We start from the raw sequence: 72,089 nt of genomic DNA, 5'->3' as shown, positions 1-72,089 counted from the left end.
CCATCTTATCCATTGTTGCCATGTGTTACGGGTGAATATTTCTGGGCTCGCTGAAGCCAGCCAGGCTCATTTTGGTTTTACCCAGTGATTTAAGATCGTACGCCCTTGTGATTTGTAGATGAATATTCCAATCATAGGTCGACTGGGGAGGAAAGCCAGCAGCTAATCCACTGCACTAATCACACTCTCTTCCAAGTGAATGATAATATTTTTTTAAAAGTGATGTTTATGAATACAGAATGTTTATAAGGAAATACTTGTGTAAAGCAATCGCTTTAATAATTACGCATTCTCTCACCCAACAAGCAACGACTATGAAATCGGGCCTTAAGTCACTGTGCAACAAATCCTCTGGCAGCAGACTATAATATTTAAACATACCAATCGAAGAACGTGGGTACAAATTTTTAAGAACTCAATTAATTTAGAAACGAGATTTCCATTGTTGAAGATGCATTATTACTCTGGGGTTTACTAAGCCTCCAACAGGTATGAGTATCCGGTAAATTCCTAGGCGCAAACGTAATCGGATGTAGGACTGCAAGCCGTGGCGATGATTATTGTTTTAAGGGGAAGTACTACTGGGTAACAATCACCTCTTAACCAAACCAAACCCCATGGTGCGACAGCCCCAAATAGCTATGGACTACCAAGCGGCCGTTGCTCAGCCCGAAGGCCTGCAGATCACCTCTTAACACTAACCGGAAAAATAAACATTTGGATACTTTGAAAAATAAGGGTACACGGTTAGAGAAAGGCAAGGACTAAGAAGGGCATTAGAATGAAAGAAATTCTAGGTGTCGTAAACCTAATACTATCGCAGTCGGAAGCAAACGAGAGTTAACCAAAGAAGGTCGGATAGATAGACAGAGTGAGGACACTAGGGCACACTCTTTATCCCTCTGCAACATCGAGAAGCACAATGTTGATGCACCACACCACGTCTAGTTCACATGCACAGTATACAGCAGCTTCTCGTAGAAACCATTCACCGCAGGAGAAAGAAGGAAGTTTTACCTTTGAGTGGCGCAGAACGAATCTGCTGCTCAACAGGAAGATGATCTGTACGAGACTGGCATCACAAAGTTGTCATCGTCAGGGTTCACAAAATGATCAAGGCAGATTTCTAACTTGTAACGAGCAGCAAATGAGGAACGAGTCACAACTAATCATGAAAGTTCACTCCATCCAGATCACAAGCGTTGTGACTCAATATGCATTCTTCAGGAGTGGTTACACCTCATCATAAATAGTTATCACACCGAAGGTGTGAGCTTGTAATTTGGATAGAGCTAACTATTGGTGATCAGTCAGTGATTCTTTCTTCATTCCCTGCGTAAGATGCAAGTTGAAAGTCCGCTTTAAACATTCGATGACCTCTCACGATGACCATTTTGTGAAAAAGATTACGATTTCCTTATAGATCGCCCGGCTCCACGGCTAAATGGTGATCGTGCTGGCCTTTGGTCACAGGGTCTCGGGTTCGATTCCCGGCAGGATCGGGAATTTTAACCATCATTGGTTAATTCCGCTGGCACGGGGGCTGGATGTATTCGTCTTCATCATCATTTCATCCTCATTACGACGCGTAGGCCGCCTACGGGCGTCAGATCAGAAGACCTGCACTTGGCGAGCGGAATATGTCGTCGGATACTCCCGGCATTAAAAGCCACACATTTTTCCTAATAGATCTTTTCCCTGTACATAAATAATTGCTATTTCCAAAAATACTCTACTGTAGTGCACGGAGCGAGTTGGCCATGTGGTGAGCATGCATTCTGGTCAAGCACATTGTCGACAGTCCTGAAGACAGTTTTCCGTAATTTCCCATTTTAACACCTCTACCTTAATTTTTTTTTGCTAGGGACTTTACGTCGCACCGACACAGATAGGTCTTTTGGCGACGATGGGATAGGAAAGGCCTAGGAGTTGGAAGGAAGCGGCCGTGGCCTTAATTAAGGCACAGCCCCAGCATTTGCCTGGTGTGAAAATGGGAAACCACGGAAAACCATCTTCAGGGCTGCCGATAGTGGGATTCGAACCTACTATCTCCCGGATGCAAGCTCACAGCCGCGCGCCTCTACGCGCACGGCCAACTCGCCCGGTCTCTACCTTAATTAAGGCCAAGGCTAGTTCCTTCCCACTCCTAGGCCTTTCTTATCCCATCGACACCATAAGACCTATTTGTGTCAGTGCGATGTAAAGCAAAATTGTAAAAATATTAAAAAATAAAAGTCTTCTGTAGTTGACAAACTTTTACACTAGCTGTTTATGTTCAAGGCGTTCTTGGCCTGTCTCTTTCTCTTGACGGGCGAGTAGCCAAAGTTCCTCACACGGCAGAGCGGTGGCCTTCTGAGACCAAGCTGGCGAGTTCGATCCTGGCTCAGTCCGATAGTATTTAAAGGTGCTCAAACACGCCAGCCTCGTGCCAGTAGATTTAGCAGCATTTTAAAGAACTCCTGTGAGACAAAATTCCAGCACCTCGGTGTCTCCGAAAACCCTAATATCACTTTATGGAACATAAACCTAATAACATTATTATTATTATTATTATTATTATTATTATTATTATTATTATTATTTTATTGAGGGTAACTCTATTCTTCGAAGGGTTGGAACTGTTCCTTTGTACTTTATAATTAGTGTTAAAACCGTGATGATTCCTTAGTTGTACGTCCCCTCTAAACCATAATCACCACCACTATATGTTCGGTCATATTTGTCCCCAGGAATAAAACTGAACGTGTATCCGTTGTAGGCTAAATGAGACTCAGGATTATTGTACATTACCTATTAGTAAATTAAAGCCTTGTTAGCTTCTTGGCAGAGAGTCGAACCCAAGTCCATCAGTTAGCATGTATAATTGATTCAGTTTGATGTCAAGAAGATTCACATTTCAGTGTTTGAATTCGATAAAATTTGGTGCAATATTACTCTTTAACCATTATTTTGCTATTGAAAACTGCTTTTCCTGATAAATGTTTCCATCTTAACCTGTGTGTGTTCGGATGGCGCGTGGCAATGATGTCTCTTACAAATCCTAACTCCGTCACGCAACAAGTTCTTTTTTTCAAAAGCTCCCACGAAGACGAGTGGGAGCTTCCCCTCCGGCTCCTCAAGGCTACAAACAGCTTCTCCAGTTCTCCACTCGCTTTACTCATACCTCATTGTTCACCTTTCTCCACTCTCTGGTGTCTTTCTTTTCCTCATGGCCAAAATTAATTGAACGCATCATCCATCACAGATATGTGTGTAATATACATACCATTACCATAGTAAGAGGGGCAACCAGCAATTATTGTTCTGATTTCAAATTCAAGTGCATCCACAAGATGAATCTCACATCGATCCTTTGCGTGATCAACACGAGGTGATAATGGTAAACATTACCGTATGGCCCTGGGTACTGCTAACCGTGATTTTACAGTAGTTAGCATCTAACCACGTGTGCTAACAGTAAATTCTATTATCATTATGATTCAGTTCGATAAAAGCAATCCATAAACAATAATAATAGTGTTATTTGCTTTACGTCCCACTAACTACTTTTACGGTTTTCGGAGACGCCGAGGTGCCGGAATTTGGTCCCGCACGAGTTCCTTCACGTGCCAGTAAATCTACCGACACTAGGCTGACGTATTTGAGCACCTTCAAATACCACCGGACTGAGCCAGGATCGAACATGCCAAGTTGGGGTCAGAAGGCCAGAGCCACTCAGCCCGGCCAATCCATAAATAAAGGAAGCTGCGTAACCTGTGCGTGCTCTGTGCACCGGGAAGGGAGTGGGTTTGATTCCCATTCAGGAATTTCAATAATGAATAGACTCCTCTAACTGGAGTGGCACAGCAGCCTGGAATAGGGTTTATTCATTCAACAACGGAAATGGAGAAAAAGGTGGCCAGGTAATATGCTATCCATTTTACCTCACAATGGGAGGTCACAGCTATAGAATTACCGATTTGGTTCACATTTCGAGAGGAAAATCTACGTCAAAAAAATGATACGTGTCCGAGGGTTTGTCCCATTGGTTTTTAGTTAACGAGAAAATGGCCCTTTAAATGGAAAAGTCTGCACACATGTTGGCAATATGTGTGTCAGTGCCTGCAACACTACTGCGCCTGTGTATTTTAAAAATAATAACTAAATTAACTCGAAATATCATTCAAATAAAGGTTCCCTATAAACAGCTCATTAATATTTATAAAATAATGATACATAAAATAAACCTTATTGCTTTAGATATTACTCCTGTAGCACATACAGTTCATTTAGGTAATTATCCTGCCAATGCAACTGTTGTTCAGTCAGAAAGTCACGGGATATCGGAGTATCAGATGGACAGCAAGAAGACTTCTGCGGTAATATAAAAACGAAAACGCGAGCACACATTATAACATCTACGCTTAGAAAATTATAGCTAATGGGACTAGTTATTTAACATGGTTACTTCACAACATACCAAAAATAATGCCAGATCCATCAAATAACCTGTTGTGTTGTTTCTAGACAACCAGTGACTCAGAAGAAAAAATTATAGAATTATTTCTAACAAGAGGCGTTATTCGTCAGCTACTTTGTCAGAGCCTGTTGTGATTTCTGACAGTGAATAAGACAAGATACTCTCGGTCTGGTTTTCAGAAAACCGATTTATTATTATTATTATTATTGTATTTGTTGTTGTTGTTGTTGCTGTTGTTATTAAAGGGAGGTATTCGGAAACTACTTACACAATATACACTGCTTACAAAGTAATTATAAATCATTAATAGTATTTTTAAGAGAAAGTAATATCATCAAATATTTCATTTTGTACGCGGTTCGCGTCGTGTAGCTTTAAGCCTGTATTAGAGGTCGGTGGGGGTAAAATCGCAACGTACGCAGCCATGAAGATAAAAGTTATGGCCGCTACCTTCCTAGCCCTAGACCTTCGCCATCCCAGTTCATCAGCTCTTGTTACTGACTCATTACACTTACTTCTACAAATAATATCCAACATTTATTAAGTAACCTATGCAGCAATTAACTTCTTCATTGACGCATCATTCGATAGCTTAATCACATGGCTAATGAAAGCTATTTTAGGTAGATATTTTAACACGTCAGTTTGGAGTATTAAACAATACGTCAGATGTCAGTTGACCTATCGTTGTAACGAGTGCAGGTATCAGTCTGCGATTGCTGCTTTACGTTTGAAGATACGAAATTTTGATATGAAGGACGAGGAAACGACAGTTCTCATGTTCTGTGATAAAATAGACCAGGCTGTGGTTCGAACTCCGATCAACACAAATTTTTAAAAGATCACATCCCTGTAATTTGGATAAGACAGAAGATCCCGTGGTGATGGTCACGAAATCAACAGTTACGTAAAAGTAAACTTGTTGCAGTTTGCTTTACGTTGCACCGACACAGATAGGTCTTATGGCGACGATGGGATAGGAAAGGGCTGGATGTGGGAAGGAAACAGCTGGTGTCTTATTAAGGTACAGCTCCAGCATTTACCTGGCGTGAAAATAGGAAACCACGTAGAACCTACTTCAGGGCTGTCCACAGTGGGTTTCGATCCCACTATCTCCCAAATGCAAGCTCATAACTGTGCGCCCCACGGCCAACTCGCTCGGTACTACACTTGTTTTCCGTATTCATCTTGAAATACAGCATTATATGTTAAACCTAGTAGAGGCGTTCGAGACTCAGAAGGACAATGGTTTCACAAGCTTATAAGGCTAGACCATCACTTCTGGAGGGCCGCACTTCACTCAGCGTACAACAAAAATGAGTACCATGTTGATTATTCTGAGCAAAGCCATCCTTATATGGTGCTAAACAACCCTTTCGCAACTGCGTTACTTCTCAAAGGATCCACTGTACAGAGAACGGTTGGTTCTCACAGTGTAAAACATAGCAACAAGAATAGTGCTGAGGCAGGCTTCAGGGTTGTGAAGGACTCAAAATGTGCTGTTGTCACCGAGAATATAATAATATGAATACTCTGTATCTGTTCAGAGAAAGAAGAGAGTACATAAAAAGAAGCAAGTAAATGGAATTAATGCGAGAATATGCGTGAGAAGAAGTCTACAAGTATCCAGTTGCTGAAAGTTTTCGGCGAGCTTGAAAGAGAAAGGACTCCGTTAATAGCAGGGCAATAACGATTTGAACCCAGCTGTTTCCATTCTCTTATGGGTCACTCAGTATGTTTTACATATTCGCAGTGGACGAGGCGACTGTAGCCAATTTGACTCGGCTCCGCTCTTAACGTGTGTATTAAGTCTTTCATGTTCCCCGTGCAGTACGAAATGATTTGCCTGTCACCGATGTCTAAAGATTAGCATAGTACCTGAGGTTCTATTCCAGGCTCTGCCTAAAATTTAATACGCATTTAAGGCAGTGGAAGGCAGTGTACAGTATTTTGTTTCAGGTACAATTATTGAGTTGAGAAGCTACTTCAAGTCACACTCCCAGCCAATTTAGGAGTAGATTTCCGTGATAATTAGCTTCAAATCCAGGTGAATGCTGAGGTGATAGATTATAATATACTAATAATAATAACAATAAAAATGTTTTCGGACGATATGAAGTTGTAAATCAGTACATATGTCTACGTTCCAAAGATGAAATAAAACGAAAGATCGAAATAGCAAAGATAGCAATGATCCGCCTGCGGAAGATTAGAAAAGACAATAATATCACCATTAATTCAAACATGTTGGACGAATCTCTTGTGTTCTCAGTCTTCTTGTATGGCGCTCAGATGTGGACCATCCTACAACACGATCGTACACGAATAGATAATTTCGAAATGTGGTGTTGGAAGAAAATGCTGTGGTTGGACAGCTCATTGCACGAACATGTTGATTCCGAACTAACTTCAGATTAAAGTTCGTCTGCCGTGCAAACTCTCACAGCGGATCATATGCTACTTTGCTCATATAATGCGCCAAGAAGGTTGATTGTTGATGGCAAATTCCAAGGATGAGTACCACCTTGGTGGATCGACATGGTGAATGGTCCCTTAGAGATTTCTTTCCGAGTAACCACGCTCAAGGTTTTGGATAGCGAAGAATGGCGGAGTATGGTTCATCAGCTAGATGGCTGAATTGTGATAATCACGACACCTTAGCCATGAGGCAAAACGAATAAGGAAAAGCAACTTTTACGGTTTTCGGAGAATTTTTTGTCAAACAAGAGTTCTTTTACAAACCGGTAAAAGTATTAAAAGAAGTATCTAAGTACCTTCAAATTTCACAGGACTGCAGTAGGATGGAACCGTCCTTTTTGGACTCAGAGAGTAAGCGTTATACCAGTAGATGATAGCTAACATATAGGCCACAGGACTTTCTTCTGAATCCTAGTTCCAACTGCATACGTCCATACATAGCCAATCAGTACACGTAGCGCCTCTTCATCCCATGCTTCCAGGTTCATCTCCGACAGAGGCAGTTAGACTTTTGAAGGGCGCGAGGGATTTCATTTGGCACTCGATGTTGTATGATATCAGCAAGTAAAAGATCTCTGGAGACACATTTGGAGTTGATCCGGGAAATTAAAATTAAAGCAATCATACATCATCCGATAAGGTTCAAGATCCACTGTCATCTGGTAGAATAATGCTATTGTTTTTGTGTCCCACTAACTATTTTAACGGTTTTCGGAGAGGCCGAGATGCCGGAATTTTGTCCCGCAGGAGTTAGTTTACTTACCAGTAAATCTACCGACACGAGGCTGACGTATTTGAGCAACTTCAAATACTACCGGACTGAGCCAGGATCGAACCTGCCACTTTGGGGTCAGAAGGACAGCGCCTCAAAACTCTGGGCCACTCAGCCCAGCCCCATCAGACAGAGTAAAGCCGAACGTCGAAACTGATTAGAAGGCCACTTAAATGGTGACTAATCTAAATGTCTGCACACGGTAATTGTAGTCATGCGTTATTATTATTATTATTATTATTATTATTATTATTATTATTATTATTATTATTATTATTATTATTATTATTATTATTATTATTATTATTATTTTAATCACTACCGATACAAAACCAGACACAGGTTATCAGGCGGAGCAGTGCTCACATCAAATACACGAAAGGGATGATCAAATTGTCCTAAGCCCTTTACATGGATAGAAGACATGTTTACGTGATCGATTTTGAACTCACTCGAATAAATGAACGACGTCTAATGATTTTTTCCACTTGTAATGATGTTAAACTTGGTGGATGGTTTAAGATGGATCTGTGAATCTAATGAATAACGCAAGAACGTTGCTCGAACGAATGTACAAATTAATGATTGCTATTCCTCGCGTTTCCACTTGATGACATTGATGGTGGTAGTGAAGGTTGTTTCAAGGGGAAAACAACGAGATCATCAACCTCTTGTAACGTTAATTATAGAAATAAGAAGAAGAATCCTAAACACTCAAACATCGAAGGACGCATCAGGTAAAGGAGAAGAAGACTCAGGAGATACTGAGAAATAAACGACTCCCGAGATATTACAAACCTCGAAGGTCCAAGAGAGAAAGAGTAGTCCAATGGAGGTCACACAAGAAAGAACAAAACGTAACATACTGGCTGAAGAAAATATAGAAAATTAACCTTGTGTAGAAACAGTTCAAAGATGAATTCCATACATTCCCAATGAGAGAAAACCGAGCTTGATAGCTGCAATCGCTTACGTGCGGCCAGTATCCAGTAGTCGGGAGATAGTAGGTTCGAACCCCACTGTCGGCAGCCCTGAAAATGCTTTTCCGTGGTTTTCCATTTTCACACCAGGCAAATGCTGGGACTGTACCTTAATTCCAAGGTCGCTTCCTTCCCACTCCTAGCCATTCCCTGTCCATCGTCGCCATAAGACCTATCTGTGTCGGTGTGACGTAAAGGAACTAGCAAAAACAAAACGAGAGGAAAAGGTGTGATGTTGGAATGGCATCGTCACCGCCGTCTCAAAAAATGCACATGTGGTTCGAATCCAGGCTAATGCATATGAGATTTTTGAAATGATATGTTACATCCCAGGGGTATGAAATGCACGTGCCCATCACCACGATATCAATAGTCGCTTATAAACGCAAACTTTCTTCGAAGTATCGCAACTATGGCATCAGTATGAAGACCTACCAAATTATTGAAAATTTCTTGAAAACGAATTGCAAACGGTAATAAAATAATTAGGAAGCAGGGTGATTCTCATTTAGAATTTTTCAATAAGGCTGTTGAAATAATAATTTTAAAATATGATCTGTATTTAACCTGAGATGCTGTAACCAGACTTGAAATATACGAACCATCCGAGTCGAGCAGTAGCTTATGTACCCATCTCCTGTAGTCTAAGTTTCAGATTGAATCACGGCTTAGAAAGGCATTGCAATCTAAGAGACGTGTGCTGGTAGTTTTGCTAACAAACTGAGGGAACCCTCTTCAAGGCAAAATGTCGGCATTTCAGCGTCCGTAATATAAGTTAAAGGGTCGTTGATTATATCACTTTAAATTAGTGGGGGGAAATGATAAGTACTGAAGAATTTAAAGGCTAAATATTCGCATCCTACAGACGTTACGAATTTCGTGTTTTCCATTATATTTTCAGAAGTCTATAATATTCTATAATATCCTGCGTGTTTGTTACTTATTTGAGTATCTAAGAATTCAGTTCCGTAAGTTGGGCTGAATTATCAGCGTTGAGGCCTTCCATTCAGAGGGCCTCGTGTTGGATTCCCGGTCGGGTCCGAGATTTTAGTAGTGTTAGTTAATTCCTCTGACTCGAGGCTTGGAAGTTCTGTTTGTCCCAGTACACACCTCTGCATGCACCCACAACACATAACATTATCAGCTACTACAGAGACACGAAGTGGTAGATACATCCTTCGACACAGTATTGGTGTCAGAAAGGTTGTTGCTATTTGGGTCATCAATCCATAGACTGGTTTGATGCACCTCTCAGTGCCACCCTATCCTGCACTAACCTTTTCATTTCTACGTATCGCCGAGCTCGATAGCTGCAGTCGCTTAAGTGCGGCCAGTATCCAGTATTCGGGAGATAGTAGGTTCGAATCCCACTGTCGGCAGCCCTGAAAATGGTTTTCCGTGGTTTCCCATTTTCACACCAGGCAAATGCTGGGGCTGTACCTTAATGAAGGCCATGGCCGCTTCCTTCCCACTCCTAGCCCTTTCCTGTCCCACCGTCGCCGTAAGACCTATCTGTGTCGGTGCGACGTAAAACAACTAGCAAAAAAAAAAAAAAAAAAATTCTACGTATCTACCATATCCTACATCTGCTCTAACCTGCTCGCCATATTCGTACATTGGTCTATCCCTACTGTTCTTACCGCCTGGACTTCCCTCAACAACCAACTGAACAAGTCCTAGGTTTCTTAAGATGTGTTCTATTACTCTGTCTCTTCTTCTGGTCAAATTTAGTCAAGTCTATCTCCTCTCACCAATTCGATTATCTCTCCATTCGTGATTCAATCTACCCCTCTCACCTTCAGCATTCTTCTGTAACACCACATTTCAAAGTCTTCTACTCTCTTTCTTTCTGAGCTAGTTATTATCCACGTTTCACTTCCATACACTGCCATGCTCCAGACAAAGGTCTTCAGAGAGGGTATAAAATAAAAAGTTCACATGAGTGACAAGGTTCGTACCCATGACCCCAGGAAGATGAAAAGAAAGCGGTGGAAGTTGAAGAAAAGGAAGTTGTCTGAATCGTATTTTGATACTCGCATTACAACTGCACTGGTGTTCATAATAATGAATCTGATGGATTTTAGGAGACAGTATTTTGTTAAGAAATTTGTAATCAAAATACCGAGCGAGTCCAGGCTGTTAGCTTGTACTCCGGAGATGGTGGGTTCGAACTCCACTCTCGCCATTCTGAGGATGTTTAGCGTGCCTTCCCACTTTCACACCAGGTAAATCATTCATGAGCCATAGCCGTTCCCTTCCCACTCCTAGCATTGTCCTATCCCATCGTTGCCATAAGACTTGTCTGAGACATAAAACCAATATTTTAATCAATGTACTATATGTGTGTACGTCCATATTCTTGGCTGAATAGTCAGTGTAGTAGCCTTCGATTCAAATGGCCCCGGGTTAGATTCCCGGCCGGGTCGGGGGTTTTAACTTCGCATAGTTCATTCCTTTGGTTCAGCGACTGGGTCTTTGTGCTTGTCTCAATACACAACTTCATATCACACTATTAAATCACCACATAAACCCTAGTGAATACATCCCTCTACACAGGGTTGGCGTTAGGAAAAGCTTCCGGCCGGGAAACTAGACTGAATCCATGCAAACTGCCGACCTCAGGTAACTGCGAAAATCCAGGAAGAAGAAGAAACACTATATCTATGCTGTACAGAGTGTAAATCATCATATTTCTGCATATAAGTTTTTTATAATCACTCATCGTTGGATATTCTAAGCAAACAGCAAAAATAGCAAATGATCGTGTTTACAGAATCGAATACAAATCTCTTGGTCAATGAATTTAAAATCGAAATTCTTCCATTTTATCACTCAAAAACTGTTTTATCGGTGTATAAATCCGTAAATCGTTTAATATATTTTCATTAGATATATCTGTATTAACTCGTCGGACTCGTTGGCTGAACGGTAAGCGTACTGGCCTTCAATTCAGAGGGTCCAGGGTTCTATTCCCGGCCGGGTCGGGGATTTTAATCGCTTCTGATTAATTCTTCTGGCTCGGGAACTGTGTGTATCTGTCCGTCCCAACACTCTCCTCATCACATTCAGACAACATACCACACTACCAACAACCACAGAAACACTCAATAGTGATTACATCCCTCCATATCGGGTTGGCGTCAGAAAGGGCATCTGGCCGTAAAACAGGGCTACATTCACATGTGCTACTCATTTATCACCCGCGACCCCACAGGTGTGGGAAAAAGCGGTAGCAAAAGAAGAACAATGCTGTATTAACTCATTTTTCAATATGTAACCTCGGTAGCTCTCAAGTAATTCTCAAATTTATTATCGCACATTTTTAAAATATCAAATCTATTATGTAATATCGTATTACAGAACCACTGTGTGGTTCAAGTCCAAGAATAGACGAATCTATTCATCTCCTTGCTTCAAATGTTAAAATCTAGTACTTCGTCACATAATGGTCAAATCATTTTTTGACACGAATCATGTGTACGATCGGGACAATATGTTTACAGCACACATTCTACACGCTTCTAAACCTCAAACAGGAAAGTGCAATGAGTCGTAACTGCTACCATTTAATTATTCAACGAGGAGTTTCAAGGTTAAAGAAAGCTGTTTTAAATACCGTTATCTTGCTTCATGTAAGTGAATTTATATCTCTTAACTGTTTAAAAATTATAAACTCTCAGAAATGATGTTAGAAGTTAAGTTGTAAGCTTTATATAGTATAGCCTATATTTAATTCTTCCAAGTTATTTAGAATATATGATCCTCCTTTTTCTTCCACTTTTCCCACACCCATATGAGTATGCGGGTGCAACCTAAGTAGCACAAGAGACTTGGTCCAGTTTTCCGGCCGAATGCCTTTCTAGACACCAACCAAACTAAGAGGGTTATATTAACTATTGTTTGCTTCTGTGGTTGTTTGCTGTGTTCTGTATAAATGAAGAGGTGTGTAATAAGACAAACAAAAACACCCAGTCGCCGAGCCAAAGATTGCTATGCTGACAATTCATCCAGGAAAGATGTAGCGACAGTTAATTACAATTAATACCAGTATTATTACTACTTACACAAGAACCTCGTTTATCCGGCCCTCATTAATCCGGATCTCCGGTTTATCCGGATCGAAAATAATACAAATTTATTTTTACTTGTACAGTATTTCTTTTACGGGGTCGAGTGTTCTTAAAAGGTTTTTTTTTTCCGTCAAGGATAGTTAAGGACACGAATTATAAATAATTCGGCCACGGTCAAAGGTACCGTCCGGAAAACAATCCCCAGGACGGCCGAGGTGGGATTCGAACCCACGCTCTTCTGAATGCAACGCACTACTAATTCACTGATGGTGAATTCGAAAATGAAAGCGGCGCTCCATTAGAAGAAACAATGACTCAAGGAGAGGCAAAAATGCAGCTGGACAAACTGATGGCCTATTTAGAATCCTAGACTGAAAACACACCGGCAGAACTGATGTTAGGAAAACGTCTTCGTGATCGTGCTGCGCGCAAACGCTATACAAATGTAAAACAGTAACAAAACTTATTTTAGTGTATAAAACAGAGTTTTAAACGTAAGAAGAGTGTTCTTATATTTTTTTACAATTGAAAAAAGGTATTACGGTGCAACTAATGTTAATAAATTATGTAACATATACTGTATTTGTTTTTCAGTTTTTCAGGATTATTCGGATTTTCCATACTCCGGATCAGTTCCGGTACCACTTAATCCGTATAAACAAGGTTCTTGTGTATTACTAATTTTACATAAACCAAAATTTTCCATTTTAAACATAAAGTTGAACAAGAAAGTAAGTTACAGAAAATTCCTAGAGAGAACGGTCAGACTGGAACTCTAATTGGGGAACTTATTTCTGAGATTTAGTAAACCTTTACGAGTAAACACCAAACCTACAACCGGAGACATTTTACTTACCAACGTCGTATGACATAGAGTGCCAAGTGGTAATTTTACCTCCCTTCAAAAATTCTACCGTTCAGTTGAAACCCGCGATCTTGGGGCTGGAGGCTGACACTCGAACTGAGATTCGTAGAGGGAGCTTTCAAATAAATACGAAGTAGAGTAATTCGCATACCTCTTCGAAATCATTTGCTCCATATCTCCGCAACAAATTGTCATTAAACGTGATTATACGGATGATAGAGAACGGAATCTCTTATGGAAAGCTGAATATTTTCTTCTTGTGGCACCCTCTATTTAGAAATCAGTAACAAATTTCGGGCAACATTGTGAATTCATTCGCTATTCTGATTTATAAATCTCCGCACTTTTGAAAAGTTTCTGATTTTTCTCAAGTCCAAGAGCTGTAGTAGAGAGTTTAGCTAGCACGTGGACTGGTCGGCTTCTCTCTAGCGCATCTTCTTTCCTCACGCTCTTGGCTACGTCATTGTCTTCTTACACAGTTTTACTATTCTCTTCAAGTAGAAGAGGGGGCGAGGGGGCACCGCTATTTTTTCGCGCTTTGAAGGAAGGGTAGATGTTGGTGGGGAGCAAGACGTACGTCTGTCCTTGTCGCACCTACTGCTAGCTACTTGCTATGTGTTGATTGGGGACAGTGTGTCGCAATCCCGAGTGCTTCCCTCTTGGGCGTATAAATAGCCCTGCTCGGCGGTGTACAAGACACACTCTTCTGAGGATCTACCAGGATAACTCCAGCCATGAACACGGTAAGTACTTGCTGTTCTGGACGGTTAGTCAGCGGGTTTATACTCGTTCGAATATACAGTAGTTTAAAAAAAAATCATTTAACTGTTATTTTCGGAGCAAATTTTCCTAAGTTTATTTTTGAAAATGTAATCCTAAATTTTAAAGTGTAGATAAGGATAGTGCGTCCTTCTGACGCAGAGTAACTTGCTTCACATTCCTCCAGTCAGTCAGAGGGAGTAATATTCAAAGTAGATAACAGACAAATGATAGTTTAATTTTGCTAGTTTCTTAATTTAATGGGACAGGTATGTTTTTAGCGACGCTGCTAGAGGAAAGGGCTAGGACTAGGAACTTAGCGACCGCGGTAAAAATTAAGGCGTAGTGTGGAGATTGGGAAACCAGAGATATTATCTTCAGGTCTGCTCGGAACCAAGTGCAAGTTTACAGCTACACGACCCGTCCCGTGTAATTTAGGTAAAGGAGAAAGAGTAATGTTTGGGTATAGCGTTAGGAGACTTTGTAATTTTTTTGGATAGGGTAAACTCTTGTTACTGATACTCATTACACCCGGTTAGTTTTAGATATTCAATAAGAAAAGAGCCTTCCTGAATTGATCAAGAATAAAACAAGGCATTGTCATCTCTAGGAGTAGTATAGTATACAACGACTTTCTTAGGTTTCATTCATTTTCTTCTGAAGGGAATAAATTACCTCAGTTATAAACCGAGGACGTAGGACGTAGGACCAAAAATAAGAAATGAGCTTTAGGACTGTGAAGACTTACCAATCAGCATTTCAAAGGCAGAGAACTGAGAAAATGATGTACTCGTAATGGTTGGCCAGGAATCGTAGCTGGGTGCGTGATAGTGGTGGCGGTTTGAATCCCCGCCTACGCATGTGGGATTCATGAAATTAGAGTCTCGACCCTGTGGATCGTATTACTCTTATAACTGGAAGTCCTGCGGTTATGGTTACAATAGCAATAGTCACATAAAACTGCAAGCTTACGAACTAACAACCATCAGTAAATTCAGGTGTCTTCAGTGTACGAGTGGATTACCAGAAACAAGCAAGCTATTACTTTTGATACTCGAGACTTCACGTAAATTATGTCCGAGAAGAACTAGGAAGAAACAAGTGTGAAAGCGACAGGGAGCGTCTTCGTTTCGCGCAGTATATCACTATAATGCTTTGGAGACGAGGCAGCTCTGAATATTCAGTGTTTACTGCGTGCAATTTAAAAATAACTCTTAGGTAATACTTCACATTTGTGAGGCAAATATATAATAGCTTGTTAACAGAATGCGACTTAGAGACGTGATAATACTCATTAGTTAGTTCGGTATAGCCGCATTGGTCAATTAAAAACGAGTTTCAAACGAACAGCGGTTTCTTACTTCTTTGTAAACATAATTCTCCTTGGTTGAACAACCACATAGTATTAAAAACCCACTTATTTTCCGATAGCTGCTGTTCGTCCACAATTATAATAATAATAATATTTTAATGTCCGTGAATTTAATGTTTTTTTTAATAGACTTCTTATATGTCCTTTTGAAATAAAAATATTATATATACTAATGAGAAAATACTCGAGTTTTCTACAGGTTCGCATTTGTATGAAGCTAAAAACGAATATGTGAAGAAATAATTCGTTTGCATAGCAGGTTTCCCACATTAACATAGTTAATGCAGTCTTCTCTGTAACCCGTAGAACAAAGTGGCCTAGAAACCTACTGGTATAACTCTCACACTGTACAAGTTGGCTAGAGCTTCGAATACGAGCGTTAACATCAGCCATCCCGACTGTAATTTTCGTTCTGGGAACTGTCCCTTGGTAAATAATATGATGGCAGTTCCGTAGAAACATAGTGGCGTCTCTGTATCTTATCCGAAGTCCGAATTCGATTCCAGAGTCATCAAAGGATTTCATCCAAGTTTTATTGTTAGAAGGACATTCACTCAGTCTCATGAGGTAAACTAAGCAGCTGGCTCGAACAAAACAGCCGAGCAGTTGACAGGCAGAATGCGCAACACCCCAATATCTGTAGACCATCTGCCTAGGTAGAAATTGTCTTGGCAGGCCCTAGATCTTTAATGGGCCACTAGAATTTCAATACCACCTCACATCACGGGACATTTATTAAATCTAGCCTCAAAATAATAGCATGTGCAGATAGAGAACATCGCACATCACTGTGGGTAACTTCCACATCGTTGATCCAAGTTCTATTCCAGGTTCTGTGATGAGTTTAATAGTGATTTTAGGAACTAGAAGGGCTGTGTTCAACCTTACTTTTCAGATAATTATCATCTGTCACAAGAATATAAAAATTAATGTTAGTTTCAAAATTAACAATGAGGCACAACGCTAAGTTAGGGACCAAAATATATCTTAAATCTTTACAAATCTTTGCTGATTTTTTTCAGTTCAGGTAAATCTATAGATAATAAAAATGTAATAGTTAAATGCCGTGTCTACGGGTCTGATAGAACTCACGATCTTTGACTTACAAGACCGGCTGTGATACGGCTGAGTCACAGTGGGAGGTAATGCTACTTACATTTCCGGGTCCCGGGTATCGCACGTGAGTATCCTCGGGGCAATGAGGAGGGAAAGGCGAAGGAGGGGGATTGAAGGGGGAGGGATACCCTTGATCTCTGTGACTGTCATGTTGTGTATTACGTCTTCAGCACGCAGTGCCTCGTTATCGCAATACACAACAGACATAATTACCTGCTCTTAACAGTGGTTGAACCACGAGCCTTTACCTACAAGATCTTGCTTATCCATCGTTAAAATGCTTAGTCTAACAAATAACTAACTACTCATCCCAAGTGGCTGTGACCAACCTGTTTAGTTGATCAAGTTTACTGTAAACTGAGATAGCCATTCTTAAAAACAATCTTGTTAAAGTTGGAATCGAACCGCGCCATTTAGATGGAACGCTAACATACTTACGCATAGGACACCTCTACGGTGCTGTTGAATGCGAGAATATAACAAGATTACTCCAAGACCTTCGCATTCTCCTGTCATATTCACCCGAGAACTCCGAATCCCGAGTAATGTATGTCAACAGCACCGCGTGGAATGAAGTGGTCTACTTTATACCCAAATAACTTTGTCTTAGAAAACAACAACAACAACAACAATAATAATCCTCTATTTATACGCGATTGCTGATGTCGTGATCGAATCCAAGTAATCTCTGATTTTACATGGAATCCGAACCAAGAATCAAGTTTAAGAATCCCACATGAATTGGTCTGAACACGAACTACGACCGGCTTGTCAGAAATCCAGTGACAATGCCTCTTCGCTATCATGGTCCCTATGTCGTATGAATTAATGTAGAACTCATTTCTGTTGTAGGCTTAGTGAATCTCAGAATCATGTGTATTCATTCGGATATACTCGACTTTCTGATGGGGATTCGAACCCACAGTGAAACAAGCGTGTCTTTACAACCTCTTTCAGATTAATCCCCACTTTGACTTCATTACCGATGCAAAATGTTAAACTATTTGTAGGAACGTTGGCGAGAAACAAATAACTGATAAAACATAGTTTTCTCTGAACTCAGGAAACGGTTTCGACTCTACACGAATGTATATATATATATATATATATATATATATATATATATATATATATATATCACTTGCGATTTTGAAGTATTGTTTCCAAGTTGGAGAAATCCATCCTTATAAGTAATTGCCACTGAATACATCCGGGGGTAGCTGTTCGAAAATAATTCCTACTCCAATTAACACTCCTTAAATTCCAATGACAATAAAATTTACTTTAATTTTGTAATCAGAATCATCAGTAGACTGAAACTTTGTGGTTTCTCTCGTTTAAGGGTAGCTGTCCATAGTAGATTTTCTGTCTCATACGTAAGTAATCTACGAGCAACATGAAGACTTGCACCGTCAATTTGAGGCAAACGTTTAGATGCATATTTTAGATAAAGAGGTAATATGACTCGAATACTGGAAATCTGCATAACGATAATATCACTACTACATAAAGTCTCGACAAACTGAAATATTTTAACAGTCTTATATGATATAATTAATTCCGTTTTGGAAAATATCGAAAAGCTAGTAATACCAATATACCATAAAATAGAATTTATAGGTGTATTAATTACATATTCAAATATGGCGGCAAAAATGAAAAATCTAACGTGAATTTTACGCGCAGTCGGCTCATAGTTTACCTAGTCTTTGCGTTTCAACGATTCTGGGTTCCATTTCAGATGAGGTAAATGGAATTTGAGGGTGTTTGAATGTCAAAATAATTGTGAGTATTTAGACAGTTTCCGGCGTATTAAGGATCTTTTGGGGCACAAAATTCTAACACCATAGAGTCTGTTAAAATCTGTTTAAATGAAAATACGCTAAACAGATGATATTATTACTGTTTATACACTGATCGAATAATTATATGTATCGTGTCTCATATCTTGTGTAATTAAACTATATCTTTCCTTCAAATTAGATTCTACCCCATTAAAAATATCTAGCTTGCACATAGAAACATCGGTGGATAAATCTAGGTTTAACATTCAGCATCACCCTAGTTAAATGTTGTGATTTTTTGTTTGCATTTTAACATCGCACTCATTCAGATAAGTTTTCGGCTACGTCGATGGGGTAGTAAAGGGTTAGGACTGGGAAGAATGCGTTAGTGACTTAAATTACGGTACAGCTCCAGAATTCGCCATGTGTGAAAATGGGAAACCACAGAAAATCATCTTCAGGGCTTCAGATAATACGATTCGAACCTACCAGCTTCTGAAGTCAAGCTTACGGCTACCTGGCCCGTATCTCAGAAGGGTATCTCATCTTTGACCTCCGAGTTCTTTCATTTTACATAACAGTATATAAACGATTTTGGATGCTGTATACTTTTATCTATTAAACAGTCGAAGAAAAATCTTGTACAGCTCAGTGTAGAACTAAGAGGGGTTTTTACTGTTCCTACCTGGTTAGCATCGTTGGGATAAACACAGGAAACATTATTTCTCCATAGTTCACCCAGGTATTACAGTAAAGTAATCTCTTTTCTTGGTCAAGGTGGGAGAAACCGCGGCCTTCATGGCTTGAGTTACGGGATACGGCTACATCTTGATTACTCTCAAGGATCCACCTTAGATACGAGTATCCGGCGCTCTTGAACCCTTGGCAGTTCACTTTTATGATGTGGACTTCCCTTTCCTTTACATCTCATAGAGAATTCATGTCGGCAAGGTATTCGTACTTCTCGCAACATTTTCTGAAACGATTTAGAAACGAAACTTGCAGACTATTTTGTATACCTAGGTTTAAGCTACGCTATATATACTTAGACCTAGTTCTAGATGAAGGGTGAAGTTGACTCCATTTCACTTACTGATAATTGTGTGAATATTAAAACATCAACTGACCCAGGCTAACTGTGCTCTATATTGCTTTCTGTTTCAGTGTATCCTTATTCTGTCAGCCGTCCTGGCCGTGGTCTCGGCGCGCCCCCAGGTCAAAGATGAACCAATTCCTATCATCAGCTACGTGAACAATCTTAACCCTGATGGATCCTACCAATGGAGGTACGTATTGTAATGTCACTACGAGCTATGTTGTACTGTGATTGGGCCGATGACCTAGATGTTAGGGCCCTTTAAACAACAAGCAAGTAAGTACTATGAGCCGTACTGTATACTCATATTTTCACTTCTATATCACAATTAAAATATAGGTGATACGCGACCCTTCACTGAATTATTAGCACCACAGCCTCCTGTTCAAAAGATGCCAGGTTCAATTTCCGGCCTGGTCGGGGACTAATCTACATGTGGTCAATTCCTCTGACTCGGAAACTGTGTTTTTATGTTTGTCTAAATACACACCTCATGATATACACACAATAGGTTAGACAAAGAGATAAGGCAAAAATTGTCAGAAAGTAGCCATTGGCTAGGTCCATTAACCCTTATCCGAGCTATCCTGGATTAATTTCACAGAGATTACTTTTAAGGGAAAATCAACCAAAGAATTACTCCCTTTTAACAGAAAATGAAGGAGAGAAGGACCATGAACGACGTGATAATGAAAGACGTCTAAGGTTTTTCCTATTTGTTTTACGTCGCACCGACACAGATGGGTCTCCTAGTAACGATCGGTTAGGAAAGCGCTAGGACTAGGAATCGACCGTGACCATCATTAAGGTACAACCCCAGCACTTGCCTTGTATGAAAGTGGGGAACTATAGAGAACCGTCTTCAGGACTGCCGACATCACAGCTAAGTGACCCAAACCGCCAACTAACTCCCTCGGCGTCCAAGGCTTTGAAGGGTTCGAAGGATGAAAGGTTTTATCAAGGAAGGGTGGGCAGGAAAGATGTAAGTGAGGAACTCGAATCAGATACTGTAAGTGGGAACAGTGCTATGCTGCAAGATCTCTTCTCTTGCTACTTTCCGCAGTATAAACGCAGGATTGATTTCAGTCCTGTAGGAGCAATTCAAGATTGATCCGATCAGAAACACAGTCTGAAGGAAGACAACCATCCGTCAGTATACAATAGCTCTGCAACTGCAAGAAAGCTGCGAACTATTTCTGTGGCCAGTATTTGGAACACAGGTCTTCTGTTCTCCCACCTCGCCTCAACACAGCACGCATTTACCGCCTAAAGTAAATCATCTCCGACATTAATGTAAAATCCAGAGCTAATGTAGCGCGCCGTTCTTGTCGTGTTGTGTAATATTTCGTATTAATATTTGAACGATTAATAACAGGGAGAGATTAGAGTGTATCAAGCGATCTGTTGGAGATCTCACCACTGAGCAGCAGGTGCCGTTGGCAAGTTCTTAACCAGGTTAAGGAACTCCGAGACGGAAAGTGAGAGTGGATTTAGGAAGCCGCGGAAGGTCATTCTTATGACAGGCAGTGGCAATGAATGAGCTTGTTCCCGCGCAGTTCACCTTCATGTCGCGGGGTCTTCGGTCGTAGGATGTTTACATTTCAGGAAGCTACTTTCCGTTAAAGGGGCATGTATTTGATCTACAAACCAGATACCCATCATTAAGGTTTCAGAAAGCGAATGGTATTCATAATAATAATTATTTTTAAAAAGGAGTAAAGTAAACTCATATCCTCATCGCGAAGTGGTGCAGCTATTTTCTGGCACATACCAGCCCTCCTACTCTTTTTAAATATCTCGCAGTACCGGGAATCGAACCCGGGCTTCCGAGGACTGCAGCTAATAGTGCAGTTACACTACGGAGGCAGACATAATGATGATTATAATATCAGAGAAATGTTCACACACAAATACTTCTCTCCTTCGGAAAAAAGATCCTCTTGACCGAGTTAATTCAGACATGGAAATAAAGATGAGGGATACATCTCATGAATCACCTCTAAATCCACTAGGAAGAGATTACCAAGGTTTGAAATCACTAACTGTTGAGTGATATCTGAATTCGTGACATTAAAGGTGTAATTTTCCGAGTTGGACAACACTTCGTTTGACATTTTGATCGTCCGTTAGGATAGAAAGTAGGTTACCGTTGGAGTTAGCCAACTACACCCACTGAGAGTGTTTGAATATAGAAAACAATTAAACATTTTCCTTCTAACTTTTTACCATGTAAATAATGCTGTCCTTCGGATTTTATCTCTTCTTCGGGTGTGCATGAAATCAGCGGAGAATGACATTGATTCCACTTAAGTGTGGCATATTTCTCTCTACCATCTTAGCAAACTCACCTCCATTGATGAGCTCTTGTTCTCTTCCAAACATGCCGTTATTAGGTTTGCGGTCTCTAACGAGACTATTGTCACTGTTTGAAGGATTGCATATCTTCGCATTTCACTCTCGGTCAGTGGCAAGAGAAACATAAAATATCGTAGTTTTGCACTTCAAGGCAATAGCCACTACCACGTCCAAATTGAACGATACAATTTTTAATTCTACTCAATGCTAGTGATAATTCTATATAATCGTATGGTCTGAGATTCCTTCTTCTTCTTCTTTATCTGTTTACCCTCCAGGGTCGGTTTTGCCCTCGGACTCAGCGAGGGTTCCCACCTCTACCGCCTCAAAGGCAGTGTCCTGGAGCTTCAGACTCTGGGTCGGGGATACAACTGGGGAGGATGACCAGTACCTCGCCCAGGCGGCCTCACCTGCTATGCTGAACAGGGGCCAGGCGGGGGAATGGGAAGATTGGAACGGATAAACAAGGAAGAGGGAAGGAAGCAGCAGTGGCCTTAAGTTAGGTAGCATCCCGGCATTTGGCTGGAGGAGAAGTGGGAAACCACGGAAAACCACTTCGAGGATGGCTGAGGTGGGAATCGTACTCACCTCTACTCAGTTGACCTCCCGAGGCTAATGGACCCCGTTCCAGCTCTCGTATCACTTTTCAAATTTTGTGGCAGAGTCGGGAATCGAACCTGGGCCTCCGGGGTTGGCAGCTAATCACACTGACCACTACACCATAAAGGCGGTCTTTTTTAGTGTTCTGCATTACACTGATAGATGTCAGACAATTCAGAACTCTATTGAGCGACCTATAGTTGAATTTGATATTTTGTCGGGTAAACAAGGATTCTGTCAACATAGATCATTTCAATGTCGACATCGTACAACGTTAGAAGTGCCGAATGGACTTTCTCAAATAACTCTATACCAAGTTTGAATCAACAATGTCAAGAACTGGGCAGAATTGGGGAGGGAGGTCATGGTAGCCGAATGGCTAGTCACCGGCTTCTTACCAGGGCAGTTCGAATCCCTAACAATGCACATAGGAACTTTCAAATTAAAAACCTAGCCCCTGTGGTTAGAATTCCACATAAAAACTGAACGCCCCTCAGCTATGATCACGATATCAACAGCCTACCTCTAATCCATAGAGAGGGCGTAAGACAAAATGGGACCTTTATTTTACGTCAACATGAGGCCACGGCCGCTACCTTCCCATCCATGCCTCGCCGGAAACCTTCGATGTGATAGTGCGACGTTAAACCATTAGAAATATTAATTTTCAAAACAGGTTCATAAAAGTTAATTTCATATCACGGGATTTAGGAAGAATTCAACTTCGAATAACTCATTGCGAATAAGGGTCAGGAAAAAAATTTCTCGAACAGAAAAAGCTCTCAATGCGCTGCATGAGAAAGGAAGTGTCTTATCGTATGAATGGGAAGTCTTGAAGACATTAATCTCTAGAGGTATGCGAACTTCACAAACAGGTTTTGCGGGCTTCGGAAAATGGCATTTGATTTCAACAAAGCAGGAAGCACAGGGATCTGTGATATATGGTGAAAGTAGTTGTATCTTCCATATAACACGCGCGGCTTCAGTGAAACCTGTCACAAGAAAAATTATGAAATCTAGAGGGTGATTCCAAAATTTCGCATTGCAGCATTTCGATTCAAGAAACTTCCATCGGCTCTTGGAAGTGGCACCTGGTTAAGTAATTGAAAGGAGGAGAGTTCCATGAACTGCCTCGGTGAAACAGAAGTAGGATGTCTGAATAGCGATTATAAATTCATGGGTTTAATCCCAGCCAAAGTAGAGCGGGAAACAATCTTAGCATTCCATAACTTTTGTCATGGTATAGACTTTTATTATCGTGCTTAGCCGATAAAATGAATTCAGACTTAAGCAATGCCCGGTAGAAATCCGTTTTACTGCTGGATGTCGGCACAAACCAAACGTGTAAATTGCCCAACCGAATTGTTTTAGCTGTCGTGCTGAGCCATGTACAACTCCAAATGGTATTTAGTTACATGGTTTTCACAGGGAAATTTCTATCCAGGTACTTCGCTATGTATCATAATCAGTTATATCATTGGCTAAACAGGCATTTCTATTAAAAGTGACCGTATAATTCAATTAATGCTCAACTTTCAAACTGACTATGAAAATAGAACTTTTAAGTGAGGATCTATAACAAATATTTATTTCATAATTCCTATATAATTCTTAATACATTTACTATGAATTAAGATTTCCTAAATCTTCTTAAATTTATATTTCAAATCTCTTGATGATGAATAGGAGCTGCCTAATATGAGGAGTTGTGGACCCTTTCACGGAAGTCAAGTAATACGAGTGAAGATGTCGTCAGGTTGACTAGATAGATCTCCGTGCAAATGATCTGTTTGCGTTCTAAGTGTACGAGAAGAAACGAAATCATTTGTCTTTACCGGTACGCAGTACGCACTGTGGACTCTCTACGTGCTAGGTCTATATGCCTACACAATATTTATTGAATAAGACAAAGATTGATTCTGTTAATGAAATCTATTTCAGTATTTACTGAGTATAACTGTAATACAAATTACTGCACGGCTCATTACATGGCATTCTTCGCCATTGGCACCATGGATGTGACTATCGTTCTATTACCACGATAATTCCTTGTATTTTCAGGTAAATTGGGTTTTATCGATTAATAGATTTAAAAAATTATGAAGTGAGCTCGGGTCCTCGTCCCGAGGTGGTGCAGCTCTTTTCAGGCACACCCCCATTGGAGGTGAGCTGCATGCACCATTCCAGCCACATACCAGCCCTTCTGCCAATCTTAAATTCCTGGCAGTACCGGGAATCGAAGCCAGGCCCCCGACGACGGCAGATAATAACACTAACCGTTACGCTACGGAAGCGGACGCTTTCTTTGCATAGCACTGCGTAGCGTTGTCGCTAGACAACTTTACTCCTTTCAATTCTGCCTAGGATAGATATTCATATAACACAGTTTCAGCTGTCCATATTAATAGCAAGATCATCAGATCACTTTATTTGTAAATACAACACTGATTTAGTGTTTTAAATCTCAAATGCAATCGTGATTTTTTTTAAAGCTACTGATTTTTCTATCAGAGACAGAGAAATGTAGTTATGTTTTCTTGCCCTTCATTTAAATATTTAATTTCGTTGTCCGATAAGTAACAATGTATTTCTTGTTTGTGTTCAAGCTACGAGACGGGCAATGGGATCAAGGCTGACGAGACCGGCAGCCTGAAGAAGGCCATCAACCCCGAGGACGGTAACGTTGTTGTTGCTCAGGGACAGTTCTCATACACAGCCCCTGATGGCACCCCCATCCAGGTGCAATACGTCGCCGATGACGAACAAGGCTTCGTCCCACAGGGAGCTCATCTCCCCACCCCACCCCCAATCCCCGCCGCAATCCAGAGGGCTCTTGACTACTTGGCTACCCTCCCATCCACACCTGAGACACCCAGCCGACAAGGTCGTCGTTGAAGACGGACTAACTAGGAGGGAGAACCACGACTACTGGCCAAGTACAACGGACTGATGAACGCGTATCTACACTGTGCTATAATATAAACAATAGTTATCTAGGATTTGAACGCTCCGGTATTGTTTCATTTGCTGCTTGCCTTTAGCATTACCGTCACTAGTTTGTTCATCAGCAAACGAAACAATGGAACGTCCTGCTCCTCTGGTACAACAGATAATACACCGCATATACGAGCAATATGTGGAGAATTCGTTCCGACATATCACATTTACCCACATTTCCTTTATCGTATTTTAATGATATTCACATTAACATATATATGCTTGCTTCTAAATGTCTGGGGGTGAAAATGACTTGAATAACCTAGTGAATGTTCAATAACCAGTTTCAGTGTGAGAGTGATTGTTCGGAGATTTGTCTTCCTGGTTCATGGAGATTTTTTGCTTAGCTCACAGAGGGCAGTAATGACCGTTGTAATAGATGTGAAGTTTTGTATCAAAATTTTTTGGCCTCACCTGTTATCACGAAACACACTTAAGATCTCTCGTTCTGTGTATATTGTGTAGATATCATGTTTCTTACTTTATGTATTGAAACTGCAATCGATAAGTGAAAAATCAATGCAATAAAAAGCATATAAGGTACAATATAACAAAATGTTTTTATAAAAACCCTTTCCTTTCCCATATAACCAGCCTTCATATCCTTCTCAAATCTGCTTCTAGTACATACTGAATCAACTTAGTAGCTCAGCAGTTGCCGATTGCGAAACCCTACACCATATTGACCATCTGACTTACCTTGACAGCGATGTACGCCGAAAGGCAGTAAAACCTCAGATACCTAAATGCAGCGTTTCGCCGTCTGCTGAAAATGGTCATCGGCAACTACGATCTCAGTGTCCAGACAACGCCACAGGTCCCAAAAAATACCACCAGCGCTATTTTAGAAGAACACATAGAAAGATACCCTCAGATTTCAGGGTCACCGACTTACTAGGTATAAGGAAATACTAAAGCAATACAGCGTACCTCTCTACCATTCAAGAGAAAATAAAACCGTTAAGCTACAATTTGAAAAGTCAATGGTATGAGACAATTGTATTCTTATTATACTCCCACAGCTAGTCCGTCAGTGATAATCTAGTGGTGGCGTTCTTGCATATGGACCAGGAGTTTTGTTGCATTGGAATCGCGTTCTGATCGTCGAATAAATGTTTGCTTAAAATCCCTTCATTTATTTGTTCACACTAATCAACAAAAAATCACTTTCTGCGGATATCTTGGTATCCAAAATGTCATGTTGATTCTAAATATGCAAACGATTTGCCACTATCACCCACCGTTATTGAGATATACGACATCAATCATTTACATATTTTTAATATTGTACCAAGGAAAACAAGTCATAGACAGAACTTTCACTGGAACAAGGGTTCTTACATGGAGTATTAATGAACATGCTTTAGCTATGATTGATGCAAATGGAGCACATGGCACATATTGGGTTTGTTTGTTATATAGTCTCACACGTAGCAAAACAGATTTGGTGAATTTATGCAACCTCAGGGTGCCATAATATCCACATTCACTGACAGTATAAAAGAGGCAAATGAGATTGTTCGGCTTTCTATGAAAAATTACGAAAAAAAGTTAAATAAAGACAGTTCTCCAAGGACTCTGTTCATGTAAATTAAAACTTTGTCAATATCTTCAAAATCTGATGTGATAGAACAAAACGGTTATCAGGTGTGATATCAGCATGAAAAACTGCACCGGAAACAGTAGCCATCATGTCAGATATCTACTCCTCGTAAATCAGTGTAATTAATGTTGTTACATTCCACTAACTTTGCGGAGACGCCGCGGTGCCAGAATTGTGTCCTTCAGGAGTTCATTGATGTGCAAGTAAATCTACCGACACGAGGCTGAAGTATCTGAGCACCTTCAGATACCACCGGACTGAGCCAGGACTCAACCCGCCAACTTGGAGTCAAAAGTTTAGCGCTCTACCGTCTGAGCAACTCACCTCGGCTCCATGGCTAAATGGTTAGCGTGCTGGCCTTTGGTCACAGGGGTCCCGGGTTCGATCCCCGGCAGGGTCGGGAATTTTAACCTTAATTGGTTAATTTCGCTGGCGCAGGGGCTGGGAGAAAGTCTTCATCATCATTTCATCCTCATCACGACACGCAGGTCGCCTACGGGAGTCAAATAAAAAGACCTGCATCTGGCGATCCAAACTTGTCCTCGGACACTCCCGGCACTAAAAGCCATACGCCATTTCACTTTACCTTGGCTTCATTCAACGAACTTGTACTTACTGTACAAGTATATAGAGGCAGATAGAGGAGACTTTTGGAAGTAGTGAGAAGATCTGATTAGAAATAATCGCCAGGCTTTTCTGTAGTAAGGAACGAGGATATATTTCATTAGTAGGCATTGCAGCAGAGCATGCGGTTGGGAAATTCGTTTCTTCCGCCGCCCCAACACCTCCCCCATAAGTTGCCTGGTTAGTCTTGTCATCACTGAACAGGCATACTAGGGAAATGAGGGGTGAAGTAGTTCTCTGTTGCTTTCGTCACCAAGCCAGAAGGTGCTATTATGCATAACAGTCTGCCAAGCCCACCAAAATGCATACAAAATGTGGATCAGTGGTAGAGTGTCGGCCTCCGGTTCCCAAGATAGCGGGTTCAACCCAGGCAGAGGTAGTCGGATTTTTGAAGGACGGAAAAAAGTCCATTCGACACTCCATATCGTACGATGTCGGCATGTAAAAGATCTCTGGTGACACATTTGGTGTTTACCCGACAAAATTCATTAAATATCAGCCATAGACGCCCAAGAGAGTTTCGGTTTACTCGGTCTGCCATCTAGTGGGCCCAGATTAAACGGAACGTCGAAATTGAAGAGCAGACAGCCAGATGGCGTCAAATTGAAATGTCTGCACACGGCAGCTGAGGCCATACGATTATTATTATTATTATTATTATTATTATTATTATTATTATTATTATTATTATTAATGGGCAACAAAGATCCATTCAGGTATAGGCTAGGTTATAAAGAATGCGAGCACAAGTAAAAATTAGATTTAAAGGTCCTTCAACGATATGGATACAATATAGTGCATTCATAGAGATTTACAATTGAGACGTAATGGAGTACAATCAGGTTGCGACGCAATTTTCTGTTAAATTGAATTAGCTGGATGATCTTTTAAAGATGGGAACCGGGCGAGTTGGTCGTGCGGTTGGGGGCGCGCGGCTGTGAGCTTGCATCCGGGAGATAGTGGGTTCGAATCCCACTGTCGGCCGCCCTGAAGATGGTTTTCCTGGTTTCCCATTTTCACAACAGGCAAATGCTGGGTCTGTACCTTAATTAAGGCCACGACCGCTTCATTCCAACTCCTAGGCCTTTCCTATCCCACTGTCGCCATAAGACCTATCTGTGTCGGTGCAACGTAAAGCCCCTAGCAACAAAACAAAAACAATTAAGTTCCACACAAGAGGAAAAAGTTGCCGAATACACTGATGAAGCCAGTCGTGAGTTATTCTTCTCAACGTCGCTGGTGCATTTCATAGTTATTATGACTGCGATGTTTGCAATGTAATACCACGGAAGCAGCAAGATAATATTTTCTCATCAGTTTCACGAAACGTTTCCCACATCCATCTGTAGCGAGTTATTGTAATATACCACTAGACGTAATACGACAGCACTGGTATTAAGCAGGTTTCCACACACAGAACAGGCACACATTTTGAGTATACGTGACTGTCATCCGCAAAATACACTTAAGGAGTGTCTGCTCAAAAGGTGCTATTTCCACTTCCAAAACAATAAAATCAGTATTTCATCTACATACATTATACAGTAGTAGTTGAATGCTATCGATTGCGAAGTTCGGCTCCATGGCTAAATGGTTAGCGTACTGTCCTTTGGTCACAGGGGTCCCGGGTTCGATTCCCGGCAGGGTCGGGAATTTTAACCATAATTGGTTAATTTCGCTGGCACGGGGGCTGGGTGTATGTGTCGTCTTCATCATGATTTCATCCTCATCACGACGCGCAGGTTGCCCACGGGAGTCAACTCGAAAAACCTACATCTGGAGAGCCGAACTTGCCCTCCGACACTCCCGGCACTAAAAGCCATACGCTATTTTATCGATTGCCAAGAGCAATTCAGACCAGGAAGATGCAATTTCTTAAAATTTGTGCCAAACCCGATGATGGGTACGTTCCATGTGCCTTTTATTGTACGTTTCTTGCGCTTTTTTCACAACTTTCTTATGATGAAGAGACAACCTTCACTTAATCAACAACATCATCAATTACATAACTTCATACTCAGATTTGTTTTTACAGTGTGGTACTCTATACAGCAACTTCAAATGTAAAAGCACACAATGACTGAAATTTTTTACGTCACCGAAGGGTCTGCACCAAAGTTCGTTTTATTATTAATTTTCGTATCATATTTGACACATCCTCAAACCAGCGCTCCAAATCTCCTTGATTTGAGAGTGGGCGTAACCCTCTACGAAGCCCGTCGTACCCCTTTTAGAGTAAGGAATAAAAATAATTTTACTGTAGTAGTCGTCGTTGATTCGACCATCCAGCGTCGCACATGCCAATAATGCACCACCTTTCAAATTCTGATAACTCGGCGAAATCCACTCGATTGCGCCGTAGAGCCACGAACTTTCCACGACCGGAAGCAGCGTTCCACCACGTACGAGTATCCTTTGTGAACAGCCCTTTCGTGGCCTCTGGTGGTGAGAACCTCCAATTAATCACGTCACTCACTAACCGTTCTGACTAATGCTTGACATGTAACTGCATGCATCGAAAAGGAGATCCCTTATCTCCCATGTATAATCAGCTGCGATATACCTCTGACTGAAGTGAGAAATACATGGGAGGTAAGAGGCCCGCTTCTCATCAACTTCAATAGCCCGCTGAACATTATTTTCAAACCGAATGGTTGGGCCGAGAAACACAGCTTTCTTTCATCTCCGTACAGGCCATGAAGGCCCTTGGAGTGGTGGAAGGTAAAGACTTCCACTATCCGTAACCTCGGCACTTGATGGGGTCGAGTGGTTAGCTCTACGCCAGGCCGCCTTTTCCCCCAGAAATGAACCTGGTACTAATTTTTGGTGTAGGCTGAGTGAACCTCAGGGCCATATGCAACTCCGGAAGTGAAAATCTCGTTTCTTAGATTTTACGACTTCTTGTCGGGGATTCGAACCCATGTCCTTCGGGGAGAACTGAGCACGCCTACAGCTTTCTATGGATGCCTATTAAATGTTATATCCAATCGTTTATTGCAGCCATCTTCCACCATCAATGACCTCTTCATAAACTTCTAGCTTCGCCTTCTCTAAGCTGAAGCGATACGAGTCCAAACCGTATGATGCCGAATGTTTCTCATTTGTTCGCCTTTAGGGCAGTAACCCAGACGCAGCGTTTCAACCCCTTCACACGCTGGAAAAAGGCAGCGATTAGCAGTCGATGTTCTTCTTGAAACGATTCTCACCGCAGCAGTGTTTCAGCTATCTTCACCGTAGTTGTCCATTCCGAAGAAAATAACCTTATCTATTGCTAATCGAAGAATAGCTCCAAGTATCATTCCCGTATACATCCATACTTTTACCTTAGTGGGGAGACGACTCCATGAGTCAAGGTCTTTTCGCTTGAGTTGTTTTCTTAGCTGGCGTCCGGATTGTGACATTATACCCTCATCATTACGAATTCTTTAAAAAGTTTCAGTTTCACCACACAAATTACGACTTCAATGCAAATGATCACACTGTATTTGCAACAATCTCTTTGGAATGTTGTAAATTAATTTCCCAGAATCTCTAATGATGACTGATCCCCTACAACTTCTGGGCGCATACAGCATATAATTTGGACAGTTGTGCGATAACATTTCTTTAACTGACTAACTAATTAATTTGTCCACATCATCTGAAATGTATTTGGTATTTTCTCAACAGGTGTCGTTTCTATTATATTTGGTCAAAAAACTAATTTCAATGATTAATTACTAAACAGGTTGTAGTAGAATAGATCATGTCAAAGGTTTTAAATTACAATATGGTTTAAAATTTGAATGATTTGTCATTTATTATCTGAAAATTTAGCTCAGATTCTTGATAGCCTTACCGTCTTCCATAAGGTAAGTTGAGAGTACCGTTCGTAGCAGTCCCATTTCTAGTGTTACATTTCGAAGGATTGACTTTTAAACCCACTGAAGCCAAGGTTTTAACGGCATAATTAATAATCATCTGAGTCGATAATTCATCTCTTCTAATAACCACAATATCATCAGCGAAGGCTAAAGGCTGACAGGCCTCCCAATTTAGGGTGAATTATGAAACCTAGTTCTTGCGGTATTTGCGGCTCAGTTAACTCCTTAATTGTATCATCAATGGCGAGACTTAAGAGAGCAGGAGATAAAGGTGAGCCTTGTGCTAGCCCTTTCGAGATGAGATATGAACACTACTGCCTTGTATGAAATCTAGGATTAGATTTCGCATATTAGGAGACATACATGTACGGAACAAGCATCTTCTATCTAATATGCTTATGACCCACATTATCATACTCTTTAGATACAGAGTGACCCAAAAGTCCGTTAAAATTTGACAAGGCAATACATCACGGAATATTAGAGATACAGACGTAATAATTGACACACACGATTGGCATGACATGGGGTTTTATTGACACCAAAATAAAGTACACTAAAACTTCACTAACAGTGCCTTTTCTGATAACGTCAACATGACGCCATTGCAGGTGCATCTGACGCCCTCTCTCACGACAGCACCTTTTATACAGTACACGGGCCTCATGCGGCATCACTGACCTGTTGCTGTCCAGAACCATCTGTTGGGCTGTTGGATACTCGTTGTTGGTATCAAACATGTCATGTCAAACACGTGTGGCCATTTGCCTGACGTGTTGCTGTCCAGCGCCATCTGTTGGTCATTTTGTGTACTTTATTTTAGTGTCAATAAAACCCCATGTCATGCAAATTATGTGTGTCAGTTATTAGCTCCCTACCTCCAATATTCCGTGAAGTATTTCCTCGTCAAATGTTAACGGAATTTTGGGGCATCCTGTACGGCAATGCCACAACTTGTTCTGTCATGCTTCGTATTTTGTAGACAGGAATTAACAAGGGAGGTTTTATTGTATCAGGAAGCGAAAGTATTTTGAAAACTGAGGAATTTGCACAATCACTTATCCACAATTTTAAATTATTCTACTAATCATTGAAAATTACTGTATAAAACATCTACCGACAGAGTTTGTATTTGTGTATTATACCCTAAAAGGATTTGGGAATATGGGTAAACACGAAGTCTAGGGTCGATTGGGGTTAAAATAGGATAACGAGTGCATAGTATGGTAGATACACAAAGAGGGGTTATAGTTTAAATTGGAAAGAAAAGAACAACATCCAAGAATACAAATATATATATATAATGAAAAGCAAATAAGAACAATAACAAAAAGAAAATTACATTGCCTCACAAATCCAGCATTGCATTGCACATAACTGACATCTACGCTATGGCATAAGCGTTGTAAAAAAATAATAGAATGGAATTAATAAATTTACCACGCCATCAAATAAAACATAGGTTTTACATTTAAATGTGGTTTCACTTCCTTTTTATCATATGTCCAGTAAGTCCCTCATTTTGTTATCACATACTGTCACCCAAATGTATAGTTTAATAGTTCACTAGTTTTATTCACTATAATTAAATACATTTAAACTATATGATTTATTACATCGTATTTACCTTAAGAAAACAGAATCAAACATGGTTAAATCACTGATATCACTTCTACACGTACTTCGAAAATATATGTTACTTAGCATATTAAAAATAAATTTACATTGTACTGTCACTGAAGTACACCCATTGAGAACTTTGTTGGAAAATATAATTGACATCAACATCTCAATTTTAGTTCATACCACTATCATCATGTAGGCTAATCAACTGTTATGCTGGAATCTGTGGCGACTTAATCCGATATGATTTCACTTTAGGAATAAGTAATAAGTAGAATGATACAAACTCACATTTGGTCTTCTGCTCCCACCATGTGGTCATGGCGGTCTCCACTATTCATACCTCATGGTTAGCCATTTTGGAAGTCCTTCACGACCTGAGTTATCCTTCAGCTCCCCTCCATAACTTAAGCTTCCATAATGGTGCTGGAAAACGCTGCTGGTTGGTTGATCATCCTTGGACTCCTACTCATATCGAATCCAGGTGAAGGAAAAATGAGGACGACGTAAATCTTGCGTATCATAAGATGATGCCTCATCCCAGATGAACTCGTGCCGTGATGAAATCAATGTAAAGAATTGCGCTTAACCTTATTTACACAACGCTCGCTTCGAACAAGATCCATGTGTACTCCCATGAATAACATAATGAGTAAAGTCATAGTCGCCTCAACACAAGATAACTTCTTCATCGAAATGATTAGTTGTATCGGTTTTCCACTTCGCATTACCACTATGCGTGCTTAAGCTCACTCACGTTCCACATGATGAAACTCATAAAGAAAAACTTAACTTCACGATCTGTCAGCAATTGACGTGCACATGTCTCACTTCGCACAAGAAAAAAAAATATGTATCTTGACCATAATACGTCAAAAATCAACACATTCATATCATGGTTCATGAAACACAAGAAGAATATGTCTTATTAACAAAACCTCTGAATATTTACACTAAGTATTATGTACTTCCCCACATTTGGCAGTCAACTCATCCAAGTGTCCAATTCGATGTGATATACACCGCTATCTCGAATAAAAATAGAACTCGTGAATACATGTTTAAATTTATTCCACTCCTTTATGACGACCTTCTAGAGGTTTCGAACATCTAACTGTGAATAGACACTTCGTGTTGTAACGACGTTATTCCATAACGTAATCTTCTCGAAACTTCGAATGATTAATAATTTACAAACACTTCGCCGTACAAACTCTTCGTGTTGTAAAATCGATATTCCACACAGAAAAGAGAACGAAGTTCTTCTTGACGTTCTGACAATGTAAAAACTCTACGTATTGTAAAGACGATCTTCAACGCAATAAAGAGAACGAAGTACTTCTCGACGTTCTGAAGACGATATTTCACACAATGAGGAGAATTAAGTTCTTCTTGATGGCCGTATTTCTGTGGCTTGGTTCTAAAAGGGCCAATGTCAAAAAACCAGTTTTCGAGCTTTGAGCATTTGAAGTTGTGCTTATAGTTTTCCAATTATTTTTTTCAACAACTAACGTTAAATAACTTTATACTGTCTTTGCGGAAGTCACCTTATTAAACGTTAATCTTTTCTATCGTATTCTTTAAAAATTGCCACGTCTCTAATCTTTATTGGTAATCTAACATTATTTGCAAGGGCTTATAAATTAAACGTTAACTGTTCGTTTAGTACTTAACAGAGACATTGGCCCATTTAACATGTTGCAAACCAGGATAAAACGCGTTTGTATCAGTTAATATCTCAATTTCGATAAAAAAAATGACATTGGCCCTTTTAGAACCAAGCCACAGATTTATTCCCTCCATATTGGTCAAAGATTTTGGATGGAAAAATTTACTACTTCCGAATACCATCACGTGGTCCAAAGAACATATAGCGAAGATAGCACGCATGCGCTTTGGAAACATCTGGATGGACTCGTGCATGTAATCATTCCGGTTACAGTATGTATGTATGTATGTATTGTTTCATATCTTATACGTTATATTTTGTTTTGTCATCCTGGGCCTACAAGGTCATCTTACATGTAAGGCGCCGTTCTTTTTTGTATAAATAAAATTGTCAATTAATATATTTCCAATACGTTTATAAGAATGCAACATAAATGGAGGCGATAACATAAATGTGGGAATGTGTTCCAGTCTGAGAGTGCTTTGTGGTCGATGAGCACTGATGTAGTGAGGAATCAATGTTAACCCGTTCCTGGTTTGAATAATCCCTCAATGTTATTCATTTAACTTTTAGAAGAATAGCCACAATCTTATACCGTACCAACAAAACAGAAGAAAATTCCAACAATAATAATGTTATTGGCTTTACCTCCCACTAACTACTGTTGCGGTTTTCGGAGACACCATGGTGCCGGAATTTTGTCACCCGGGAGTTCTTTTATGTGCCGGTAAATCTACCGACACGGAGCTGACGTATTTGAGCACCTTCAAATACCACCGGACTGAGCCAGGATCGAAACACACAACTTGAGGTAAGAAAGCCAAAGCCTTAAACGTCTGAGATACTCAACCTGGCGAAAAGTCCAACAAATCATAAACTATCTATCGGCCTTGTATGTTTGCACTGTATGATTGTATTGTATACATGTATGTATTTATTTTGGAGTCTTCATCTCGACCGCTGGTCGGATTCCCAATGGCTCGTGAATATCCTAGCCGTCACTGAAAAGGTAGGGGTTTTTCTAGTTGCTTAACGTCGCACTAACACAAGGTTTTCGGTAACGCAAGGCTGGGAAATGGATAGGACTGGGAAGATAGCCACGTGGCCTTAATCAAGGTATGGCCCAGGCATTTTCCTGGTGTGAAAATGGGAAACCACTGAAAACCATCTCCAGGCAAGTAGGAATAAGGCAATTTCCCTTTTTTTCCTCACCGTGCCACATGGTCTGCTAAGCTTACTGAAATACATCCACTAAACGAACCTGTAGGCAACTCCTTTCACCATTCAACACAGCGACTGGTTACGTACGTAATGGTATTACTGGCATTGCTTATACCTCCAGCACTTTCACATTTTATTTTATATTTGCTTTACATCGCACCGACACAGATAGGTCTTATGGCGACGGTGGGATATTCCTAGGAATTGGAAGGAAGTGGCCGTGGCCTTAATTAAGGTACAGCCTCGCAATTTGCCTGGTGTGAAAATGGGAAACCACGTAAAACCATCTTCAGGGCTGCCGACAGTGGGACTCGAACCCGCTATCTCCCGATTACTAGATACGTCATATTTTCTAAGACGAGGTTAAAAATAAGATAGATGTTGAAATAAATTAACTTGTTCGAACCTATAGAAGAAATTTAACTGCAAACAGGACCAGATATAAAAAATAAGGAAAAATTCTTCTTTGTACGTGTTAGGAATCACTCTACGATTACGAACTCCAGGAGAATACGAGTTTTGAGCGACAACACACAACACAGGCAGTGCTAACGAGATTTTCATTACAGTATCAGATTCATTATTACACCTGCTATACAAACATTAACTGCATTAGATTGCGCAAGCTCCTGTTGTGCATCTGCCTTCTTTAGATCCTTCACTGTAAATGGATCTTGCGTTACCAAATCCATTCATGAAGAAATCTGACTGAACTTCGCTAGACGGTACAAGTGAATCTCTGGATAATTGGGGAGTGAATGGGTGAGGAATGAATGTATGCTACCGAATGTTTGCTAGTATTTTGTCAAATTTTAACAGAAATAATATTAGATAATTTTAATGAATTTCCAAGGTACGCGGAATACATTTCGATCCTTTTTCCTAGCGGTTTAAGGTCGCACGAACTCAGATATACAAAGTATTTACGGCCACAACTGGATAGGAAATAGCTAGAACTGCGAAGGAAGCGGTCGTACCTTTAGATGATATGCAGCTCCATCAATTGCCTAGTGTGAAAATGGTAAACAACAGAAAAGTATCCTCAGGGTTGCCAGATTGGAGTATGAAGACCAGCCACTGTGCTGAAAGCCCGCCTGGTAGCCATTATCGTTAAGTCGTTGAAGTCTGTATGGTCCCGTTGGTCTAAAACATTTTCACCATCACCACCATCAGAATGTTGGCCGGCAGAGTAGGGGAGGTGGTGGTATACAATTTCTAATCACTAGACTGCGTGCCAAAAGCCTATATTAAATTCCAAACCTCTCCGCAGTGCTCATCTGGAGTGAGGGCATATGACTCTCTTGATGGTGATTCGTCCGTCGATGGGGACGTAAAGCTTCGAGCAGACTGATGTTATTCGACAGGAGTAGGTTACGTAAAAACACCGCGTTTCACGCTCTCCCTACCTCACCATCATCATCATCGCCATACCACATCCAGACGCGCAAGTCGCCTAAAGGCTCAAATAGAAATACCTACACCAGGCGAGCCGAAGATGTCCTCAGACACTCCTGGCACTAAAAGCCATACGCTAAATACTAATAAATAACTCTGCGGAACTAAACAGATATAACTTACCTCTGTTTCCTCGTCTTTTCTTAATACTTGGTGCAGTCACTTGATGTGGATTTAACCCAGATTTAAGGACGAATGTCCTTCCTGACGCCAACTCCACGTGGAAAAAATTTACTACTGCGTGTTTCTGTAGTGGTTGGTAGTGTGATAAGTTCTGTAATAATGAGGATAAGTGTACTAAGATAAACACAAACACCCAGCCTACACGCGAGTTAAAAATCTCCGGATGTGAATCTAATGCGCAATCGTCTGAATCGAATGTCAGTGCGCTGATCTTTCAACCAAAGATCTGCAAGGACCTGTAGGTATCACTGTACGCAGTTATTTCAGAAATGATGATTCCCTAATAGGCCGACTACCCTAGCGGAAACGGTCAACTCATCCTCCCAGAGAACAGGAGCATTCGTATCGATTCTTGAGTCTTATAGGAGAGCTTCAAATATTTAAGAGGTCCTGACAAGGCTAATAGAGTGCATTTTTCGTCGTCTGATGAATTCATAGTTATTCAGTCCATTTCTTGATATTCTTCCATAAGCGGGAAATCAAAATTAAAAAGCTGGATGTGGCACTCATGTGTGGAGACTGCAGTTGTGCTGTGGGCATACCTTCATCTTCTATTTCGCAAATAATGCTCCATGAGGGATTGCAGTTTTGCCTCAGAAAAGCAAACGAGAATTGTCTCAGGCTTAGGCTCATCTTCGTAGCTGTGAATGATATTTTACGCTCAGCAATGGGACTGGTAGGCGCATCATTCTATGATCGAATATGAAAGAAAATATGTCAATGTTTGAAGAAAAAAGAATAGTGGATCAAGTGGTTATAGAGAGAAAGAAGTATTACCATCCCAAAATTGCCGAGAAGAAAAGGGACGGAAAATTTAGATCATATAAAGGACAAGCTACTACTAAATACTTTGGGAACTTAGTTTATGATATTCACCTTTAGTGGGTGTCCAAAATTAACTATGAGGAACTTCACATATAGAGTGAACCTTATATTTCAAGCAAAAACACGGCGAACGATTTATGATAATTGTGTTTAAATACTTTCTGAATGCTATAGCTTTTATCTAAAATTTCTAGCATATCAACAAATCTGAAGATATAGGTTTTTTTATTTTCAAATTTCAGCAATGCGAACATGTCAGTTAATTCTGACGGCATTCTATCCCACAACCTTGACCACAGAAGGCGAGCGTCCAGCTAAGAACACTACTTAGAAAGTCTGGAAAATAAAAAGTTAACGACGTCTGGTGCATAGTGTTGTATTATGGGTTAGTAAAATGTCTTATTAAAAACAGAACGTTCCAGAACGTTATGGCAGTAGACTCAATCTATTAATTATTGCCATGGCGAAAGATTCTGTTAACGTGTAACATATTGCTCCTCTAAACGAGCACTGTGGTAACGATTAAGTGGAGAAAATCAGTAACTACAATTCAATGTCTGTTCCCCGTAATATGCCATTTGACATGGTTATAAATATCTGGTTGTGTCACACATGATGATGTTCTGATTTGTTTCGAACTCCTTCACTACATGGCATTCCTTTTCTAGGTGATGGTCTTTACCAAGTTTTAATTTCATTGTGTCATAACCTAGAATTCAAGCTCAATTATTTATTTCTCCTGAAGGAGCATTCAAATTGAGAAAATATTGGATTTGAACGGAAATACTCTCAGATTTTTGTGACCACTAAGATAGAAATGAAAATATTGTGAGAAAATATTAAATTTGAACGGAGATACTCTCAGATTTTTGTGACCACTAAAATAGAAATGAAAAAAAAAATATTGTGAGAAGTTAAAGTATCAAGTAATGAAACGATTCCCTTTCACCTGTTTTTTTGAAAAAGGAATCATTCAGAAACATTTGCCAACTCTTATATGGTAATGGTACAAACTATTCTCCTCTACTTTCAAATGCAGGAGTAGTGGTCAGGTCTTGTGCATATATTTTTTTACCTTCCTCTATCTGCGTAGTTTCCACTCCAAAATTTTCACTAACTGCATGACCCCTTAGTCACTTCTCCTGATATGGGGTTGGAGTTGAAGTGAGATTATATGGCAGGTTTTTACGTACCGATGCCCTTCCTGACGCCAACCTCAATTCGGTACCTTGTGGATATTAAATGAACGATGAATAAACTTGGGTAAGAAGGTGGAAGGAATCTCCTGTGATCTATGAATATGAACTGGGTCGGTATTTGCCAGGAAGTGAAAATGGAAAACCACAGAAAACCATTCTCAGGACAGCTGACAATGGGGCACGAGCACACTCGCCTTCTGGGCTCAGAGCTTGGCTCGTTAATACGAGTGACCACTCCGTTTAGTAATAACTGTGAGACAGTAATTCAAATAATTTTAACTTTCCTGCCGCCAGAATTTTTACATAATTTCTATTTAAATGTTGTTCAGTTTTCAGACACCAGAGAAGCTGCCAGGATCAGATTTTCAATATGCTCCAGGTAATTGAAAATGTTACGACAGGAATAGGTCATGTTTATGATTCGTAGATCTAGAGAAGGCATATGACAGAGTACCGAGGGGAAAGACAGTAACCGTACTGGGAGATTATGGGAATAAGGGGAAATTGTTAAAAGCAATAATATAATATATGTTGATAAATGGGCTGCAGTGAGAATTAAGATGGAATGAGTTCTTGGTTCAAGGTACCTGCAGAAGTTAGACAATGCTGTAATATTTCACCTCTGTTGTACATAGTTTCCATGCCGGCCCCGTTGTGTAGGGGTAGAGGCCCCAGCTTCGATTACCGGCCAGGTCAGGGATTTTCCTCTCGACCTGAGGGCTGGTTCGAGGTCCACTCAGCCTACGTGATTAGAATTGAGAAGCTATCTGCCGGTGAGATGGCGGCCCCGGTCTCGAAAGCCCAGAATAACGGCCGAGAGGATGCGTCGTGCTGACCACACGGCCTCTCGTAATCTGCAGGCCTTCGGGCTGAGCAGCGATCGCTAGGTAGACCAAAGCCCTTTCAAGGGCGTTAAGTGCCGTGGGGGGTTCATAGTTTACATGGATCATCTACTGAGAGGTATAAGGAGACAGGGAGGGATTTAGTTCGGTGGAAATTTAGTAAGCTGTTTGGCCTATGCCGACGACTTAGTCTTAATGGTAGATTGTGCTAAAAGCCTAGATTCAAATATCCTGGAACATAGAAATAGGTGCACTGTGTATGGTTTAAAATTGGCCTTTTCATGATTAAAGTGATGCCAGTAGGGAAGAAAAATAAGGCAAATGGATGCAGAAATTTTCTCACGGAACCGGGGGGGTGTATCATAGAGATAGGATCGGAATGGTAGGAGGGGGAGTATTCATTCTCGTGAAAGAAGAATTTGTAAGCTACGGAAAAGTTAAAGATGACAAGCACGGAATTCTAGGGGTAAGCCTCATTTCTAAAGTTAATAGGCAACTTGATGTCTTTGGAGTGTACAGACCAGGAAAGGGTAGCGCAGATGCTGATTCAGAATTATTTGATAGGTAATCAGCTATGCGGGAGACGATAAGGAAAGGAACGTGATCGTAGCGGGTGATCTCAATTTACCAAATGTCAATTGGGAAGGTAATTCAAATGACAGGAAGCATGACCAACAAATGGCAAATAAGTTAATATGGAAAGGGCAGCTGATTCAGAAAGTGATGGAACCAACTAGAGGGAAGAATATTCTGGATGTGGTGCTGCTAAAACCACATGAGATCTATAGAGAAACCGAAGTAATAGACGGTATTAGTGATCATGAAGCTGTTTTGTGGTAATTAAAAATAAATGTGAAAGAAAGGAAGAGATTAAAATTAGGACTGTTAGGCAGTACCATATGGCTGATAAAACAGGCATGAGGGAGTTTTTAATAAGTAACTATGATCGGCAGAAAACGGTAAATAAAAATGTAAACAGACTCTGGGATAGGTTTAAAGCAATTGTTGAGGAATGTGAAAATAGGTTTGTACCTTTAAAGGTGGTAAGGAATGGTAAAGATCCACTATATTATAACAGAGAAGTAAAGAGACTAAGAAGGAGGTGCTGGTTGGAAGGAAACAGAGTTAGAAATGGCTGTGGAAGTAAGGAGAAATTGAAGGAACTTACTAGGAAATTGAATCTAGCAAAGAAGTCAGCTAAGGATAACATGATGGCAAGCATAATTGGTGGCCACACTAATTTTAGTGAAAAATGGAAGAGTATGTATATGTACTTTAAGGCAGAAACAGGTTCCAAGAAGGACATTCCAGGAATAATTAATGAACAAGGGGAGTGTGTATGCGAGGACCTTCAAAAGGCAGAAGTATTCAGTCAGCAGTATGTAAAGATTGTTGGTTACAAGGATAATGTCCAGATAGAGGAGGTGACTAATACTAAAGAAGTATTAAAATTTACCTATGACAGCAATGATATTTACATTAAGATACAAAAGTTGAAAACTAGAAAAGCAATTGATGAGATTTCTGGGGATATACTAAATACAATGGGTTGGGATATAGTACCAATCTGAAGTACAAGTTTGACTATTGTTTCCATGAAGGAACTTTACCAAATGAATGGAGAGTTGCTATAGTAGCCCCTGTATATAAAGGAAAGGGTGATAGACATAAAGCTGGACATTACAGGCCAGTCAGTTTGACATGCATTGTATGTAAGCTTTGGGAAAGCATTCTTTCTGATTATATAAGACATGTTTGCAAAATAACTGGTTTGATAGAAGGCAGTTTGGGTTTAGGAAAGGTTATTCCACTGAAGCCAAACTTGTAGGATTCCAGCAAGATATGGCAGATATCCCGGATTCAGGAGGTCAATTGGACTGTATCGCGATTGACCTGTCTAAAGCATTTGATAGGGTAGATCATGGGAGACTACTGGCAAAAATGAATGCAAATGGACTTGACAAAAGAGTGACTGAATGGGTGGCTCTGTTTCTAGAAAATATAACTCATAGAATTAGAGTAGGTGAAGCTTTATCTGACCCTGTAAATATTAAGAGGGGAATTCTTCAAGGCAGTTTTTTTGGACATATATATTTTCTTATATATATATCAATGATATGTGTAAAGAAGTGGAATCAGAGATAAGGCTTTTCGCAGATGATGTTATTCTGTACAGAGTAATAAATAAGTTACAAGATTGTGAGCAACTGCAAAATGACCTCGATAATGTTGTGAGATGGACAGTAAGCAATGGTATGATGATAAACGGGGATAAAAGTCAGGTTGTGAGTTTCACAAATAGGAAAGGTCCTCTCAGTTTTAATTTCTGCGTTGATGGGGTGAAAGTTCCCCTTGGGGATCATTGTAAATACCTAGGTAAAAATATAAGGAAAGATCTTCATAGGGGTAATCACATAAATATGATTGTAAATAAAGGGTACATATCTCTGCACATGGTTATGAGAGAATTTAGGGGTTGTAGTAAGGATGTAAAGGAGAGAGCATATTTGTCTCTGGTGAGACCCCAGCTAGAGTATGGTTCCAGTGTATGGGACCCTCACCAGGATTACTTGATTCAGGAACTGGGAAAAATCCAAAGAAAAGCAACTCGATTTGTTCTGGGCGATTTCCGACAAAAGAGTAGCGTTACAAAAATGTTGCAAAGTTTGGGTTGGGAAGACTTGGGAGAAAGGAGACGAGCTGCTCGACTAAGTGGTATATTCCGAGCTGCCAGTGGAGAGATGGCGTGGGAGGACATCAGTAGACGAATAAGATTGGATGGTGTCTTTAAAAGTAGGAAAGATCAAAATATGAAGATAAAGGTGGAATTCAAGAGGAAAAATTGGGGCAAATATTCGTTTATAGGAGGGGGAGTTAGGGATTGGAATAACTTACCAAGGGAAATGTTCAATAAATTTCCAATTTCTTTGCAAGCATTTAAAAGGCTAGGAAAACAACAGATAGGGAATCTGCCACCTGGGCGACTGCCCTAAATGCAGATCAGTAGTGATTGATTGATTGATTGATTGATTGATTGATTGATTGATTGATTGATTGATTGATTGATTGATTGATTGATTGATTGATTGATTGATTGATTGATTGATTGATTGATTGATTGATTGATTGATTGATTGATTGATTGATTGAAAACTGGAACAAGTAGATCATTCCAAATATTTAGAATGTGTATTCTCTCAGGATGGTTGTATAGTAAGTGAGATCGAATCAAGCCACAGCAAAGCTAATGCAGTGAGTTCTCGGTTGGAATCAACAGTATTCTGTAATGAAAAACATCAGCTCCAGGGCGAAACTATCTTTACTCCGGTCTTTTTTCAGACCAACACTTCTTTATGGGAGTGAAAGCTGGATAGGCGCATGTTAACTTATTCATCAGGTAGATATAATAGGCATGAAAGAAGCGAGAATGATAGCTGGCACAAACACGTGGAAACAAAGGCAGGAGGTACTCGAAATGAGGATATGGAAGCAAAGTTAGGAATGGACTCGATTGATGAAGGCGTACGCATAAACCGGCTTATGTTGTTAGGTCGTGTGAGGCGAATGGAGGAGGATAGGTTACAATAGGTATAGAACTAAACGAGTCCACAGAAATAGTTACAAATAGAAGATAATGTAGGGGTTTAATAAATTCACAGAGGCTTGCAGACCGAACGCTGAAAGACATGACAGTCTATAACGAATATGTATGTATGTATGTATGTATGTATATATGTATGTATGTATGTCAGTACATAAATGTTTAATTTCCTTCGCCGCAACCACAACTACAAGTAATATTTCTATGTTGTTTCTAACAGTTGAACATCATGGGGTGCTAGACGAAGATTGTTCAGAAGAATCCAATAAAAATGCAGACGCCTTTCGGAGAGCCGTAAGATTCAATGGCATTCATTTTGCCAATTTAGGTATAATTATTGTAAAAAGGCGATTCCATAAATATTTTGAATTATATGTCTGGAATATTATTTCCATCAAGTTCTGACGATAGACGAATATTATGTTTCTTGAGGTAAAATATGGTTTTATTTTACGTCGCACCGACAAAGATACGTCTTATGGCAACAGTGGGACACGAAAGGTCTAGGAGGGGGAAGGGAGTGGCAGTGGCCTTGATTATGGTATAGCCCCAACAATTGCCTGGTGTGAAAATGGGAAAAGGCGGAAAACCATCTTCAGGGCTGCCGAGAGTTGGGTTCAAACCCACTAAAATATGTTAATTCATGTGTGTAATAAGTAATACATTTCAACTGTTCCGTCAGTGTCTAATAATACTTTCATGATAGACTGTTGATAAGTTATTTTACTAGCTACTATACAACGAGGACTGTAGTTCAGCTTTCATGACATACTCCGATATATAACAGTGTTAATGTGAATATTTTGTTTATCATTTATGGACAACAATCAAGCCTGATTAGGTCATTTGAACTAAGTGCCAGGTTTCTGCCCTGTGAAGGAGTGATAGTAGCTAACTCTTATTTGCAGGTCTCAGTTTCTAATCCTCTAATAAATCTCAGATAAAAAATTACTTCTGAAGGAATGGCAAAATAGCGGAGTAGAGACAACTGGAAACCTGGCGCACAGTATGATAAAGAAATTTGGATCGGGTCAGGGATTTTAACTTCATTGGTTCATCCTGATGGTCCGAGGGCTGGGTGTTTCTGTCGTCTTGGGAATTCATCTTAGCTGGAGCTTCATCTTTACAGAAGAGCAACTCGCCTATATGGCGTCATCTCGAAAGGCCTGCACCAGGCCTCTTCGGAAGCCATATACCATTATTACTAACCCCTCCTGAACTACTACTCACAACAGGGAGCAGTGTCCTTTGCTGTTGCTGTAAGGAACAGCAAACTCAAATTTAGAAATCAGCCTACGCAACAAATATTAAGCACTATAAATGTGTCAGCGCTGCACATAAGGAGACAGGCAGCTGACTAGGGTTTCCTCCATGGGATTTTAAACCGTATTTCCGCTAGGAATAACTTGTTTCATTTGTTGCACTGTTCACACTCCGCGTTTATTCCCGGTCCACCAAAAAGAACGGTCTTCTCGACATTTCTCATACCCAGCAGACAATAAAAATAAAAATAAAAAATAAAAATTATTATTATTATTACGGAGATACAGCGGAACGCAGAGGTGTAAGAAGATACTGGGGTGATTGGCTGGACAGAGAAAAGATCAAAGCGTAATTTAAAACACTAAAATTCGATTTTTTATTTCTTTCCTTTCGTTCTCTGACTTTAAACTTTGGTAAACAACAACAACGACACATCAGGAGCTCGTCGGTTCAAATCACAAGAAAGATCTAAGTTCAGGTACACAATAAGTTGTAGAAAGAGCTCGTAGCTCCCAAGTTACATTATTCAAAATAGCACCGTTGCTCCATTCAATTAATACTCAAGGAGACTGCACTCAAAAACTTGTTGAATTCTAGCCTCTCCAAGGCACAATTTTCTAATCCAAATTTTATATTAGATCATTACAAAACAGTTTTACTGTCTTATCCGCTCGTCATCCTGATTTACAATTTACAACGAATAGTTAGGGATTAACCAGGGGTAATAAGTGCCCCTACTAAATGGCCTTCGTGGTAAACAGAAAAGGTTTAAGATGTCGGCCATAAACATCATGATAGGGGAAGAAACACTTCCACTCCTTTTGAAATATACCTAGAAACACTTAAGATCCTATGTGGGCTCATGGACTAAGTCACAGAGCCTAAGCCTATACTACAGAGTGCAACTAGATGGGAAAAAATATTAAGTTCCTAAAGAAGGAATAAAGTTTTACAAAATCATAGTTACCCCAATACCAAGTTGAATTGGAATTAAAAGAGGGTGAACGCTCTTTATTCCCTAAGTTAGAGTAAATTCCTTAGACTAATTTGAAAATTTACATTTAAAAGATGAAAAAGAATTTTAAAGTTAGAGTAAATTCCTTAGACTAATTTGAAAATTTACATTTAAAGGATGAAAAAGAATTTTAAAACCTTCGCTTCAAGTTAGCTATCAGAAGCTATCACATATTTAAAATATGTCTGCCATTACCTTGAGCTGGTGGGCCTTCCGACGGCGGGCAAGGGTTCCCCTGCCCCACTACGTACGCACTCTAAACCTCTTGACTGAAGTGATGGAAAAGACTATATGGCCCAAAAGCTCTCTGCTTTTATAGCAAAGGGGAAGATTCCAGAACTCTCTAGGCCAGAAACTTGTACACATCTTCAATTTTGATTGGCAAATTAAATATCCAAAATTTCTAATTGGCTAATGATTTTATGAAGAAGAGAGAGATAGAAGGGCTAGTAACCTTAGAACACAAAAACAATATACAAACGCTTCAGTTTAGAAAACTTATAAATCCTAAAATTCTTTTGAAAATAATTGCCCATTCCCCTAGCAGAGGGGTCACATAAGTCGACAGTAGAGACATCTGAAGATAAAGTTCGAAACTTCTTCTTATACACAGCTCAAGGTTCACATTACATATGACCTTCTAAAAGGCGCTCAGTTTAAATGCACGGAGCAGTTGTACCTCCGATATGATGATGATAATAATAATAATAATAATAATAATAATAATAATAATAATAATAATAATAATAATTTAGTGTGGCTATTCAAAGCCTGATATAGCCCTTTTAATGTAGACGCACCCACGAGGGTGCTCGCATCAGTCATATATAGGAAACTGCGTGTTATTTTGGTGGAGGGTACTACTGTGTATGGTGTATGCGTTGTAGGAATATTGAGGACAGCTCTTTGAAATTAAAATCCTTCGACCCTGCCGGGAATCGCACCATGGGCTCTGTGGCGTGCGATGATCAGTTTCAAAATTGAGTAGCCTACAATAAAATTTATTTAAATCATTCCTGCATATTATATTATGTTGCAAAGATCGCCCTTCTCCATCTTGAACAGCAAATACTTGTGCGCCAAAGTATGACGAAACAGGAAGTCACAGAGGTTAGAAAGAATAACAGTATACACTGAAATGCCACTGCACCTCACTGAGAATAATAATTGCACTGTTAGACGACACATTTTTCGATACTGGCACAAAAACAAAGCTGTCAGAACTGTCGAATACATTGACTCTTGTCACGTGTATGATTACCATATTCAAATTATTAACTATTTATTTCTTCTAGCTCTATGTATGAATCCAATTCCTACTCCTAACGAACTTCACAGCCACTCCGAGTTCGACATTTTAAAAAATCACCGGTATGTGTTGAGATGCTTCAGTTGAATTCATTCTCAAAGAATCAGAAGGTAGTAGATCAATGAAGTCCTACAACGAGCTTGCAGCCTGTAGTAATAATACTGTATTACAATGCAATGCGTTTCACGTCCCTTCAGCTACTGCCGGAGTAATATGCCACCGAAGTGCCCGATGTTTGCTCGGAGAAGGTATTATTTTGTCTTCTCAAAGAGCTACTCCGAATTTAACACTCATAAATTCCAACCGACTGCCCATGGACTCAATCCCCAACCATGAATATAGGATACAAAAGCTGAACCAAATTGCTAAACTGTATTCTTTATTCAAATCATAATTATTGCATTTTGAGCAGGTCTTTTTTTGATGTGTTTAGGTGCGCGTATTCCGAGATCGATGTTGCGGGTTAGATTCTTGGTCGAAATGGTTGACATTTAAGAATGTCTAAATTTAGAATATTTAGAAATCAACGAAGTCAAAATATTGAGCAAAATAATGTTATCAATACTGTAATTCGTTTTGCCTCACGTTAACTAATAGTACGGTTTTCAGAAAAGCCGTGGTGCCGAAAATTGTTTTAAGTATTGGGAGAACTACCGAAACGAAGCTGGCATATTTCAGCGCCTACTAATAATACTAAATTAAGAGTCTCATATTCTTCTTTGGGAGGTTTCAGCGGCATCTCAATAGAGGCTGAAGAATAATTATATCTCTTCCTAACTCTGAATACACATTTATCAAGAAGTTTTTTTCCAGGTGAGAGAAAATGAGGAACCAATTTATTAATGTATATATGAGATAGTTAAGCCTTGTCTTCTTGTATTTTATATACTGTAAGTTCTCCCTTGAAGAATTTGTTATTAGTTTATTACGTCCCCCTAACTACTTTTATGGTTTTCAGAGACACCGAGGTGCCGGAATTTCGTCCTTCAGGAGTTCTTTTGCGTGCCAGTAAATCTACTGACACTAAGCTGACGTATTTGAGAACCTTCGAATACCACCGGACCGAGCCAGGATTGACCCTACCAAGTTGCAGTGAGAAGGCCAGCCCTAAAGCTTAGTGACCCTTATTTTTTTCGTCTTTTATCACCTTTCACAAACTTTCTTCTTTAATATCACTTTTCGAAAGACCCTAGGCTATCTCTCGGACTCCCCTGCATTCACACAAAGAGTTTCGTCGCCCACTTTCAAGATTACTATCTAGTTACTTGAAGTAATATAGCGTTCTTCAAGCAGAATGTGAACTATGGTGGCGTGTATGCACGTCGAGTATGGCAGGAGGACGAGCACTAATGTTTCGTGATGTACCAACTGTTTAACCCTTATGGAGAAATGAGTACGCCCACTGACTGTAAGGTCAGACCTCTCTCTCAGCCGCAGGGAATTCGTTGACACACGCCTCACCTATCTGATGATTACCAATAGAGTGGTGAACTTAAAAGTACAACTATCGTCAAGGAAGTGAAATTCGGAAGCCTTTAAGACTTAAGCCATGCTATATTGTGGTAATGGAGCCCGTCAGACTGTTTCACGTTACATCACTAACGCCCGGTTTCACAGTATACGCTTAAGCCTTGGATCGGGCTTAAGCGGGAGCTTAAACTCTGGACGAGTTTCACAGTGGGGAGTGCAAGTGGTAAGCCGAGCTTATCTGTGACTGGCTTAAGCTGTATGAAACTGTGGTTTAAGCTAAGGATTCAGATCAGATGGTAGAGCGCTGGCCCTCTTATAGCCCAACTTGGCAGGTTCGATCCTGTCTCAGTCCTGTGGTGAAGGTGCTCAAATTCATAGTTAGTGGAACGTAAAACCAATTACATTAATAAATAACTTATATTTCTGAATATATTTCGAGGCTCAAGAGACAAAAATGTCGGTCGGTCACTTGCTTTCTTGGCTTACGCTGCGTGAACCATCAACGATAGACCCCAAGTGTAAGTGTACGAATTGTAGAGCATAGAAACCTCTACAAAAAAGTCCGTGATGGTATATACCTATTTCCAACCGTTTGCCCTCTAGAAACGATGTATAACCTACAAGTCAATCAATCATAGGCTACGGATGTAAACGAAGATGAGAATTGAATCACTGCGCATGCGCAAGCATTACCAACTTCGGAGATGTTCAGCTTAGTAAAGCTGCACATGGTCCCCCTACTGTGAAACTCGTAGTGTTTAAGCCAAAGCGTAAGCCTTGCTTAAGCGGCGTGCGTGGCTTACTAAAGCTTCGGCTTAAACTCAAACTGTGAAACCGGGCCTAAGCTACACAACATTAAGAAACAATTACTCACTAGAACCTAGAAACCATAGAGGACAACTAGCTGTTACCTGATCTACGTGATGCCTCTCACTGTTCACATAAAACAGAACCATTTTCATAATCTATAAAATAGAAGGCACGATCCATGATGAATGAAGGTGAATGACTCGTTTCTGACCGATACTGCATAGCAGTGCTGACTCTTTAGAAAATTTGTGCTTAGTAATAGTTTCTGTATTTCTCTAAATACTGTGAGGATTCAGATTACCTAAAATCACTTAAAGTAACCTAATACTAGGAAAATATTTTTGGAAAAACAATAGACCTTAATACTGTTAAAAAGTGAGGGAAGATAATATAAAGAAATACATTTTGTGTCATATTAAAATAATAAATTTCACGGAAGGTTACTAATGTATTGTTTCAGGCAGTGATATATAGGAATCTGGATTTTCCAAGCGGTTTAAAGAAAATCCTAACGCAATGCTGAAGGGAGTGATTCGAGGTAATATTGCGGTTGTATTCATATTAACGAATACTTTACAATTGGAAGATATCCTGGGGGAATGCCTGATTATGGCGATATATCAGGGATTTTTAAATATAAATTGCAATAAAAAAGGAAAAGAAAGAGGACAAACAATTAGACCTACATGAAACAGATTATTACAAGAAAATAAATCAACACAATACATTTCACAATGAAGGAAGGGGACTGGAGAAAAGAAATACAATAAAACACCAAGCACAAATACACGATAATTCATTTTATTCAATTGATGGGGGAAAAGTACTTACATTTTCGTGGATAGCTGATGATATCGACCTTTTATTGCACGTAACAGTTGAGTACCTCCGGTTTCAAGGTCTATAAACACCTCCCGGAGTAATAACAGGAATTATGAGTTCTTATTCCTCAGAAATGATTTTCCTCTCCAGATCATTTTCGAACAGATAATAGTAATTTTATTTAATTTACGTCCCTCTAACTTCTTATACGGTTTACGGAGACACCTAAGTGCCGGAATTTTTACCCACAGGAGTTATTTTATATGCCAGTAAATCAACCGACACGAGTATGAAGCATTTGAGCACCTTCAAATAGCACCAGACTGAGCCAGGATCGAACCTACCACGTTGGGCCCAGAAGGCCAGCCCCTCAACCGTCTGGGTCACTCAGCCCGGCTTTTCGAATAGAACTGGTATCATTCATGTAATCCTGTGTTTAATTAACGATTTTCGTTTCCATGGATTTGCTAATACATATTACTAAACACAATTTTCTTTTCCAGGTATTTAGTAGTGCTTTCTTAATCTTGAATTAGCTTCAGGATTATACGTTTTCCCAGTTTGGAGCAATATATTGAGCAAAATGCACTTGGAAGTTGTTTTCAGTGTCAGGCTGATAATCTGAAGTTATCTTCAGTGAGCAACTAACTGGAAGAAAGTAAAGATTAAGTTAGGTTTAGCAGCTGCTGAAATATTGGCGTCTTATTGTTGTTGTTGTTTTTTTCTTTTTTTTTGTTGCTCATCGAAACATGAGTCCGCCTCTGTGGTGTAGTGGTTAGCGTGATTAGCTGCCACCCCCGGAGGTCCGGGTTCGATTCCCGGCTCTGCCACGAAATTTGAAAAGTGGTACGAAGGCTGGAACGGGGTCCACTCAGCCTCGGGAGGTCAACTGAGTAGAGGTGGGTTCGATTCCCACCTCAGCCATCCTGGAAGTGGTTTTCCGTGGTTTCCCACTTCTCCTCCAGGCGAATGCTGGGATGGTACCTAACTTAAGGCCACGGCCGCTTCCTTCCCTCTTCCTTGCCTATCCCTTCCAATCTTCCCATCCCTCCACAAGGCCCCTGTTCAGCATAGCAGGTGAGGGCGCCTGGGCGAGGTACTGGTCATACTCCCCATTGTATCCCGCGACCAAGAGTCTGAAGCTCCAGGACACTGCCCTTGAGGCGGTAGAGGTGGGATCCCTCGCTAAGTCCGAGGGAAAAACCGAACCTGGAGGGTAAACAGATGATGATGATGATCGAAACATGGATTTCCACGGCAGCATATATTCTATCCTAGATATCACGTTTAAGATGCGGTTAGCACCAACATTTATTACAAGTTGCACCTGTATCACATAATGATACCCTCTCGGGTGCGGATTTCTTGCAGTTCAAATGGACGTGGTCCAGTATTGTTCGCTATAGAGTTGGCTAGTGTGTGTATGCTTCGAAACGCTGAGCCGGCGCAATCAGCGATATCGATGCCTCGGCACAACACTTCACTATTTCGAAGCAGTGAGATTGCTTTCGTGCATCGTGTCGCGTGATCAGAAACTCCATTCGTTCTGAACATGTCACCTACATCGATGCTTCGAAACAGCAAAGCTTTGAAGCGGTGACGGTGCTTTGTTTATCCTCTCGCCTCAATAGAAACACTCCGTGTGATATTGCCCTGAAGATAAGCCGTCACTCGTTAATAGACTCTTCATATTCCGAACCAGGGGTCAAGTTACTGTAAAAGAACAATGTACTCCGCAACGTAATATCTATGTTTTACACAGAAAAAGGGCATTATTTTTCTCAAAGCATGGTAATACCACAAGAGACAGACGCTCCTGTTTGTCAAGTACAAAATTTTCTAAACTTCAATTTGAAGTAGATTTTTTATATGGATTAGGTCAAATCTGTTACTGCACATATAATATAGATTGAACTCTTCTTAGATTTAATTATTCATTTTATAATCAATGAAATTAGTTAATTCAGTCTGATAACTATTTTACTATTCTTTCGTAACTAGTTTGGGTTACTTGTTAATGTACGTAAAATTCCGATTTCGGACTCTTCTTAGACTTCATTACATATTTTATAATTATTCAAGTTCAATTACTTAGACTACTACTTTACTTATGCTTTCGTAGTTGGATTAGATTACGTTTGTAATTGTAGGTACACAAAATGCCTACAGTATTTTGAATTCTTCATAAATTTCATTAATCATTTTATAATTATTCGAATAAGTTACTGTTTTAGTAAGCTGATCCCGCTTAGTATCACTGTAAGCGCGTAGTGAAGAAGCAAACGCAGTTTATTACTATAAACTGGTACTTATTATACTGTACATCATCTAATCATTAAATATTTCTTGAACCTCATATTTTATCTTTATCGGAACGTGGGACATTTTCTTAGGGGCTGCCTGGCCGAGGCTGTAAAGGCGTGCTCGGTTTTCCCGTAAGGACGTGGGTTCGAATCCCCGTCAGGAAGTCGTAAAATTTAAGAAACGAGATTTCCACTTCCGGAGGTGCATATGGCCGTGAGGTTCACTCAGCCTACACCAAAAATTAGTACCAGGTTAATTCCTGGGGGCAAAGGCGGCCGGGCGTAGAGCTAACCACTCTACCTCATCACGTGCCGAGGTTAACAATGGTGGAAGCCTTTACCTTCCACTCCTTCAAGGGCCTTCATGGCCTGTAAGGAGGTGACTTTGCTTTGGAATATTTTATTCGGTAAACTGAACTTAGCTATGCCTTCGTGAAACACTGCTCCTCTTGCAGTCGACATTATGCCTCACCAAGCCATCGCGAGACACTGTCCAGGTACTGCGTATAGGACCACTGTTTTTCTTGCAGTCCGAGACGGAAGTGGGCCGTGCGTCGACGCACTGCTTCGAAGCAATTCGCTGTGACATGTCGATTGTTTTGAAACTGTCAGCAGTGTCGCTTCGCCTATCTTTAATACGCTAGAGATTAGCCAAATCTTGCGGTAAACCTATACACTACTTCTAGTTATGTACCATCGAGTTAGATGGAATTTCGTAACACCGTTTCTAACATACTACTGGTGCTAGTGTCTTCAAGAAGAAGGAAGAAAGGAAGAAGTACAACAGCCCATTCTCTAACACAGACCTCACTGATCCTTAAAATATTGCTAGACTTATGTAAGGCTGGATCTTCGATAAAAGTCCCCAAAAGCGCCAGAAAGAGGGGCGTTTGAACTATGCACTTAATATGTCAGTTAAACTAAAACTAACTTGCTCACGTGCTGACGTGCTCTTGAAAATACGCCGCGAATGATTGATAGATACCCAAACTTTTTCTCGTTTCTTGAGTACTTCCATATTCAGAAAAGAGCAAAGCGCGGGTACCCCTATTGAGGACAGGAATAACAACCTGTTGTGTCACAACAGATATCGCATATCCAACAGCTAGAAAAGCCGCACAATAAGGTCCGGGCTACATAAACGTAACTAGTCGTTATACGGACAGAATCACACAACCAATGCTCGTTGATTGCATCGCGCGCCGCAACGTCACATTTTTACTTTCGCGGTCATGCTACAACAGACGTTGCTGGCTGAGACGAGCACTCCAGTATTTTACAGAAATTACTGAAGCCGTAATTTATGTATTTATTTATTTATTTATTTATTTATTTATTTATTTATTTATTTATTTATTTATTTATTTATTTATTTATTTATTTATTTATTTATTTACTATAATTCCTTGTTAACTGAATATGTGTAATATTGTTTTCAATTGTCCATATTATGCTACAGAAGAAAAGTGTATTATTATGACTATATTCACTTCTTTATTTTTACGTGGCCTTCCATTGAAGTTAATATAATAAAATTGTAAGTTATTTCCATTTAACGTAACAGTGTATGTGTTTCACATGATTAGGTTTACACCTCCATTACTAAATGGTTAACATGCTGGCCTTTGGTCCAGAGGGTCCCGGGTTCGATTCCTGAATGGGTAAGAGATTGTAACCTTAAATGGTAAATTCCCTTGGCTCGGTGTTTGTGTTTGCGCTGTCACCAACATCCCTGCAACTTACACACCACACATAACACCATCCTGCACCAGAATAACACGCAGTTACCTACACGTGGCAGATGCCACCTACCCTCACCGGAGGGTCTGCCTTACAAGGGCTGCACTCGACTAGAAATAGCCATACGAGATCATTATTTATTTATTTATTTACTGTGCTTCGGACAAGTATAAACATAATTATGTGGAACACATATAGCCTACTATTACGTAAAATGGAATGATAGGACAACTTACAATTATATTAATTTCAATGGAAGGCGGCGTAAAAATAAAGAAGTAAAAATAATGTCATAATAATACACTTTTCTTCAATAACACAATATTGACATTTGAAAAAGAATATTACACATATTCATATAAATTTACTAACAGTTTTAAACCTGTAATTTTACTATAATTATACATGATAATGCGGTAGATGACATCAATAGAATCAAGGAAGTGAAACAAAGCTACGAGTTTAACTATATAAGTTAACAGAGTGAGATTTTAATTTAGAGCATTAAACAGTTAAGTCAGTTGTTTACATTGTTTTACTATAGAATAGTATGCAACTGGAAATTTATCTCGACTGTACTCAATGCCATACTTAAATCGACTTTAACATTGATGTGTTACTACGTTGATGGGTTCTTGATCTTGAGCAGTAGAAGGTAATACTATTTAATTTGGGCGTGTAGATGGATGTGGAGCAGACAAGTTGAACAAAGAGTGCAAGCTAGGGCTACCAATAAGACTGTTAAATAATTTTAAGAAAATAGAAGAACTGCAATTACTCGTCTTTCTGCTAAGGACTTATAGTCAAGATGTTTCATCCGGTCTCATAAGAATCAAATTTAGGGTTATTATTAATTATTTTGCACGTAAGGTATCTAAGAACTTTGTTTTGTACTTTTTCAACTTTGTTCACATGCACTTAATAGCTGGGATTCCAAACGAACGATGCATATTCTAGCCGACTTCTTACAAAGAAGTTGTATAGTAACTTTATTGCCTCTAGATTAATGAAGTCATGACTATATATCGTATTAAGTGTACTTTATATCTTAATCTTATTAAGTGTTTGTGTGTCAATATGTCTGTGCGCGATGCTCAGCAAAATCTACTGCACGCAGAGATCTGAAATTTTGAACATAGGAAGATGGAAGGGGGTCCGAATGCACCTCGAAGCCGGAATTTTCATTTTCGCTTTCGTTAGTGAGTTATGAACGAAAAACCATCGGAAAACGTGTATTAGGATATGACAATCCAACGTGCTGTTACCAAGATTATATGCATGGAGTCACTGTCGCTACGCAACGTACATAAGGTAGGTAGAGAACACAATTCAAGGAGCCATTTTACGTCCATGGCGTAGGAACCCGTTTTTGGTGTCTGCCATTGCGCGATGCCCAGCAAAATTTACTGCACGCAAAGATCTGAAATTTTGAACATAGGTAGATGGAAGGGGGTCCGAATGCACCTCGAAGCCGTAATTTTCATTTTCGCTTTCGTTGGTGAGTTATGAACGAAAAAACATTGGAAAACGTGTATTGGACACGACAATCCAACGTGCTGGCACCAAGATTAAATGCATAGTCACTGTCGCTACGCAACGTAGATCAGATAAGCAGAGAACACAATTCAAGGAGCCATTTTACGTCCACGGAGTAAGAAGCCGTTTTTGGTCTTATATGGTGTGAGCGCATATGACGCTGTTGATGGTTATTCGTCCTTCGGATCGGGACGTAAAGTCTTGAGCTATTCGAGAGGAGTGTTCTATGTGCCAGCGGCGGGCTTCATCCTCTGCATTCTTCCAATCACATGTCATGTCATTCACTTCATCTCATTAACTCATCTGATTAGGTTGACGTCATGAAAGTCATCCGGTCGTAAAAACTCGCTACGAAGATTCATCTCACTTCATACCCAAACCCCATAGAGAAAGGGGACAAGGGTTGGACACGTATATATTTATAGGAAACATATAGGACACAAGATAGACAATAATAATAAACAAGGAATAATAGATATATCCGCCAAGATGCCATTTTAAGTCTGTGGAATAGGAAGCCATTTTCCTTCAATCCATGATGTCTGTCTGTCTGTCTGTCTGTCTGTCTGTCTGTCTGTCTGTCTGTCTGTCTGTCTGTCTGTCTGTCTGTCTGTCTGTCTGTCTGTCTGTCTGTCTGTCTGTCTGTCTGTCTGTCTGTCTGTCTGTCTGTCTGTCTGTCTGTCTGTCTGTCTGTCTGTCTGTCGGTGTTTGTTCATGTGTGCGATGCCCAGCCAATTCACGGCAAACAAAGATCTAAAATGTTTGTCATCTAAGACGCATGGCTGTGTCTAAGAGCAATTCTTGCACCAAGACATGAAGCTGTCAACGTCATCAACAAGCAACACTCACAAGAATTATCCGGTTTTCTATGAATTGATAACTCTACCGACACGACATGTCATACAGATGAGGCTGTCAATTACACGACACAGATTTTGAACAAAATTTGGAGTCACCTGGAGCACCCTCGAACATCTTGGGGTGGACGATTGTGGCACCGATTATCCTTCTCAGGAATATGAATCGTTCCCTCTGCAATGAACACGGCTCTGAAACTGATGACGAATATTATTGAAGCCACCATGATGACTGAGCATGCCGCGGGCGAATTAGTATTCCTCGAACTGTAAGTCCATCAAGTAAGAAGCCATTTTCGGTCTGCGACACGAGGAGCCACCAGCCCGTAATATTCGGAAGTGTTTGTGTGTATGTGTGCGAAGCCCAGTCAAATCTACGGCACAGAGAGATCTGAAATTTCGACATAGGACAATCGCTAAAGTTGTAGGACTCAAAATCTTCGAAAACGGTGCTTTTGCCATTGTCAACTGTACGTGCATTGTTCGAGAGTTCGAAAGGCAAGCACAATACAGTATACATCTTACCTCCAAATGGAAGGTCGTTAATATAGTTTATTCCGGAGCTCTCTCTGTATAAGGAAACAATATATTATGTATTGTATAACATGGTCTTTAACATGGTTTTAATATTATTTGTACCATCCATCAACCCGATATCTTAAGCACTGAAAGTAACAATATAATAAAAATAAAATAATGTATTTCGTGCAGTTTAAATCAAAACGACGTGAGTTAATAAATATAATGTTTTAATTTGCTTTTAAATAAATATTTTAGAAATATCTGACGGTTGAATTATTAAACGCGCGCAAAGCCGCTGGCACATGCTAGTAAATCCTAAAACTTTGAAAGTATCTGCATTTATTCGTTTATGTGTACACAGAATGTCAGTTTAGCGTCAAAATGCATACCAAGATCCCTGAAAGAATTCAATGGACCGAGCTCGATAGCTGCAGTCGCTTAAGTGCGGCCAGTATCCGGTATTCGGGAGATAGTGGGTTCGAGCCCCACTGTCGGCAGCCCTGAAGATGGTTTTCCGTGGTTTCCTATGTTCACATCAGGCAAATGCTGGGGTTGTACCTTAGTTAAGGCCATGGCCGCTTGCTTCCTATTCCTGGCCCGTTCCCGCCCCTTCGTCGCCGTATGACCTATCTGTATCGGTGCGACGTAAAGCAAGTTGTAATAAATAATAAATAAATAGAATTCATTGATGACAAGTTAGATTCTGTCACTTGTTTATGTCAAAATCTATCGTTAATAACGCTCCATTTTGATATGCTATTGAGGTCTTTCTGAAGAAATTTACAATCCTCCTGTGACCGAATATTTCTGAACATGTTTACATTGTCTGTGAATAACAATATTTTTCAATAATCTACGCATTTAGGAAGATTTCTTAAGAAGAAAGCCGTACTCTTCAGCGTAGACTTAGTTAAAGTAATTTTACAGTCTGTTGTGTGTATTATAATTAATGTTTTCGACAAAATGATAAGCTTTAAAGTTACTGCATTCAGGAGGACCACTAATATGTACACTCATGTTCATAAAAACCAGAACACACTGAAAGACTGAAGATAGGAAGTTCATATTCACAGGATATGTGCATTGGTATGTTGTGAAGAAATAATTAGCATTTGAACCATGTCGGCCCTCTGGCTCAAGGTCTACATCGACATCACGGTGCACCACCAGCGACTGGTAAAATGTGCCTGCATTGTCGCTATAAACCGAAGGTAATGGATCAGTGTGACTTGAGTAGACGTATGCGAGAACCGTACCGTCAAATGAGTGAGTTTGAAACAGGGCGCATTATTGGCATGAGAGAACGTGATGTATCCATCCTGGAAATTGCTGCTCGTGTGGGACGAAGTGTTACGGCAGTGCAACGGGTGGGAATAGGATGGTTCATAGCAGGCCATAGAACACGACGAGATGAGTCTGGTCGCACCACCCAGACTATCCCCCGAGAAGATCGACACCTCATCCGAATGGTATTCCAGGATAGATCTGCATTCTCCTCGGCTATGACGCAACGGTGGAACAGTGGAACACATCGCACACTGTCGTGACAGTCCGTCGCCGTTTATTACAGTCTGGGTTACCGGCACGTCGTTCACTTATCCGCCTACCTTTGACTAATGTGCATGAACAAGCTGAACTACAATGGCACATGAAGCGAGGTCATTGGGGACACGAATGGCTGCAGATAGAGTTTTCGGACGAATCCAGGTTCTGTTTGTGTGAAAATGATGGCCGCATTTTGATTCGCCACAGACAGGGGGAGAGGCATCACATTGACTGCATTCTCACAAGACATACATCGCCAACTCAAGGCCTTATGGTGTGGGGCACTATTGGGTACAACCACAAATCACAGTTGGTGTGTGTCTCGGGCACCGGAAGCAGTTTGGCCTACGTGAATGATATCATGCGACCCGTAGCCATACCCTTTCTGCACGACACCCCAGACGCCATATTTCAGCAGGACAATGAGCGACCTCATCTTGTTGTCACCGGATGTCAGACTGTTGCCCTGGTCCGCTCGATCACCGGACTTGTCGCCAAACGAAAATGTGTGGGATATGGTGAACCGACGGGTGCGGCGTTGTGACCCAATGCCAAATACCAAAGATGAACTGTGGGACCAGGTGAATGCAGCATGGTTGGCTATACCGCAGAACACCATTCGCGTCGATGCCATCACGCAAGGAACAAATTACCAATGCCCATGGAGGACCCAGTGTCTACTAGGCAAAAGGATACATGCTGAACCTAGGTGACTAAAATTCTAATCGTGTCTGCAGAACGTACTAATGAACATGTCCTGTGAATATGAACTTTCTATCTCTAGTCTTTCCAGGTGTTCTGTTTTTATGAACATGAGTGTAGTAAGAAGAGTAATGGTCTAACGTTTGAACCTTGTGGGACACCAGATCGCGTATTATAATACTTGGAGTTAAATCCTTTACAAGAAAAAACTTGTTATCTATTGGAGAGATATGATGCAAATAAATGGATAAAACTATGAGAGAGTCCATGGGATCTAGCCAAGTAGAAAAAGGTGAGTGTGAGGGATTGTTTCAAGGAACACGATGCACGCGGACTAAATGAAAACGCTGAAGGAAATACAACAGAGGAGGAATGGACAATCGAGAAAAATAAGGCCAATAGGGCTGCTGATGAACGGTTGGGAAGAACGCAAAGATCAACTTAGAATCAAATGATAACTCATAAAATACTAGACCAGATTTATGAATGACGAAAGCACAAGAATGCAAGCAAAGAGGAGGGTGGAAAATAATACAGTCGATTAAAGAATGGTGGGGGAAAAAGTGCAGGACAGCTAAGGAAGATTGATAAAAAGAACTGCAAGGATGTTGAATGTTGTATGGTCCTAGTAAAAGTAGATGGTGCTTACAGGTAAATCAAGAAAACCTTTGGAGAAAGGAAAACCGGGTGTATGAATATTAAGAGTTCAGATGGAAAACCGCTTATAGGGAAAGAAGACAAGACAGGAAGATGGCAGGAACATATTCAACACTTGTATTAAGATATAGGAGTAAATTATGTGTTTCTGGAACAAGAAGAGGCAGTTAATTCTGATAGAAGGGTAGACCAAATTTTGAGGTCAGTGTTTGACAGAGCTGTCAGTGAACTAAATAGGAACAATGCAGCAGGAATTGATGACATTCCCTCTGAATTACGGACTGCCTTAAAAGAAACCAGCATGGCGAGGTTATTCCATTTAGGGTGTAAGCTGTGTGATACAGGAGAAGTGCCATCCGCTTTTCGGCAGAATGCTGTTATACCTGTTCCCAAGAAAGCTGGTGCTGACAACTGTGAAAACTACCGCACCATTAGTTTAGTACGTGACGTGTTAAAAATGTTAACACATATTATTTACAGAAGAATGGAAAGACAAGTTGAAACTGAGTTGGGAGAAGATCAATTTGGCTTCAGAAGAAATGTAGGAAAACGTGAATCAATCCTGACTTTACGTCTGCCTTTGAGGATCGAATTCAGAAGGACAAGCCCACGTACATGGCGTTCGTAGATCTAGGAAATGTATTGTAAGAACTATCTAAAATCGATATAAAATCAGTCTGCAGTAATAAGAATTGAGGGCTTTTAAAAAGAAGCAATAATCCATAACGGAGTGAGGCAAGGCTGTAGGTTGTCCCGCCCCCATCCACTTATTAATTGTTTATATAGAACACATGGTAAATGAAATCAAAGAGGACTTTTGGAAAGGGAATCACAATACAAGGGCAGGAAATCGAAACCATGAGGTTTGCCGATGGTATTGTTATTTTATCTGAAACTGCAAAGATCTGGAGAAAATGCTGAATGGTAATGACACAGTCTTGGGGAAGGAGTACAAGATTAAGATAAATAAGTCCGAAAGAAAAGTAATAGAGTGCAATCGAACCAAATCAGGTAATGCTGGAAATATTAGATTAAGAAATGAAGTCTTAAAGGAAGTAGATGAATAATGCTAGTTGGGTAGTAAAATGAGTAAGTATGGCAGATATGAAGTACATAAAATGTAGACTAGCACAAGCATAGTAGGCCTTTGTTAAGAAAAGAAATTTGCTGACTTCGAACATTGATATAAATATTAGAAAGATGTTTTTGAATAATTTCGTATGGATCGTGGCGTTGTATGAGAGAGAAACATGGCCGATAACTACTGTAGCTTAGAAGGAAAGAGAATAGAAGCTTCGGAAATGTGGCGTTACAAAAGAGTGCTGAAGGTGAGATGGGTAGATCGAATCACTAATGAAGTGATACGGAATCGAATTGCTTAGAGGAGATCGATTTGGCTAAATTTGATGAGAAGAAGAGAAAGAATGATAGGATACATTTTAAGACACCCAGGACTTGACAGCTTTTTAGGTAACGTAGGTGGTAAGAACGATGGGGGTGGACCAAGGTATGAATATGACAAATAGATTAAGGCAGATGTAGGATGTAGTAGTAACGTATAAATAAAAGGGTTCATTCAGGATAGGATGGCATGCAGAGCTGAATCGAATCAGTCTATGGACTGATGACTTAAGCAACAACAATATCTGTTAGAAAATTATTTGTATAACAATTCATAATCTGCCTTCTGATTGTGTACAATTGTACTCCTCGCTTTTGTTGGAAACGGAAAGTAATGTTTAAGCCCGGCTGATGATTGTCTTCGGGTACGAGAGGATGGCCGGCTGTTCACACGAGTAAGACTGTTGGTTTAACAAGTGTCAGTGACCACTTACTTGTGCAGAAGCTCCAGTTCCGACCAAGGATAAACTATCAGAATGTTATGGTCACTCAAGTGTCAAAGTGTATTTACTTATAAGATTTGTATATTAAAGAATATTTCATACACGTATTAATGCACAAACATAATTGGAAGCCATACGAAATTTAGGGAGCAATGGAAGGATATGTATAGATTTTTAAGGCAGAAACAGATTCCAGTAAGGACATTCCAGGGATCATTCATAAACAAGGGGAGTGCATAAGGAAGTTCTTACAGTAGGCAGAAGTATTCAGCCGACAGTATGCAAAGGTAGTTGGATAATAATAATTTCGTGTGAACTATTTCTAGCCGAGTGCAGCCCTTGTAAGGTAGACCCTCCGATGAGGGTGGGCGGCATCTGCCATTTGTAGGTAACTGCGTGTTATTGTGGTGGAGGATAGTGTTATGCGTGGTGTGTGAGTTGCAGGGATGTTGGGGACAGCACAAACACCCAGCCCCCGGGCCTCTGGAATTAACCAATTAAGGTCAAAATCCCCGACCCGGCCGGGAATCGAACCCGGGACCCTCTGAACCGAAGGCCAGTACGCTGACCATTCAGCCAACGAGTCGGACAGGTAGTTGGATATAAGGATAATATCAGATGGAGGAGGCGACCAATACTGGTGAATTGCTGAAATTTACCTACGATAATAAAGACGTTCACAGAAGATACAAGAGTTGAAAGCTACAAAGGCAGCTGGGATAGATAAGAATTATCGGGATATATTAAAGGCAATGGGTTTGGATATAGTGTTATATATGAAATACTCATTTGATTAAATTTTGCATAAAGGAGCGATTCCAAATCAATGGAGAGTTACAATAGTAGCCCCAGTGTACAAGGGAAAGTGTAACAAACATAAAAGCGGGTAATCACGGGCCAGTTGAGTTGTTTATAATCTCTGGGAAAGCATTCTTTGATATTATATTATACACATTTACGAAATTACTAACTGGTTTGACAGAAGGCAGTTCGGGTTTAGGTAGGTAATAACAGTGAAGCTCAACTTGTAGGATTCCAGCAAGATATAGCAGATAGTTTTGATTTCGGAGGTCAAATGGACTGTATCACTATTAACCTATCCAAGGCTTTTGATAGGTTAGACATTCGGGGATTACTGAAGAAAGTGCGGGCTATTGGACTAGACAAAATAGTGGTTGAATGGATGGCTACATTTCTGGGAAATAGAACTCAAAGGATTAGAGTTTTCTTACATTTATGGTATGAGTAAAGGACTGGAATCGGTGATAAAGCTACTGTAGAGAGTAGTGAATTTGAGGATTGTGACCGACTGCAGTGGGACGGACACAATGTTGTGAGATGGACAGCGGACAATGGTATGACGGTAAACGGGATGAAAAGGCAGGTGCTAAGTTTCATGAAGAGGAAAAGTCCTCTCGCTTATAATTGCTGTGTTTATGGGGTGAAAGTACCTCAAGGGGAACACTGTAGGTCAGGGATGGCGAACCTATGACACACGTGCGACCTGGTGACACGCGGACACGGCTTCTATGGCAAGTCAGACAACATACCAACATATTGGGATGTTTTTAACATGTAATAAACAGGTCGAAAATCTACCAACATGACAAGTTCTAACATTACGCTTTAAGTATGTATCAATTAATTCTTTTTGTTTAAGTTGCTTTACGTCGCACCGACACAGATAGGTCTTACGGCGATGATGGGACAGGAAAGGGCTAGGAGTGGGAAGTAAGCAGCCCTGGCCTTAAGTAAAATACAGCCCCAGCATTTTCCTGGTGTGAAAATTGGAAACCACGGAAAACCATTTTCAGGGCTGTCGACAGTGGGGCTCGAACCCACTACCTCCCGAATATTGAATACTGGCCACAGTTAAGCGACTGCAGATATCTAGCTCGATCAGTTAATTCTATGGACATACTTTTTATTAGATTAAAGCTGAAATGTACCATATTCTTAAAATTCACCCCTTTTAAAAATATAATTTTCAGTGATGTTTGCAAAATAAAATCACGAAATCATGTAATGCAATCTAATACCTAAATGAAGACAAATTAGGAGTTTCAAGATGATTTTAAAGGCAAATAACTGGCGGCTCATTGGACAGCAAAGTAATAAATAAGACCTTAATTGACATCCAGGTGTTAATATAGGGAAATGATCGTAATTGGGGTAATCATATTAACGAGGTGGTTAAGAAAGATTACAGATCTCTTCACGTGGTCATTAGAGTATTTCGGGATTGTAGTAAGGATGTAAAAGGGAGCGTGTTAGACCCCAATTAGAATATGGCTCCATTGTATGGAACCCGCGCCAAGGCGAGAACTGGAAGAGATCCAAAGGACAGCAGCACTATTCGTTCTGGGTGATTTCCGAAAAAGCAGTAGTGTTAAGAAATTGTTGCAAACTTTGGGAGTGAAGACTTGGAAGTAAGGAGACGAGATGCTCAACTAAGTGGTATCTTTCGAGCTGTCAGTGGGTAGATGGCGTTGAATGACATTAGTAGATGAATAAGCTTGAGAGGAGCTTTTAAAAGTAAGATCTAAATGTGAAGATAACGATGGAATTCAAGAGGATGAATTAGGGCAAATATTCCTTTATAGGACGAGGAGTAAGAGACTGGAATAAATTATAAAGGGAAATGTTCGATAAATTCCCAAGTCTCTTGAAAACATTTTAAAAAAGCTAGATAAACAATTGATAGGGAATCTGCCACCAGGGTGACGGTCCTAAATGCACATCATTGATTGATTGATTGATTGATTGATTGATTGATTGATTGATTGATTGATTGATTGATTGATTGATTGATTGATTGATTGATTGATTGATTGATTGATTGATTGATGCGAGTTACTAATCAAATATGAACAAACACGATACAATTAAATAAATGTAAAGAAGTTGTGATTAGATTTAATAGTATTTACCTTAATGCAATTTCACATCTCGTACTTGTATTTTCAGGCATTATGGAGTTCTTTATAGGAAACGGAAGTTCATCAATTGAGGTTGCAGACATACGGAAGTAATAAAATAATTTGTCACTGTATTTTCTGAAACAGGGTTATAACCGGTAGTATTGGTCAAGAAAAGATCGTTCACTGTTAATTCGATGTGAACCTTCTTGAACGATTCAATTTATTAATAATTTTCAATCCGCAACAAAAGGAAGGATAGCAAAAGAAAAAATGTATGTCACACTTGGCAAATATACTTAAGCCAAAGTTAATCTAAACAGATATCAACGTCCTTTTCAAAGGGCGTGTATTAGGCGCACGAATATACAGTATCAACGCTCGTGCGGTCTCGGCCTGAGAGCATAATATTGATGATCACTCTTGTCTTAAGTTAATAAGTGAAATGTATATAATAATAAATGCCCATGTCTTACAGTACAACATTCGCGGTGGAATTGGTTTTCATTCACGAACGACATGTCTGTTGAACACAAATAAAATTAGCAATTGCCATGCCTGAGAAAGCTCTAGGTATGAAAGAGAGATAAATATGATCTAAAGAGAATGCGTATCTTAAAGATTCAACGTATTTTAAAAATATTGTTCGATACATACATTAAAATTGAACAATTAATCATTCTTAAACTAACTAAAAATAATAAATAATGACTTTGTTTTGTTATTTAAACACTGAATTTGAGAAAAAAAGGTCAGTCCTGGTATTTATTTGAGTGGAGAAAACTCGATGACGTGTATTACTGCGATTATGCTGTTAAATCTAGCAAGACTGCAATAGTATGCGACTGTTCATATAATAGCGACGGCTCCACCAGTTCTACGAGTAATTCGTACCACAACGAGGCGAATTTTAATTTCAAAAATGCCGCGTACATTGTAGCCGACGAGCCTTGGTGAGAAGCCAACGACGAAGCCACTTGGCTATCACGCTCCGTCATGTGATGTTAGACTGTCAAACTCAAGTTATTGCTATCTGGGTTTGGAGTATGTGTCCCAGCATTTGACTGAGAGAAAAGTGCGAAAAACACCACTCAGGAAGGCTAGTCTTGCGCCTGAATTCGAACCTCAAATTCGTGGAGTATCTGCCTCACATATGACTCCAACTCAACGCGTGACTACATCGTTGTAAAAGTATAGGCGTTTTCTGTTCTCTTTGGAATAAGGACTACCACATCCCTAACATGGTATTCACTAACTTGACCTCTTTTATTTTGAGGAACAATGGCGAAGTATATCACTTAAGGTTTAAGAAATGACTAAATCTTAAACATGATATCATCAACACTGCCATTCAAAAATAACGCCCAATATGAAACGGACTTCAGTTTGAAACTTTGTAATATTGGCGGGATACTCCTTGGCTGAATGATCAGCGTTGAGCCTTCGGTTCAGAGGATTCCAGGTTCGATTTCCGGCTGGGTCGGGAATTTTAATCGGGTACGATTAATTATTCTGGCTCAGGGTTTGGGTGTTTGTGTTTGTTCCAACGCTCTCCTCTTCATATTCAGACAAGACATCACACTACCAACCACGCAACAGTGACTGCATCCCTCTATATAGGGTTGATGTCAGGAAGAGCATCAAGCCGTAAAACATGGCCAAATCGGCATGTGCAATACAATTCGCACCGCGATCCAACAAGAGTGGTGGGAAAAACAGTAGAATAATGTTGGAAGCTACAGCTAGAGTGTCAAACTACTGTAATTATTGCGATCTGACTTTGGAGTAGGAGTTTGGGCCAAGATAATGTCCCAGCACTTGAATGAAGAAAATGTGAACAAAACAACACTCAGGAAGTGTCCTAAAAAATTTCAGTATTAGTTTGTAATGAAAGATTCCATATCTTTATTACGTCTTTCCCAGCCTCTGCCGTCACCCCTTGCCCCTACATTGGCACTAAGAAAAGTACAAATGCAAGAAAACATTTTCCATATAAGTGCGAGTTACAAGTTTTGAAAGACTATATATATATATATATATATATATACACACACATAAATTTTTGCGAGTTGCTTTACGTCGCACCAACACAGATGGGTCTTTTGACGACGATGGTACAGGAAGGGGCTAAGAGTTGGACGGAAGCGGCCGTGGCCTTAATTAAGGTACATCCCCAGCCTTTGCTTGGTGTGAAAATGGGAAACCACGGAAAACCATCTTCAGGGCTGCCGACAGTGGGGTTCGAACCCACTATCTCCCGAATACTGGACATTGGCCGCACTTAAGCGACTGCAGCTATCGAGCTCGGTAGACTATTGCTTAACTCGAAATGTATTCTTAAATTCCGACTCCTTGGTTGACTGGTCATTGTCATGGCCTTCAGCTCAGAGGTCCCATGTTCGATTCCGAGCTGGGTAGATAATTTTGCCCACGTTTGGCTAATTCGTCTGGCACGGAGATGTTTTTGATTGTTTCTATACATACCTCTGTTTACGCGTACAGCACACCAAACTCCCAAACACCACAACGACAAGCAATAGTGAATGCATCCTTCTACATAAGGACGGGGTTAGGAAGGGCATTCAGCGTAAAATAGTGCCAAGGCAACATGTGCACCACAGCTCTCACTCATAACCCCACCAGAATGTGGGTAAAACGGCAGAAGAAGATAAATACCCTTAAACCTTCGGAGGAGAGTAGCATCTCAAATCACCTGCCAGTCAGTCAAAGCCAAGGATGACAATGTCGACGTCCGGCGGCAGAGGAATATAAATTCAAGTTTTGATAGTGGCGGATGTTGATGCGCGCCATCAGTGTTCCACCTGAGGTATTAATAGTGGCGTCCAGTAAGTGCTGCTCACGTTGGACGAAGAGAGAACTTCGTGAACTTACGGCTCGCGCTGCTTGAGTGCTTGTGATGATCAAAACGAGGCCCGGGGTTCATAGCCACGAGTTCTTTCCTGCTCGAATTTCTCCTCTTCTTCGGGATGATTGAACAACTTCTTGGTATTGCTCAGTCGGTAAAGCACCGCCCAGACAATGGATTTAAAATACTATATTAAGAGCTCACAAGCAAACAGAGAACTTTGTAGTACCGTACTGATTTGCTAAACTTATGATTTGACGGAAGTATGTTATAATTCCTTATATGGACTTATTAAAATAACTTTATCGTCCTGGATTAAATTCCAAACCTCTCCGCAGTGCTCATATGGAGTGAGGGCATATGACGCTGTTAATGATGATTCGTCCGTCGGATGGAGACGTTAAGCCTTGAGTAGACCCCTTGGTGTTATTCGACAGGAGCAGGCTATGTCCTGGCACCGGGTTTCACTCTCTCCCTTCCCAGTATCATGTATGACTTCATTCATTTCGTCTCATTTATTCCTCTGATGAGGTTGACGTCAAGAAAGACATCCGGTGACAAAAACACGCCACGACAGATTCATCTCACCTCACGTCATACCCGACCCCGTAGAGAAACGGGACAAGGGTTGGATAAACGAAGTAACTTTATCGTCTTTAATTTCTTACTCCATACAACTGCAAAATATGAAACAGAATTGAGATAAACAATAATTTATCTATCCCCTGAGGACGTTGTGACCAATGCCACGTTTTATTGAAATTATTAGTAACATACACAGACGCAGTTTATTCTTGCTTACAACATATCAAAACGACCAATATCTCTGATAGAACAGTTAACGTTTAGTGAGGCCCTTCGCAATGATGTTAGGTTACCGATAAGGATTACAGACCTGATTTTTTAGGAAATTCAGTACTCATTTGATTTCCATTTGTAAGTGTAATCTTAATTAAAACAATTTGTTGAAAAAATAGTTGGAAAATTATAACAATGGCACACGTTTCTTGACATTGGCCTTCTTAGAACCAAGTAACATAAACTTTTCTTCCTACTTCTCACTTTTGAATTTCTTTCCTCGTATGTAGTTTGTATCTTGGAACTGGTGCACAGATGTTGAAAATAGTATTATGTCAGACGCAGAGCCCATCACACTCAGAAGTCGCCAAAGTACACGGTTGACATTGTTGACATTACTGTGCTGCACAATAATAGGCCTAATTGCCAACAGAAAAACTTGTCCAAGGGATAACGATGAGCGATGGAAATCTTACCTTTGTATACTGCGAATTACAGCTCCCTTTAAATAGGAAGGTGACGTATAGGAAATAAGAGTTGAATAGAGGCATCGTCCGAGTTCACAAAATAGTTAAGGCAGACTTCTAACTAGTACCATGAGCTATTGAAAAACAAGCCGCCACTCTGATCATAGAAGTTCACTCCATCTGAAACAAAAGTGGATTACTTCGGTATAATAAACTTTTCAATGGAAGTACATGGATAATCACTGGAGAAGAATGCATATAGAATCATAATGGTGTACAAATGGACGTAAATTAGTTTGGTAATAATGCTGTTGTTAATGATTTTTTTTTTGCCAGGGGCTTTACGTCGCTCCGACACAGATAGGTCTTATGGCGACGATGGGATAGGAAAGGCCTAGGAGTTGGAAGGAAGCGGCCGTGGCCTTAATTAAGGTACAGCCCCAGCATTTGCCTGGTGTGAAAATGGGAAACCACGGAAAACCATCTTCAGGGCTGCCGATAGTGGGATTCGAACCTACTATCTCCCGGATGCAAGCTCACAGCCGCGTGCCTCAACGCGCACGGCCAACTCGCCCGGTAATGATTTGTTTAAGTTATCCGAATACGATTGACGTGTCCTGAGACAAGGACACACACACACACACACACACACACACACACACACACACACACACACACACACACACCTGATATCAGTTATGTTAACACTGCACTTTATGTTAAAATTGTGGTGGTGGTTATTGTTTTAAGATGAAGTACATCGTCTCTTAACACTAATCAGAAAGTAAAGAATAGAGAGCCTACCTTTAGAAGGAGGTAATCAAAAAGGGAACGGCGTGACAATGAAAGATACCCTAGGCTTCTGAAATCTAATACCTTCGGAGGCAGAAGAGAAATTTGATCAACGTGGGTTCAGACAGGAAAGATACAATGATAGACTCAACTAGCGTCCCCTTGGGTTCCAATTCACGCTCTCAGGTTGAGACCCCCGGAGAGTTCTTTCAGCCATCTCTTACGACAGGTAGAGGGTACCATCGCCATCTACAGGCGGGTTGTTTTAATTATTCGAATACGAAAGTTTGACGTTTCCTGAGAAAAGGACACACCTGATATCAAAGCCCAGCCCAGGTTTTACTTCCATATGCACGAGCTATAACTCATAAACAAAATATCTTGGAAAGGTTTGACAATCCAAATGACGAGCCCACTGCCACAGAGGGGTGAAACGTTGGTAATTTCACGATTGGAAAAACATAATAAGCTTTAATTCTATAAACGTCGTTTTCTTTGTGAGTTGCGGATTATTTTTCAAATTTTGTTCCGATTAACCATACGGAACTATTTCAACTGAAGGGAAAAAACGAACGTGGCTGTCTCGGAAACACGGCCGATATTTTTGACGTAGAATACGAACTCCATGAGAGGTTTTGTCGATATAAAGTACAGCATCTAGTCAGTATGGGTTTAAAATGTAATTGTTAACATTCTATTTCTTAATTCTAAACAAATTTACCCATCTCCAAGACAAATTCGATTTAGTTTCTATGTTCCAAATCGTTTTCCATCACTGTGGCTGTGGTTCGGATCCATGGCTAAATGGTTAGCCTGCTGGCCTTTGGTCACAGGGTTCGATTCCCGGCAGGGTCGGGAATTTTAACCACCATTGATTAATTTCCCTGGCATGGGGGCTGGGTGTATGTGTTGTCTTCAACATCATTTCATCCTCATCACGACGCGCAGGTCGCCTACTTGCGTCAAATCAAAAGACCTGCACCTGGCGAGCCGAATCCGTTCTGGGATCTCCCGGCACTAAAAGCCATACGCCATTTCATTTACTGTGGATGCTCGACTGAGAGTCCAGCAGTGCAGAACTCACCTCACAGTGTTGGCAACACGGTGATTTTTCCACTAAATGTAGTTTTATTTTACTCTTCATTACTGGGTAAATTTTAACACACAGCAGGCACTGGAAATCTAGTCGTTTTCATGCTTATGTCAATGGATATTTTGACGTTTTGCCTATTAAAACTGTATATGTAATGTGGTAGAGAATATACAAATTAAATAGTACAAATTTAAGTTCTAGACGTTGACAGTCATGATGCCATCAAAAGGCGAGCCAGAGAAGACCTGAACTGCAGGCGGAGCTGAGAGGTAGGAGGATTCCCTTACAAATGGAAGCAAGGAACTCTTCAATGCGTCTCTTTCATAGTGAAGTGCCACTTCTTCGAATG

The 72,089-nt window shown here is 40.2% G+C and overlaps 1 protein-coding gene across 1 annotated transcript; it reads left to right on the top strand.

Annotated features, from left to right (window-relative positions):
- The first annotated feature begins 14,249 nt into the window (after nucleotides 1-14,249).
- LOC136857027 (endocuticle structural glycoprotein ABD-4) lies at nucleotides 14,250-26,259 on the top strand. Its single transcript, XM_067135373.2, has 3 exons — nucleotides 14,250-14,367; nucleotides 19,820-19,941; nucleotides 25,313-26,259. Exons 1-3 carry the CDS (start codon nucleotides 14,359-14,361, stop codon nucleotides 25,599-25,601), a joined length of 420 nt encoding a protein of 139 aa, XP_066991474.1. The 5' UTR covers nucleotides 14,250-14,358; the 3' UTR covers nucleotides 25,602-26,259.
- Nucleotides 26,260-72,089: the final 45,830 nt, after the last annotated feature.

This window comes from Anabrus simplex, chromosome 1 (assembly GCF_040414725.1).
Source record: "Anabrus simplex isolate iqAnaSimp1 chromosome 1, ASM4041472v1, whole genome shotgun sequence".
Classification (NCBI taxonomy): domain Eukaryota; kingdom Metazoa; phylum Arthropoda; class Insecta; order Orthoptera; family Tettigoniidae; genus Anabrus; species Anabrus simplex.
Note: the sequence above shows the minus strand (reverse complement) of the source record. Positions and strands in the feature narration are given on the sequence as shown.

Bases quoted from the DNA above. Each gene is read 5' to 3' on its own strand.
- LOC136857027 (XM_067135373.2), top strand. The intron at 19,942-25,312 runs GTACGTATTGTA...TTTGTGTTCAAG, and splicing joins GATGGATCCTACCAATGGAG to CTACGAGACGGGCAATGGGA.